The 60,948-nt window shown below is 34.0% G+C and overlaps 1 protein-coding gene across 2 annotated transcripts; it reads right to left on the bottom strand.

The window, feature by feature from the left end:
- Positions 1-7,758: 7,758 nt before the first annotated feature.
- Positions 7,759-29,403, bottom strand: LOC132938189 (proton-coupled amino acid transporter-like protein CG1139). 2 transcript variants are annotated; one of them, XM_061004887.1, is made up of 11 exons: positions 29,056-29,403; positions 19,238-19,342; positions 16,217-16,305; positions 13,464-13,592; positions 13,208-13,358; positions 12,968-13,089; positions 12,730-12,814; positions 12,375-12,650; positions 11,196-11,374; positions 9,910-10,082; positions 7,759-9,732 (listed from the first exon to the last, which is right to left on the bottom strand). In XM_061004887.1, exons 2-11 carry the CDS (start codon positions 19,310-19,312, stop codon positions 9,479-9,481), a joined length of 1,533 nt encoding a protein of 510 aa, XP_060860870.1. In that variant the 5' UTR covers positions 19,313-19,342; positions 29,056-29,403; the 3' UTR covers positions 7,759-9,478. The 2 variants fall into 2 exon arrangements, with proteins under 2 accessions (XP_060860870.1, XP_060860871.1); XM_061004888.1 differs by lacking the exon at positions 29,056-29,403 and adding an exon at positions 19,462-19,693.
- Positions 29,404-60,948: the final 31,545 nt, after the last annotated feature.

Here is a 60,948-nt window from a genome sequence, read left to right as displayed (position 1 = left end):
GTTGGTACTTTGGGGGGTCAAAAGTAAAAATGATATTTGAAATACTTTTTTTAGATTCTGAGCGGAGCGATGGATGCATTTACTTTACAATGTGTGTTGTTTTTTTAAAATTTGTTTTAAATTTTTGTGTCTTTGATCATCGTTTTGGGCAGTAACACTGTTTCGATTTTCGTCTACATTATCTTGTTTGATGGAAAAGTGAATCTAGTTGGTGAATTCGGGATGTCAAAATTTGAAATTCTCAATAGTTTTCAAAAGCGTAGGGAAAAACAAAATAAAAATCGAGGAAAAACCGTAATTTTTACGCAAAATCGGTATTCGATAAAATCGGTTTTGGTTTTTGGTATAACTCTGAAATAAATGACCGTAGATTCATTACCGTAGTTTTTTTTTCTATAAATATCAATAAAATTTTATTTGTTGTGTAAATAAGCGTGAAAATTTAATATAAGGCTCCTGATATGTCGTTCTAATAGCAGTTGAAAAATATTAAAAATACATAGTCACAATTTTTTTTTTATAAGCATTTAAAGTTCAAATTTTGACAACATTTATCAAATTTATAATTTATTAATTATTTTGTAGTTCAAAATGTATAATATGTTTAACTATTATGGTTAAGGATTGAAAATTTAAAACAAGGCTCCACGTAAATAGGTTATATATAAATTACTTTATTCACAATAATATCATCAAATATACTTGGTAATATCATAGGCTGACTGACCATTTTCGCTCAGAATCGTTTTTCTTATACAATAATATTATATCATTGAATTCAAATTTAACACCATGCATTACAGTGACCCACTTGTAACCTACTGTACAGCAGAGCGACATCCACTTATCCACCTTTTTTAACGGTATATTGTATAATATTATTTGTGTTGTGTCAATCGTTAGGTTTATCGTAGGTATAATGGACAAATATGTCGGAATAGATCGGAAAAAATACTAAAATATGTAATATAATATTATTATCAGCAGTTTCGGAATTTTACCGGTCAATACTCAAGACATTTTAAAATGTATATCGTCGTGTAATATTATTCATTTTTGTATACCCACGGACGCGATATACTGTACAGTAAATTATTACAATAGTATAAAACATCAAAACGTGATAAGGGTAATATTCTGCACGTGTCGGCGTGCGAGTTAATCGGCTGTGAAACTCCAAGACCTACACGATTACACAAACGTGGCACCGGCGAGAAAAATAACTAACCAAGAAATCGCCAACGTCGTCTACCTACTCGCCATATAATATAATAATAATAATTAATGAGTAATACGTCATAGTGATATCATAATGTGGCAGTACCGACATAAGTACCAGACATAAGTACATATTTTGTACACGACCGACTGTATTTCGGCGTATATCTAAATCCGATTGATTTATCGACGAATAAATTACTGAAAAGTCGCAGAGGTCGAATTGATGGAGAATATTATACAACCGCACGCTAGTTATAAATAATAATAATTATAACATACTTAAACATACCCAATATATTATGTTATGTTCCGTTTATTATTCATAATATCATTGTATCGAAACGATAAATCGGTCGTGAATTGAACGAATAATTTGACGCATGCGGGCGCTAGTGATGAAAGAATTTAAGTCTCTCCCGGCGTTCCCACGTGCTTATAGACGTGACAGTGGCGTTCCTCTGTGTATTATTGTGTACGATTAACATTTTATAATGTAATATTGTATACTATACCGAGTACAAATGCATCTACATAACAATAATATTATAATATTAACCAGTAAAATAAACAAAAAATAAAATAACATATTATTATACGTAGATAAGCCGCAGCGATTTGCGATGTTTATTTCGAACTATAACAATAAATATCATCACAATATTCAGAGGCTCGCAGAGTCACAGACGTCATCCATTCAGCAACGTTCTTTTCTTTCGATCTCGAATTTGTAATCTTGAGTTCGGTATCGCACTATAGATAGCCTCCCCCCAACCTCGTATCGGTGTCGTGCAACGTGTATTGAAAACATTTTTTCAAATTTATTTTTGTGTATATTATAATAAATAACTGAAAGTAACTGATAGTATAATTAATATTCTTTTTAAATAAAAAAATAATGACGTATAACATATATTTTGTACGACCGTTTCTTATTGTAGAATTCTCATTTCTCTTACGAGTCGTCGGCAATTGAAGTCGTACAGACTATATGTATAATATAATAATTTTATTCTATAGAGAAGAAACGTCATCGGTTTGAATACTACATTATTATTTCTATAAAATAGTCAGTGGCGTCATTTCAGTTTTCAATAGAGGGGGGCAAAGGTTTTGACCGGCCCTAATGGGTAAAAAAAAACCGATCGCTTCGCTCGCTACCACATATTGTCTACTTGCATTTTTTTATGGTACCCTTTTTATTAACTAGGTACATCATTTTTAAATATAAAGTAGCAGATATTTTATAAAAACAATTGTATACCTACCTATATCAGTTAAAAGCTACAAACAATTATATGGCAATATTTATATTGATAAACAAAAATATTAGCAGTTTATTGGGATATCTTCTTTTTTTTTACTAAATATTTACAAATTAATATTATCTTAAATTATATTATATATTTTTTTTTATTACTTGCTTAACGGCTTAAGTTTTGTCTGTTTATTAAACATACCAGAAATTATTTTCTATTTTTTAGCAGTTTGCGGTAATTTTATATTTTTAGCCGCACCACCCATTTATTATTTTTTAAGTCATATTTTGCCCAAATTAAAAATTTAAAAGATTAATGTAAAAATGCGTCACAAAAAAAATAAATTTTAATTTAGGTAGAATAAGGTTAGGTTAGGTACAATAAGGTATAATAAGGTACTCAACTAAATTAACACAATACGCAGAATAGTTGAATCATACAACGACTGTCACAAGTTAACTGAAGTCCGTGATCAATGATAATTAATAAGAGTGCCAATCGGTTGTTGTTTTTAGAATTTGTATTAATTTTAGATTTTAGAAATTAAACTATACGAGATTATGATATTAATTATTATTATTGTTGTGCATGCAACAATAATATTAATAATATGTTCATTTTCCTTCACAAAACCCACTCACACAAACAAACATACATACAATGTGTACGTCCCCGCATGCGTCTAAATATAAATATATTCCAACTATCAATTAGTAAAAATGTATCATTGTGACAATAATTTCTTAGTACATCATAGTATATTAGTATAATATTTTCTGAAAATATTATAAAATAGGCATGTTTTAGCACTAATAAAATATAATAATGGATATGAATATACTATTTTAAGAATAAATAATTATAACAATAAAATATTTACAAATACACAATTACTTGAACTAATTTGCCATACTTTTAATTTTTAAATTTATATATTAGGAATTATAATATAATATTGACAGTGGATTTTTTAAAAATTCACGAAACCTGTACATAGCACGATTTTATTATCATACCTAACCATTATTATTATTATTTATGTCTGTTAACTACATATTGTGTTTTGGAATAAAATATGATGTGATATGTATACATTTTTGTCTACCTCAAATAGTACAAACTGTCCACGGTTTTAATTTTTTCTAGGTGACCGTACAAAGTGTCCTACAACAGTACAACCAATAATATTAGGTATGTGCATTTAGTGCATAGTGTTTAAACTATAATGCGTTATAAACGATTCAACAATTTAAGTTATTCAAAGATTAAACATTTTAAAAGTTCAATAGTTTTTGTATCATAGTATGAATGTACCTATTATATGAATAATTATGTAATCAGGGACTTGTTTAAATAAATAGAAGCCCTGTCAGGGGCGTACACAGGATCAATGGTGGGGGGGGGGGGGCTTGAAAATTAGTTACAGTTTTATTTTAATTTTGTCCAGTCTAATAATTTTAGACGTTTATTTGAGGTATTTTAAAATGTTTATAACTTCTAAACTTTTCTAGTAGAAAAAATGCTCTGATCAAAAACTTCGATACCGTCCTCACTTGGATTGTATTTGATTAATTAAAATTTTTGTTTTCTATAAATGTCAATAAATAATTATTTATCCGGTTAAAAAGCTTAAAAATGTAATACGTAAGTTTTCATTACAGCTAAAATATTAACGATACATAGGCATCATGGTTATTTTTTATAAGCATTTTAAGTTCAAATTTCGTCAAAACCACAGCTAATTTGTAGCTCAAAACTTATAAAATATTAAATGTGTATAGCTAAGTCTAGAGTAGTTCATACTTTTACCGAAAAATTACGGATAATTTGAGGAAAATTGGTATGCAAATACAATGTTTTTCAAAAATGAATTCATTCTGGTAAGACGTATATGAAATTTACGTATTGCTTACTATAGTTGACAGTTGAAACTTGATAAATATGTTTTTTAAAAGTAATAATAATACGGGCAATGGGGGGGGGGGGGCTTTATCCTGTTAGCCCCCCCCCCCCTGCGTACGCCACTGAGCCCTGTGTACTATTTACTTTGAGCTCTTTTTACCTAAAAATATTTGTAAAAATAAAAATAATAAAATAATATACGTTTTTAAGGATCAGATGACTACCAAATACAAGTTTAATCCATAAACGACAACAATGTTTCAGCTAATTACAATATTCATTTTTTTTTTTTTGTAAATTCAACTATTTGTATACTGTCTACAAACGATATTTTTAATCATTATGATTGATTGCCAGTAATGACTAGAGATTTATTTCAAGAGGCACTCAGATCTTATTAATTTAACTGTTACCTTTGCGGGCTTTGACAGATTTCTATAGAGCAAAATAAACCTGAAGGGGTTGTAACACCCAAAATCCCCCCTTCTTTTTTATATAGGTACCACTTACCTTATACAATACACAATATTAATATTTGACACACATTTGTCATTTAGGGAACACACTTTGATTTTCATTATTTTAGCTACTGAGTCATAGAGTGCGAGTTAAAGAAGTTTAAGAAGTTAAAGCGTATGCAAGTTCTTACATATATATTGAAATTCAGAAAATTACCGTTCAGTATAGTACTAGGTACTATACCTACAATTCGTGCGCATGAGCATGGCATTGATGAGTATTTTTTTTTGTTCTTGGTATGTACAAATTTGAGGACCCTGTGCTCGTGCACAGCATGCATATGCATATATCAGGACCAGTAAGTTATCTGGAATAAAATGTCAATTTTTAATGATGAATATGTTAACGAATTTAATTAGAATAAATCTCAATAAATAACGCCGTCATAAAATGATTAAATGCATTCACTATTATTCAAATATAAGATTGCTATAATAATTTTAACTTGAGATTATTAAATTATCATTACTGTAAATTATAACACATCACTGTAAAACCAATATACATTCATCCGCTCAGAGTCTAAAATTTATTTAAGTACGTATTACATAAAAATGTAAACATTTTATTCATAAATACGATACATTTATATTTTGTTCAGCAAAAACAACTAGTACACGTATTTCACTATTATTCGAAACAATAAATCGACGGCCACTTGATCAATATACTATTATAATAATAATAATATACAGGTATAAGAAAATAATAAAACAATTGTTTCTAAGTTGTAGATACGTAAAAGATAAAACATTTTAAAACACTGTAAACGCCGAAGAACTCAATAGATAATTACCTGAACTTTTTACACGCCTATCACTGTTTGCAAATCGCAATACCTAGATATACAATACACATTATTCTAAAATAATAACAATAATCATTATTATAATATAGGATTGGTGTAATAATGGTATGATATAATTATGCACAATATGACTATTGGCTACACTCCGGTCCAACAGGTATTAAATATTCAAAACTTGTCTTCCCTTTCAGACCGCGGAAAGAACCATTCGCATTTGAACTATTTAACAAAGATTCTTGCCGACGATACTGCTTCACGGCTAATACATATAATAGTTTCCCAAAATTAATTTAAGAGTCCCTCTTCTCCAGAAAATTGTCCGTACTATATTAATTTAATTACCTACTTTTTTTTTCGAGTAATTAGCTGAATAATTCATAATATTTTCCATTTAATTGTGCACCTATTCTTGGTTCGTCGGGCTTTAGCTCGGATAAACAAATAAAATATAATATTATACGTTTTTAAGGAGTTCTGTGTAGGCAATGTTTTATGAGAATGCAAGCGTGTCGTGTGAATCGTAAAATATGAGTAAATTGAATTTAATTGATCATTAATGTGTGCGATTCATTGACTATAATGGAAGTGCACAAACATGACAACAACATGCCGTCGTGTACAACAAGAACAACATATTATTATTTATTGTATCGAGTATAGATTAACCTAGTTATACAATAATATTTCTAAAACCGAATTTAAATCCACCTTGAAGTTACGACGAATACAAAACGTGTATTTTTATATCTGATTACCTACTACGACAGGTCGATACAATTGGCATAAGATAGATATATTTCAGCAGAAAATCTGGATCGAATCCATTACTTACTATAGTGTACTGAACGATTTAGATTTTAGACGGCATGGTACCTACTTAATTACTATCATTGGTTATAATTTATAAATACTATCGAACATAATTTTATTAAATCGAAGTACTTATACTTATGTAAAAAAAAATAACTATACAGTAAGAACTAAAAAGCACTAATTATTGTTGTCATATTACATAATCATAATATATTATATTAATAAAAACTTTTTATTAAAATTTAACACTGAAAACAGAAGCTTTTTTTAAAATTAATATTTACTACAAGCGATTTGTTAGAAATATTTATATAGTATTTTTTTTTTTTTTTTTATTGATCTTGAGCCCGGCAGCTGAGGCCATTAGCTATTATATAGTATTATGTTTTAACTATTTTTAATAGTCCAATTAATACCTACATTTTGAAAATGTCTGTATGCTTACCACAAATTATTTTTACATCATTAATTATTATGGAAGAATGACTGAACAACTATAGTTTGCTATAAAATAAAATGCCCACTTGAGATAAATGAGAAGTTTGTCATAAAATTTTAAGTAAAAAAAATTAAACAACTGCTATTGCATAGAGATCAATGATGACATTTTTACTATGCATTTATCTTAAGTAAGTTTTGTATTTTAATGTTTATTTTCTGTGTGGTTATTTCATATACAAAAATTAATTTTTTAATAAAAAATAACAGCACAGTACTTGAAAATACTACTTCACTCAGATAAGTGTTTGTAAGGGTAAACAATAAATGTAAAAAATTAATGTTCAGTCGATACCTATTGAATTAATTTAAGCTATTATTGTATAGCATCTGATAACTGATATTAAAAAACAAGCGATACAATAATTTTAATTAATACACATAATAAACATTATTATATAAAATAAAATGTTTAATAATAATTGTTAAACATTCTTATAACAATAAGGTATAATTGAAATAGTCAACTATGTCTTAGAATTCATTAAATTGATTTAAAATAGTTGAACATCCAAGTAAAAAAAAACTACCTAATAAACAACAAAATATACATCCCATTTATAATGGATCAATAGGTACTAGATCAGTTATAAAATATAAAACAAAAATCAACCATTAACCATGACATACTCCAGTCTCTAAACGTCGCCAGTAGCGTAATAATTTTTAACTTAGATCAATTATTATTCATAGCACATTAATTATTTTTATATATCAGGGTAAAAATAAAATAATTACCTATGAACTTGACCATTTGACCTTTATTAATTTATTTTATCATAGAACAAACATTTTTTCAACAAATTACATATTTTATTTTCAAATACTAGTATAGCTAGTGTACAGGTAAGTTTTTAATTTGTATTCTACTCAACAACATAAATGATATCTTTTCATCAATTTAACAATTTTGAATATACATGTGATAATCACAATAATAGAGTATTTATCTCACCAAATTGTGACCATCGTTTTACAAATATACTGTTTCCTAAGATCAATATTTTGGAATTGGGTGATTAACATTTAAAATAACACAATTAAGGTTGTAATAATAAAAAAAAAATCAGTATGATAATAATCATTATAATATTTTTACATATAATATTAGCGAAAAAACCGCTTTGTAAATTATTTCAGTCTAAAATACATTATAAAAATCTAATTTATTAAAAAATATATATTATCTTAAATGTATATAAAGTTTATAATATATATACTTAAAAAAAAATTAATTAATTATAACCTATAATAATAGCCATTAATGTTATTTTTCAAAATAAAAATATAACGAACTCGTATCACAATAATAATTTCATAAGGTTAATTCGATTTAAGTATCTCCAAAGGTAAAAAAAAAAAAAAAAACAAAAAAATAATTAAACTAGAGATCTATCTCAACAACAATTATTTTTATTTTACTAACCAATTTACGTCTATTGATACAATTTATAATAGTATAAATAGTAAAATAAATATAGTATTTATTGAGCAATACAATTCCTAATGGTTCATCTACACCGTATGTTACATATACAAAATATTATTGAAAAATTTATTCAGCGAAGGAATGTTAAAACGGCTGAGGTTTTGATTCGTAAAGGCAAGAATTCAAAAATAAACTAATATTTAACCTTAATATTTTATGTCCTGTTATTTGATCTTAATTTTAAAAAAAAATAAATAATGGCCATGAGCTTGAAATCAAATAAGCTTTGTTTGCACTCTACTTATAATATTATACAGAGTAATAGTTCAATATTTAACATCAAAAGAAGAAAAAAAAAAAAGAATATATTTCTTTATATTTGTTCCGGGGGTTGCTTCAAAGTCAATAAGAACCATTGTTTTTGCAAAACGCACTGTGAATCGTACGTGAATTAATATAAATTTGATTTACACTTAAATACATGATTTTACAATATGAAAACCTGAAAACCAGCCCGTGCCGCACTCGGACCGATTGGTAAACTAAACACCTACGTTGGTATTATTATTATTATTATTTTGATTTTAAACGTTGAATTCCATTAACAAGAGTTTACAATATTAATAAAACCAAATACGATCATTTTAAAACCACAATAAAAATACTGAGTTGGCATTATCCATCGACAAAATTCTAAACCAATAACGCAAACTATTGTAGTTCAATGATGTGATATAGAATACTGGATTTTAGTTGTCTTAGTCGTTACACGGTTTAAGAGTTCACCGAAGTAAACGCGTAATATTGATGTAATAATATAAACAATGATTGGTCACTATACTCGTGAGTGAGGTGGAAAAAAAAACGTTTTAACTACCCGACGCACGACAACCAACGGTCGCCGCAATCGTTGTTGTTTGTTTTTTTTTTTTTGTTGATGTTGTTGCAGTTGTCGTATAGTCGGTTTTCGGTGTGGGTCGACCATAAAACCCGTCACTGAAACGAACTTCACGCTGATTGAAACGGAGGAAATCACGTCATGTGATGTATGATGTCGGACACGCTCGTGGATACGCCGATCACGAACGCGAATATGGCGATGAGGATAATCAGCAGGTTGCGCAGGCAGAACAAACTGAACCGAATGTTTCCTTCGTTCTTGTAGACGTCGGAGAACGTCAGGAAGCTGACAATGGCCGGTAACGCGATGCCCACGGAAGACAAACAGAACGCGCCGATCAGCGAGATCAAGTGCTCCAAGTTCGGTATGGCGATGGCAAAGAAAACTGCATGAAAAAAGAAATAAAAAAAACACGTTTAGTTCAAGTCAAATCCAAGTAAATGGCGAGGTCACGTTTAACGGTTTAACCATTTATCGATATTATCTGTATGAACGGTTAAAGTCTCCCGCGCGGTACCGAGGGTAATAAGAGCCCATCGTCCTGCGAGGATTATATACTTACACGTAACGATCACTATGGACGTGCGAAGTGCATACTCCCAGCAGATCCTGTGCTCGTTCTTTTCCATTTTTTGTTCGATTCCCTTCCAGATGATGTCGAACGCCACGTAGTTGGACAGAGCGTAGGTAATGTATATAGAAACCGACAGAAGGAGTTTCACGACTTGAGAGAGGCTGTAAACAGAATTAATAATTACACGTCGGTATCTAATCAAGTCAATATTTCGATATCATACCATATTTTTATCATATTATGGCATATATTATTATATAAATTGTTCAGAAATTTCAATTGTAAATTGTATCATTAAATTGTTCACGTTCTATGTGTAAAAACCAAAGTTGTTCACGTTCACTTTTATTTTAAAAAACATGAATAAGATAATCTAGCCATTCATTAAAATTTAAAATAATTATTATTTTATAAATTTTTGGTAATAGTGTACCTCATTAGTTATTTAAGTAGCTTAGGTAGGTATAAATAATTTAAAAAAATTATATATTTTTTTTGTTTATGTAATAATATTAAATCTTTTATCGTAATAATATACTATACAATTGTCAATTAGATTAGATTATCTATTATAATAAAATAAAATACCTTTACTTATATATCCAATATAAGGTTGATATACTAGTATGTAAGGGTGGTGGGGTACCAAATTTATTGAAGCCAAGTTAAAACATACAATTAGTACCTATGCATAACATATATTTTAAAATATTTCTTTTAGATAGATAATTTGAAATTTAAGCGCTATAGTCAAAATCGTCCCATCTCTAAACTTATCAATTGTAAAATAAAATTAATTTCCAGTATAAATGATATACCTAACATAAGTCTTAATATGCATAAAATAAATATCAAATTGAGTAGCCCGCATTGAACGCATACACATTACACACCGTACCGTGTATTATTATCAAAATTATTGTTACTATTATAAAAAAAATCTTGAATATATATTCAAAAAGTTAATAAATTTGTCGACTCCACTATAATAATATGAAGAATAAAGATAAAATATCAATTTAGTATTATGATGATAATATTAAAAATATATTTTCGTAGGATAAAAAGTTTTTCATTTGAACGACCTAAGATGGTTTAAGCTCCTTAAAAATATGAATTTCGTTTACTTGCACGAAGTGTCGTTCGTAAAATATGAACGTGAACGCACGTTCGTTCTTCCCAAACACTATATTATTATATTATAAATAGGATAGTGCAATATTATATTGCGAACAATACCACCTAAACTTAATAATTTATGTCTATACACTTACACTTCGGTCTGGGGCATGTCGAGTGTGATGCTACCGGTGGTCTTATCGCCGTACTTCAGATAGCCGAGTAATCCGACAATTGTGTACAGGACGGAGATGGGCAACATGGATGCGTTTAGCACGCCGAAGGCACTGCCAAATTTCTTGGGGTTCTTCATTTCGTTTTCAAGTGGCAAGACCTGTACGAAATAACAAACAAACGCAACATTTAATACCATGGAGCGTATAATCTCGCGCGGACGACGTTATGTTTTTTAAATATATAAGTAATAGTGAACAGTTCAAGTTGTCAAGTTGAGTGCTGTAAGTTATAGTATTTTTTTATTGTTATTATAAATAAATAATTACAGTTTTGTACAGAATTACCTATGTACAATACAATATAAGTAGTATATTGATTACGTGTAAATTTATGACGAGAATAACAAAATGGGTGGCACACTGGCACTTAACTATTAAATTAGAAATTCTCTATGGCAGGTCTATTTTAGACGTCTCCGGGGATTTTCAGTACCTAACCGTGTGGGAGAAAATTTAATTAATTAGCGAATGTTTTTAGGATTGGTTGACTTTGAATTAAATTAAAGGTAGTAGGTAGGATTTAGTTAATTGAGTTGGAGTTGAATTTTTGAGATTGTTTTAATCTTGATTAACCAAGTATCTTTTACGAAGGAAAATTAACTGGAAGGCCTAAATTGTTCTAGGGTTCTAGGCGGAGTCCCATATGAGTATCTTATTGCCACGGGACAACAGTTGTCTGATATAATAGCTTTATAAATTGTAAGAGTTTGTTGCCAGTGGATAGCTTGGATGATCAGAGAAGTGGACGGATCAGGTCTATTGAGTCGTTAATTTAATAATGATAATCAACCATTTTGTCGAGCATTTATCCTATCTGCTTAATGCACACTATAAAATATGAATTTAAATATAGCGGTCAGGCAATTACATGTGTAAATAATCAATGAAACATAATATGTATACTAAATAATCAAATCGAGAAATATGTATTGGTTCGATTTTGATTAAAACTACGGTGTATACAGTGGTTAAAAAAAAAATCTACCGGGTACCTATATAATTGTAGTTGAGTTAATTTTTTAACGTCCGCCTTTGTAGGTCGCACAAGTATTAGCGTATAATATTCGGAGTATATATCATTGTGGTTTGTACACTCACCATGCCGATGGCTTCCATGGCGAAGAGCACTGTGCCGAAGAACAGCGGTATGCTTTTGACGGTGCCCACTGGTTCGCGGTCGACAAATGACGGAGCTTCCCGGAAAATGTAGTAGAAAATCAACGTAAAACTCACGATGGTCAGGCAAGTGGCGATCGAGGAGAACGGCGCCAGGAGTTTTAGATTCCTTATCCACGAGATCAATATCAGAGGGATCAATATGTATACCATGTACATCCGCACGTCCGTATTGCCGCCGAGGTAGGCGTCGCCGACCTGTAACATTTCCGGAAAAACGGTGTTGTGAATACGTTCGGCCCGAGAGACCGCACTCGCAGCAAGGTGCAAAACTTACCACTTTGAGATTGCTAGCAATAAACACCACGTATATACAACTGGAACCGATTTGGTACAGGACTAGGAACATGTTTGTCATCATCCTGCAACGGGACAACGAGTGTTAAGAAAGGGGGTTTGTGGTTGTTATATTATAATATATAAAGGGTAGTGGTTTAGCGGACGACTATAATTATCGCATGTTATTGTTATATGATATGATGTTAGGAAAATAATATTATTGCAACGGTCCTTACCTGGCGTAAGGAGCCAATACCCTGGTGAACTTGGGGCCCTCTTCGAAAGCCGCCGCCACTGTACCCGGGTACGTGAGGCTGGGCACTTTTCTCTTGATGCACAGTTCGTGCGACGCGGTTATCTAAACGACAGAAGAAAAAAAACTGTTAAAATATTATCAATAATAATATACGCTGTGTCGCGTACCAAACGAATCGTTTCTCTGTACAGTATTTATAATAATTATTGTTCACACTCACCAGCAGATGTATCGTGAATGTACACAGTATTCCGATTATGATCGTACCCAACGTACCCACCACGTAACCGGCGTTTTTGAACGCGCTGGGCATGGCCAGAATTCCCGTGCCCAGGCTGGCCTTTAGGAGATGTATCAGGGTGTCGAAATATCTATATTGCACAATAGCAAAAAACGTGATTAATAACAATATTAGTTACAGTCTACTGCGTATAATATGATAACAGTATAATAATATGTGCCATTGTAGTACTCACGTTGTGGGGTGTTTTACGTCACGGTGTTGGTACGGGTTGTAAAAGTTCTGTTTCTCGTTCAGCTGCGCGGCGGTGTCGCCCTTCATGCTGATGCCTACACACTTGTTGTTGAGGCTGTCCATGTTAATGCTGTAACAACAGACGAAATACTATATTATTCGTGAGTCATTTTTACACGTACAATCACTGTTTGTACAGTCTAGAAATAAAAAATGGATATACTTTATACCTAGGTATATATATGTGCAAAAACAGTATATATGATATACACTCGTCTAGGAGCTTATAATACATAAACAGAAATAGAAACATCGATTCCGTATACAGAGCAGTGCACTTGATAAATCGTCACGACTCAAACGTATACATATAAGTGAACGTCCATTGAGTACATTATTATATACAAGTGCGGCACAAATCTAAATCTTTTCGAGTTCAGTTAGGTTTAATCCCCCGAGTCCTCTTATAATATTATATACGTATATATAGAAATCTGCAAACACTCGAATCTCGTATACGAACTATAACTATATCGTTATACTATCGTTATACACAGATCCTCGTTCGTTTCGTGCGAAGCACGTGATGTTTAAGCCCGAACGAGATAAATAAACTTTATACCACAAAATATCGTAGAATACACAGCGTTTATTATTTATTATGACATAACACTATAATAGTATATCAAGATTTATGGGGTTTCGATGAATGAAAGCGATTTGCCGCTCAACTCGCAGCATTTGTGATACATGCGTCGCAAGCCGATCGTTCAATTTTTCACGAGGAGTAGTCTTCTGTCGTTCAACGAATCATATTATGTATGCAACATTGAAACATGTGTTGCACTACAACTATACCAATGGTATAATCAAGTTAATATAAGCAACGATAATGATTACGCTATTGATTGGTGGCAGAATAATATATTATAATAATATGTAAGATGAAATAAAAAATTAAAACCATCGTTTAAATTTAAAAAAAAAACCAAAACGCATTACTTACAATTTAACGATAAGAATACAAAAAAACAGAATGATAAGAAACAATAGGAAAACATTAATCGATTAATCTATTAATGTATGGCTACATAAAATGTTATTAGATAATGTAATCATTATGCATATCCGACAAAATTGAAACATCCGACTAAATATTAATTTCGTTAATATTATCAAATATTAATGGGTCAAGACCGTATATTCTCGATATTCTTCGAGAAACAACGAGCTGCTGGTGTTAAATTTAACCTCCGTAAACCAATAAGTAGTTTCCAATGATTTATATTATTTTTGCTCGTCCGTATGTATAATATATTATTATTTATTATCTACTGCACATTATACGCAATTATAAATGCAGTTTATTTTGGATTGCAATAATTATATGGTAAACTAAAAGAGGACTATTTTAATTTATTTGTATATAATAAATACTAGTGTGGAGCCTGACATTGACTAGGTGGACACTTGCGCAGTACATTCACATTGATGAGTACAATAATTTATATAACATACAGGTTTATAATATATCTATAGGTATTCATACCGCTGTAACCGTTACAGTGTAACAAATTATAATATGTACATATATTTACGGTTGTAAATGGCCAAAGTGTAAAACGATGTTTTTTGTTTGTTATAAAATACCGCTACAATATTTTAACACAACCATAATATTGACATATTGTCAACAAAAATTGTAAATATATTATAGGTACACGAATTAACAAAGTCGTACACTGTTGCACCATTTTCGATAACAGTTTTTACTAAAAATGTTGTCTGAATTGCAAAAATAAACAGCGAAAAACTAGAACTGCTATAATTGTGCGATAGGTATATCATAATGAATGAATTCAGGGCATGTCTGATATTAATTTTAAACAAACTTCACGAATATTTAGGTATCTACGCTATGTCAATTTATATATATTCACGTATAGGTATATAGACACGAACGCTGTGCGATTCTTTTAACTGCAAAATATGCTCAACTGTATAAGCAAAAACTAAGTCTGTTTGACAGTGTTCGTCATCCGGCGGAAGGTTTTTTGTGAAAAATTTTCATAATCGTGTGGACTTTGGAACCGGTATTTTGTATAGCCAACTATACAGTTCCCCTCACCACAGTGGGCATAACGTAGGTACATTATAATATAATATTATAGAGTGATATATGTTATCGCCTCGCCCAATAACGTATGATATTACGTCCGGCCATAGACCTATAAATTAGCTTAGGTGCGTCCGGCCTACGTCTCGAATTCGACTCAGCAGCAGATAAACGATTCCCTCAACCGGATATTATAATGACAATGGTAAGACACAAGAACCGTTTTGAATCGACAAGAGTTAGATTTACCGGCAATCCGAGACGGCGTGATTTCAAAACACAATACTCACAATGAAATATAGTTGTTGTAGTACACCCTATATAATACAGTGCCTAATTATATACATATAAACAGTAGAGTCTCGGATAACTCGGATTTTTGTTTTGCCCCTTGAACTTTGAAGTATACGAAAAATATACTCGAAAAATACACATGTCAATCTTATTTATATTACCGTTGAGATTCAAGTAATCGAGACATAACTTTATGCATATACTATAGGTGTACTGACGTACTGTTATCGTAAGTACATCGGGAAACACAAAAAATTGCTAAAAAGAGTGAGTGTGCTGTTGTCGTTTAGGTACCTCTATATAAATTGAAATACGAGTCAAGTACAATAATATGATATACTCACCAAGTGTTTCCGTTGACGGGTTTTCCGTTGATGTCCAACTCAGATCTCAGCATCCCTTGGTTGTCGTAACAGTCTGCCGCTGCCATTTGCTGTAACGATAAAAACAGACGGTCATCGGTTATTACACGTGATTTATATACGAAAAACCGTTAGACGGCATGTAAAAAAAAAGAAAGAAAATTATTTGTCATTGCGCTCGATTATATCCTCCCCCCCACTGATAGAATTATAACGTATAGACACGTCGGCATTATGATGATAATAATAACGATACTGTACAGCGATTGTGATAACCTCCGTGCACCGGCGTCGGTTTATCGGACTGGGACTTGACGATGGCTGCACAGCTGCGGCTGAAGTCAACGGCGAGTAAGTAGGTACGTATAATTTGATGTAAGTACATCATTTTAATATATTATAAATTATAATGTCAGCAATTTCGTCGTCTGGCCTTAAACCAACGCGATGCGCGAATTATTCGTACGAACAATAGCAGGTCATATACGATTTGTGATGTGATCTCTGAACGTCTTATTATATTTGGGCCACGTGGTACCTTTTACGACGACGACGTGCCCCAGAGCACCAGTTGTAACTCGAGCCGCTCATAAACGTCACATTATTATTATATGCGTGACAATGCGCGCACGCGCGAGCGAAGTATTTTTATTTCGTTTTACGACAAAATAGCTGCGCGGTTCGTCTTCGTGACGTATTTGATTTTCTGCGATTTTTATGGGTGCCAAAAATCATATCTACCACAGATATTATAATCCGACACTAATATAATTGAGCAACATTGCATATATATATATATATATATATATACCTTCTGCGGTCGGTCGGCCAACGAAACGTCCAGAAGTCACGGCATATAATAACGTGAATACTGTGATGGACGCAATAAGAAACCGAATTCGATACAGGTTCTATATACTAATACTCATTATATTTTGACGACGAGTAACCCGCCGCCGATCTCGCGTATGAAATATGCGACAGTTATAACGTCTTATAATAACTTATAAGGTCGTGAGCGGTGGGCGCGAGCGAAAGTCGAAGGGAAAAAAACGCGTTTAAACGCCCCGAGCGGATTATATGTATATATGATACCTGTTGTACGGTGTTTTCCGAACGGCCCTAAATCATCCTTATCCTAGGTTCGTCAGAATCAAATTTTTTTTTAACAATAATAAAATGTAGTAATAACGCCCAGAGTTATTTTTTCCGTACGCCAGACACGCCGAAAGTGCCAAAAGTTTTAGTAAGAAAAAACACGTAAATTGTCGTGGTTAATAGCACGCGAATATATTATTATTATTATTATTATTGCGGACTACCGTCTACGGCTACGGGACCGTATGTTAAAATATTATTATATAGTAACCGCTACCCGATCGTCGATTGTACTTTATCGTAAATTATAATTTATAATGCGTGTACATACAGGTGTCGGTCGCGGATCGAGCGTGGGTATAACAAACGACGCTCATAAATAATGTCTCCGAATTATGATAATATTGCGGTTATGGAAAAACGCGTACGTACGAATTTTTTTTTTCTCTCTGTTCGATGAACAATGGGTTCTTGGCCGTTTCCGTTCCGTCCGCCGTCGGTGTGTATTTTAATTTCGTCTGAGTGTCACGAGAGCCAAAACGGTAATTATATATAGGTACCTGCTGCAACGGGTAACTGTCGCAATATAATTTGAGTAATAAAAAAGTGCACGGACTTAAAAATGCTCTAAAAATGTACTAATATGCATGCATTGGTGCACTTTTTATTAGGTATTTAAATTATTTTTCTTAATACTAACATTGGAATATTCTAAGTTTTTCATATAGGTACTGGCGTACTGCAGAGGTTGTAATTTGAAAGCGTTACGCGACAGTAATGAGTTCTTTGACCATCATGAGATCGCGACAAAAACGTTCGCGTATATAACGTGCAAATATATATATAGATAGTCAAATAATTCCCCGACGGGTTTAAACGTCGCCAATAACGTTTAAAATAATAATGTGTTATCTTACAGTTCGTCGAAATTCTTTTATTAAATCGGAACTCGTAGTGCATAACTACGACGCATCCCTTAAATTCGAGATGTCAGCAGGATAGGAAAAATATATAAACATCCCTTTACTATGGGTGGTCGGACGGCGTCGGTTTTCACGCGTATGTATAGGTGTTGTCTGGTGGTTCGTAAGGATGAGGGGGTGTTTGGAAGAGTGGGTGTGGTTGAGGGGTGGGAATTGTTTGTGTTTATGTAATATTATTTTAACCCGTTGACCTCTTTTGTACGACTTCCTCCGCGAGCAGAAGTCGTTAGCATTTACTGTTTCATGATTTATCACAATTCAATATTTTCAGAAATCTTTGCACCGTATAGGCGAATTAAATACAAACAAAAGACGAGCATTCTCGCAGTACCGTTCGCGTTAAACTGTTTTATATTTTGCGATCAAGGCCGCTTGCATTTTTATTATTATCATTTTTTTTTTGGCACGTACCGCGTCGACCGCGGATTAAAGGACGCGGCTGCAGAAGTATACAATAATATTATAAACCTTCAATACACACGTGACCTCCAAATACCTGCTAATAAATAATCGCTAACAAACAGCTATAAAAACTTTTAGAAAAAACCGTAAAATCGTACAAACGTGACTAGCAATGTCGGATAGGTCCGGACTAGATCTATGTCTCAACCTAGTCTCCGTGTCTAGTGTTTTATCGCCCACCCGTAGTTATATATTTCCTAACGTTCGAACCTACGCGACTACAGCGAAACGATTAAAGGCGAGTCTAAATAATATTATAATATTAGCTGCAGTTATATATAGTGGCACCAGACTTGAGAAAAAAAATATTACTCCTCGGGCCGATCGATCGGGATTATTTTATTTTGGTCTGCTGATATCCACAATAATTACGGATAACCAAATGGACCTCGGCGTGGGTGCGGTGATAATATTATATTATTCGCATAATACGCGCATATAGTTGCAAGTGGAAACTCACTTGTTTGGAGACGTGTTGTTCTGGTTTTTCCGTGGAAGGATAATTATTGAAGTTCCGCGTCATGCTGTCTGTCATTTCTACTGTCTTGGGCTGCGCGTATGCACACTGAAACGAAAAACAAACAAATGCCGTTCATCAGTTGAATGTTATATAATTATTATTATTATTAGGTAATAATATTATTATAAACAGTTTGATTAAAAAAAAAAAACCGATTTCCGTACATTTCTGCAAGCGCCAGTGAGTCTTGGGGTGGCAGGGGGAGAGACGGGTCAAATTTACGGACGACGGCGAAGGATTTTAAATTTAAATTTTTTGGGGAACGGGTCGACAGCGTCACCGCGGGTGCAGTCTTTTTTTTTTGGCGAGCTGCAGCAGTGACCACTGTGATGAATGTCCGCGTGCGGCGGAGCGTTCTGTACGACTGCCGGGCGGAGTAGAGGCGAAAACGGCGCGCGTCCGACATTCGTAATGCGATAAAGGCCGACGAATCTTATCGCACTGAAACACGATACGGGTACATGTGCGTGTAGCCCCGGTGCCCCACCAAAGGCATATTCACATAATATACCTAGGTACCAGCTGCGAATTAAATTAATGTTGTCGAGTACACCCACCTACAAGGTATATAATATGGATAAGCCTAAGTACGTTTAACTCTCTTCGGCGTCATAGGCTTTTCGAACGGTCACTGGTCAGCGTTATATGGGGGCGCGGTACCTCTTCAATAATAATTAAGACTACCGATTGATTTCGAATCCACTATTCGCAACATCATCGGCAACACGAGAGAGTCCAATGTACCATTTTAGCGTAGACCTACACGCTATACGGTGGTATTATATATAGGTACCTTGAAAAAGAACGAACAACTCCGAAGCGAACTCGGTTTGCGTTTTGTAAAAAACAATAATATATTAGATAAAATATAATATATTATAACTAATGATTGTTGGTCCATTCGCGAAACTCTCGTACGCGATAAATACCAATAATTAAGCTATGGAATAACACCGTAAACCGCGGATATTATTCACTCATATAAATAATATAATATTATGCATGTTTTAGACTGCGTGTAAGTGAAGAAAAGTTATATTATAATAAAATAACAGTATATAATTATACTGTGTGCTTAACAAAATCCGAGAATTGACAAAAAATATAAAATAACCAGAATAACAGCACCACTAACGTAAAATTCGAATTTGCAATTTTTTTCCTCAATTCTGTCGACATTGCGTCGACGACGGTAATTAACTATGACAATGATGATAATAATAGCTTTAAATAGAAAAAAAAGCTGCGGCTATTAACATACGAGTCCATCACGCTCGGTCGCCAATATTCGCAGAATATACCTAACTTTTTATTTAAATTTTGTTACAAAAAAATAGTCTGCCTCGCAATGAGAAAAACTCGGAGGGAGGAAGCACAGCACAAAGCTCAACACGTACACAGGTGGTCGCAGTAGTCCTAAATCGTTACAACAATAACACTAATAACATAATATTATACGCTCCTCGGGGTGAAAATCACTTGCACCTCTTATTTTCACAAGCAGTAAGGTGAATCGGTTAAGTATTTATAAAACTTATTTGATAGAAATCATCACGATATACATACGGGCATTGAACTAATACCTATACTATGTAGACAGACGACGTTTAGGGAATTAAAATAATTATCAGCAGTAATTAAATAATAAATAATGTATAATAATTGCTAAATTAAATTGCGGGATATTAAGATGACGGCGGTAAACTATGTTTTTAACCATTATTATAAATCGTATATTTTCGTTCTGGGTGAGAAGTTGTACAGACATTTCAGTGAGGTAGCGAAACAATATGCCGTGCCGTGACCACGATTTCTTTTGTTGGCGGTCGCACTAAAATAATATATTTTATTATACACAGTACTACCGCACGTATAGATGACGTCACTGATGAGTTACTTGGACAATATAGTAATACACCATGGCCTAAACTATGATATTATTACTGTAAAATTGCGAACCGGTCGTCTGAAAAAACTTAAAGTCCGCATCGGCGGCGGCGGGGGGATAGGCTACGCGTTCTCTGCAGCAGATGTTTTCCGGCCTGTATGAACCTTGGCCGATTTGCGCGATCGGATCCAACCGATTATGTCGTCGTCGGCAAAAAACGTTGTTTTTTATTATTTCTTAACAATAATAGACGACGGTATGATAATTGTTTCGTAACCTAACAGAAACCGCGCGCGTGCGGTTTACCCGAAGTTATGCCATTACCAATTTTACCCCGAGACCGTCGTCGGTTTTCTCGCGTCGTAAGTCGTAACGACTGAACGATACCTACAACAGTACCATAGTCGAAAATCCATGAACATCTCCTCCGTTTTTCCGGATTTCCAACGAAAAAGGCAGTAACTGAATATTATTGTACATAGAACGTCTTTGGTTGATTTATGCTATAATCAGCCAATTGAAAGAAAAAAATCGTAAAATCTAGTTACTTTCCTTTTCACTAGGGGAGTCACGTTTACATATTTGTTTTTAAACAATGTAAATAATACCACGTATCGTAGCGGTCGTATCGAAACGTCAGGCTCAGCAGACCCGATAGCTGCTGTGGACGTAAATAATAGTAATAATATACAGTATTGTATGGATAGAGGTGTGTGGGTTTGATACGCGTTTATATATATATTTTCGGAAGACCTTGACGGTCCGCGATCGTAGATTAACCCGGACTAGGAAAAGAAAAACAGTGAGACAACACTCCGTTGTATTGTACCTGCGTCTACGTGCAACCAGAAGATTAAAACGTAATAATATTATAATAAATCGTAGAGACGCAATTCGCGTTTCCGGCAAAAAGAAAACGTGTTCGGGACGGACGAGGCTATAATTGGGGCGGCTGCACATGGTTTCTACGGAGAATCGGGAATTGCAGGGTTTTCGTAAAACACGTAGTCGATAGAAATAAAAAAAAAGTGTACAAAAGGCGTACGTAGGAGTGTAGAGGAAAACTAACGGAGAAATTTCCAGCGAAACGTTCGGTTTGTTCAGTCGACGAATTTCTCACCTTACCGCGCCGACGCCGCGAATTATCGAAACACCTGTACGCTTCGAAAACCATTCCGGCTGTCACGATTGTCATAAAGTTTGAATGTGAAAGAAGCGTATCGATCTGTTTGCGGTAGGTATGACATAATAAACGCGTTCGTTTACCGCAATTATTATATTTTAATGCCGATAGCAGGGCAGAGGAGTGGTATATATACACGATACACCCGAAACACGACGTCGCTCCAATGATTTACGACGTAAACATTTCGCGAGCAATAATTATAAACTATATTGTCGATGAAAGAATTGATCCTATTGCATACAGACAATGTGTTAAACGGATGTCTATTTTTGCAATGCGAAAAATAGATTGCCACGTCTGTTACGTAATACCTACCTACTTACCTACACAAACCTGCGGCTCTCCCGAGGTACCTGTATTGGCCGTATTGTAAACAATTCGCGATATGCGATAAGAAATGACTTTTGAATATTTTTAATCACTCAAATTTGTATTAATAAACCTCAAGGTTAGTGGTTAGAATATACAAATAATTATCATGTGTGTGTGTATATTATTTAAATTTAATTATAGCAATAACTCTCCATCACTCCGCCGTGGGGCGGTTACTAAATAATATTGGCTATTAATAATTTGCAAACATGATTATTTAATCTGGCAAATAATTATCAGACGATCATTAAATCGCAATTTGCGAACAAACTCTGGTGCTAAATATATACATTATACATTAGTAGTTGCTTTATACGGTAAATTAAAAACAAGATCTGTGCCTATATTATAGAGTCTTGTGCGTCATATTGATATATTATAAAAATAACATATTGTGGAAAAGTTAAAGTATGATGATGTATAATTTTATCAGTTATCGCACACCTCACCGGTATTAGAAAGAAGACTAAAAACGGTAACACGCAACCGGGTGATAGGAAAACGTTATTTTTTTTTTGAAAAATAAAAACGGCGGGCGATGACACCACCTCGAACTCGTGACCTCCAAGCACACGGCGGAGAACTTCTAAACGGGACCTCGGGGATTGCGCCAACTCATTATTTTGTTTTTTTTTCGTAATAATAAAATTCGTACGAGTATAGGCCGTACGTACACATGTGCCGTTTATAAGAACAAATTTATTGTAGAAATCCGTTTTTATATCGACCTTCCATCGCGCAGCAAAAGCCCGACGGGGAGCGTTTTTTTATCGAACGCTGTTGTGACAGGCAGTGCCGCGAAGACAATATTGTTATATTTTATACGCGTACAATGAAAATAATAATAAAATAATATTAAATTATTTGTATACCGTATAGTAATGTGGAGCCGGCTCCGTTTCATTTGATGGGACAACAGTTTTTTTCGCACAGAAACAAAAATATACGTCTGGACCGGATCCAACCCACGCGTGCCACAGCCGCCACCGCGATATAAAAGAGCGCACAGTTTAAAATTATTGTATTTTATTATTATTATTACATGTAATAGTTGTTATAATCGTATCGTGTCCCGCGAGATAACGCCGCACAATGCCGTCCATACATGAGCGCTGTGTGGCGTGGAAGTGATAGAAAAACGCATTGATTAAACTGAAAAGTTATGGAAAAAAAAATATACAAAAAATGATTTCACAGATCCTCGATTACGCCATGTACAGCGTCGGAAAGTGCTGCTGCACGACAACGCGTCGAAATTCGTACAGTTGAAGTTGTTTGGTAATTTGGTTGTTAATTGTAATTTTTTTTTTTTAGATTCTTTTAGCGGTCATTACGGGCAGTTAAAAGTTTCTCGCGGTTTGTCTTCGGGAACTCGAAACACGGTCTTAAATGTACGGTGGTATAACAATTATATACCAAACACAAATTACATAAATTTGATTAGAACAAATACAAGATAAAAAATTTTAATGAGTGATTTGTGGGTATTTATTTCGTCATGTATATACCGCGGGAGCCTAGGCCTGTATGGTACGCGATACAATGTGCATATTTAAATTAAATTAATGTCGTACTAAGCCGCATATGGCATAATATGTATATTGAAATGTCGACGTCTCGTTTATGCGTTTGCTTTCAATCGAGTTTTGCACGACTGTTATATTACCATATGTGAGGTTTATAAACGCACACAGGTAACCTATACAATAAACTCGCGAATACCGCGATTTATCACCCGGAATGTACACTCAAACACTCAATTTACCTGCATAAAATATATTGCAATTATTTTATGTAGCTAGTGCACATTGTCCATTGACATTGAAATGGGTTTTATACTTTTATGATCATTATTAAGAGGAAGTCGTATACTTGCTTATGTTGTCTCGGTCTTATACTACGACTTAGGTATACATTTACGTTAAATGCTAATCGGTTCAAATTTCTTGTTAGATTAAATATTAAATTCAATATAGAACTATAAAATGTGTAGGTTAAGTATAAGTTAAAGGTAGGGACATCGTTGGTTTTTTACGATATTTAAATTTTTAAGCAAGCTATGCGTACTTATGTAAAATATTAATATTTAAAAACAACGAGAGAACACGGACAATGTTCCCACCCTTTACTTTGATGATACGTGGTTATCTACTCACTCTAATTAATATTTAAGCTAACAACACAAAATCGGAACTCCTGAACGCAAATTGTCCACACGTTCTACGTTTGCAGGACGGACAAGGTTGTGACTTTATAGTAGGTGTATTGTACTAGACGATTTATAATAATACGGCACACGTGTTTTAATAGCCAAAGATATTTCAATAATTATTTTATCACTGCCGATTAACGCGATTTAGTCGGGCGAACTCGTTGCGATTATTTTAATATACGAAAAAACCGTGCGGATTATCACCGATTAAGTTTTTTACTGTTGTATAACGACTCAGAACTGACTAGTCACCATATTGTATCCGGCGATAATTTAAATCCTCACGATTTTAAACAAAAAAAAAATCCGTGTCGAGTACTCGTTTTATCGCATGCGGTTACGTAGTACTCTACAGTTGGCTGGCGATCGACTTTAGACCACGGGATCGACACAACATCGCGAACTCGTCAAAAACGTGATGTTGATTTATTCACGAGTACCTACCTACGCTCATTTACGTAATAAAAATAGCCATCAAGTAATTTTTTGTTTTGTGTATTTTGTGTTTAGTATTTAAATACAATTTTAAAAGTATTTAGTCCATCTCTGCTCGTAACGCACAAACAGAAGCCGACATTCTCACGACTTATATTATACTTTGTCGACGTTATTGTTTTTTTTTCTCCGGACGACAAAAGTAGGTCCGTCGTGCGATGCGCTTTCTGTCTCGTCGTCATAATAATATCACAACGTAAACATCACTCGCCTGTTGTTCAAGCATCGACCGCCGGACCTACGAGCTGCAGACCTACGCGGGCATAATAATATTATACCTAGGTATCGATCGTCGGCGAGTATGATATTATTGGTTAATGTTTATACTATTTTGTGCTTAGTATTCGTTCGCCGCAATCAATCGTTATATTATTGTCTTCGGTTCACTTGTCCATTTGTATTGGCGCAGTTTACGGTCAGAGATTATAGCATAAGAAATTGTAGAACAATATTGTAATTGGTACAAAATATTATTACCAATTATAGAAAAATTTATTTTATGGTGCGTTTATCACACGTTGGCATGCACGGAAATCGAACACTGGCCACGAGAGGGTGTTACTACGCAACGGCAAAATTCGAAACGACGAAATGTCCGTCGAGTGCAGGCGCGAGAGGTAGCGGCTGCATCGTTTTTAGGTTAGTCGAGAATTTATTTTACTGCCGCAGGTATAACGCCGAGGAATAAACTCGCAAGCCGTCTTGCGTGACGAAAATTTGGACAATTTTTTTTATCACCCCACTTTACTATTGTTTTGAAAACACGATCGACCTTGAACGGTACATGCAATATATAATACATTATAGACGGGCGGGAGGAATAATATTATAATAAGTAATACGTAGGTATAAATGTACGTACGCTCGATGTAATAATATTATTAAGACACGACCGGTTTGTAAACTACATAATATTATACCTACTGTACTCGACGATAATATTGTTATTTTTTCTTTGCAGTGTTATTCATATATTGATATCGTCACAAATGTGGTTTCGCGCGCGTTTTGAGTGCAGACAGTATTGTTAATAGGGGAGAAAGACTGCTGCAAGACTACACCGAAAGTCGCATTCAGACGTTTTGTCCGAAATGTGCGCTGCAGATCGGTTGCATTCTTCGTGAATTTTGAAGTTTGTGTGAAAAGTGTCCCCGCCGTGCCGGTCTTCTATAGGGGGCACCGGTGGTGGGAGGGGGTAAGCAGTGAGTACTTTCACCTGGAACGACTTCTAGTCACGGAGCGGAGGTCAAACTTGCCTGTACGTGAGCTGCGACGTTAGTTATTAAGAGGGGCCTTGGCGGGGATACGACTTGTGTGGAAAGTCGACGTATCCATCCACGGTTCGATTTTGTATTTTTTTTTTTCGAATCACTTTAACGAAAGTTTTAAGCGCCGTTGCGTAAAATCTATGTAATATGTATATATATTGTTATAAGACGGCGTTAAAATTCGGCTAGGGTGTGAATGGGGGGAGGGGAGGGTCTTGGTAACAAAAACGAGTTTTTTCTACTTCCACGCGTTGAATCGTCTCGTCGTTGTTATTGGTCCGTTACCGGCGCGAACGATAAGCACGTTAACGACGGATTTCGTGGTTCGTATCGACTTAACAGTCGTATGCGCGACAACGACGGCGTATTGTAGGACAACCTCCCGATTTTCCGACCGACGGATTACGGGCATAAGTACAGTCGTTCGTGACTACAGCCAAGTGAGTAGCTTATCGGTTGTGTATGACTTGTATAGGTGTACGGTAACGTGCGTGTGCAGGTTTAAACTCGCAGGACCCACAGTCGACAATCGAAATGTGTGTGCATGTGTACGTAAGTGGTTATATTGGGTTATTATGTGTGGACACGGTGAGGAGGCCGAAAAACCGGTTAGGAAAACTTCTAATGGATTTTGGAAAGCAAATAAAAACGTCGACTGAACGCCATTATAATAATAATATTTTATATTAATATATACATTGTAAATTATAATGGACGGGCTAGGAGAATTCCTAATATCGTTATCTTCTATATTACATTATACGTCATATTAATACTGGTAATATGAGGTAGATATTTTGGTAGGTAGGTCTGGGCGCCGAATAAATTTCGGTTTTTATGTCCGATTGGCGATTACATGTTTGTAATAAGTATGCAAGTCCAGTCGCGACTCGAATCACGCTCATCGTCACCGTAAAATGTGTAAGTATTTGAAACGACCATGACGAGTCCTCTAACCCTAATAGTTATTGCAGCGTGAAAGGGTGCACCAATGCATTAATGATATTGTGATTGTCGTCGATAAAAATAGCCGAAGAAAACTTCGAAAATGTGAAATGTCGTCAAAACGGGATAGTTTATCATCTGTTTATGGTATTAAGAGTTTTATATGCATGTAAATATTGTCGGTACAAGATTTAGCGACGTCCGAGTATGAACTATGAAATCGACAAAAAGAGACGTGAAAAACCCAAGTGCGCTGTTATAATAATATACCACGTGTGGACTTTAATCGGTGAAATTCCAGAATAACCGTGTTCCTGGTTTCGTCGAACATCTTGATCGGATGATTCATCTCGGGTTATTTTCATATGCGATCCGACCTACATGCGCTCCCGGCCAACGAATATCGTGTACGCACAGTATAGTAGCAGCGTACGTTCGATACGGCGTATTCGAAACGAAATTTGAAAATAATAATAGTACTTCTATTGTGCCTTGTTTCTTAGTAAAAAGGACGTGTTTCGACACGTCCTTTTGTTAACGTCCGTAGGGGGTGGTCCGACCTTGGAAGTTAGGGTTCGATAATAATATATACCGAACCGAGCAACCGACCTCCCCCAAATTTCAGAAAGAGAACCCATTCATCTTGTTTCTCCCCTTTGATGCATACACATTCAAATGGCGGGAATTTTACCCGTTGACAATAAAGTAATAATCCTTGTAGACGGTATTGCGTTATCACACGTTTAATATCCTACATTAATGTATTGACATTTTATTAATACGAGGTTCCTACTTCCTATACTTCTCGTTATCACCGAAGTCGAAATGAATCGTGATTCGCGGTCGAACGACGCTCATGAATTTATCCTAAGCACAATAAATAATTCTAATACCTGAGTACTCATAAAAGTATACCTATATAAACGAACCGCGGACACGGGGAATTAATCGGGCAAAGTCTATATGGGAAGATCTACGGTCTGAAATGGTCTCCCGGAGCGCTGACTTCGATATACTGATTTTTGATAGCGTTCCGTATCGTACGTTCAAGGATTACGCAACAGTTGTTTAAAAATAGACTTTGCGAGACAGCGGCTGCGGCGCGGCGACTGCGACATGATTACACATTATATACGAGTGCAAAGCATCAAATAAAAAAAAGGTTATGGTCCGTATGAAAAAACGTGTCGAAAATATATTATTATAATCGTCCTCGCCGTAAAGAGCACGCTAAAAATACGCTTCGCGAATCCGAAGACACCCCCCGACGGCCAATCATCGATCTATACGTTCTATTTTGCTATAATGCCGTGTATTGAGGGTTTTGACAACAAGCAACGATAATAATAATACGTAATAAAAATCAATCGTACAAAATATTATTATACTCACATCTTCTGTGCATATGTTTCCGGGGTACGGAATCGGAATGTGTTACTCGTCGCGGTGACCGAACTCTCTGTGTTCAGTTATCGGTGGTGGCGGTGACGGCTGACGATGATGATATGTCGACGAGATCTGTATAATATTATTGCACTCGGAAGGGTATCGTTGTCTCGGATACGCGACTCGAAATTGGAAAAATAAGAAATTTAACGTGACGAATTTTTTTTTTTTTTTACCGACAGACCAATAATTATTATACTGTTCTGTTGGTTGCTTCAGCGGTGGTTGTACGCGGGACGACGGGACAGATAATTGAACCGGCGGCGGGCGTACGATAACTGAACGCGGCTCGCCGGCCGGCCGTATATATATAAGCCGCGGCGGCGCACGATCCGTTTCCCTTTCCACCGCGGTACATGGAACGCCAGCGCGCCGCTACCGACCTGCCGTTGCCAGGGTTGTTCGTGCCGCGGCGGCGTCGAGGGGAGACTTGCCTTTGTGGGGAGGGGGTTCGTGGGGAGTCGTATGGTGGCGGGGTGGTGGTGGTGGTGGTGGTGGTGGTGGTGGTGGTCGAGTGGTTTAGTGCGGACTAGAGTCTAATATTGTGCACGTGGTCTAATTAATGAGATTTTTGTTGTTCTGCGTATGTATAATATTTTACAATGGTTTAATAGTATTATATCTATCATAGTTCATAATTCGCGATATTTTACGATACGTCGCACCGTCGTTACGATTGGCTTGCAATTGGATTAACGCGGATTTTGCCGTTATCGGAAGACGGGCGGCACGAGGGGTGGTTCACGTGATCTAGGGCTATGCCACTATATGATAATAATATATCATCCGAAAATCCCATGTCATATTTTATACATTTTATTATTATATTATGCATTGCGTGTCGTCTTTGTTGTTCATTATAACACCTTATGATATGATACAGTAATGACGCGATCGCGGCTTTGTGGCAAGTGTGTGTCGCGCCATCGTCCATCGCGGATTATCAGCTAGACGGAACGAAAAAAAAGTACATAGGCACAAAAAAGACCCCCGAATGGCTATCGTTTACCGCGTGGTGGGAGAAGTGCAGTATTTGTTTAACGAGCAGTGTACGTCATAATAACAATATATAAATCCATACGTATTTTAGGACGGCAAGATATCATATTATAATATTATATTTATAATATCGTGAGTCGTAACGATAGGCTCACGACATAACCACCCGCAGTTCCTCTCCATACCGCTTTCACACTGGTCTTTATCGGACACGATGTCAAAATATAATAATATAGGTACGACACCCGATCGACGTCTCTGCGGCACATTATAAATAGTTGATAAAAGATAACAAATATTAAAATCTAATATTATAATACAACATTATCCTGCTCGAATGATGCTCCTGCAGTAGAATCAAGCGTGGTGATAAGGTACTCAGACACATTTTATAAATACCTGCTGTTACATTTAAATTTTAATGAATAAATAATTAAAGGTAATATATTATAGTATTATGCACAATATTATAATGAATATAATATATTTGTCGTACCTGTCGAGTCGACAGTAATAATTGTTTGGTAAGTTCCTCCATTTACATATACCTCCTAACTATATAAGTAATGGGTGAGCAAGTAAGACAGAAGTAGACCAGAGTAATACAATGTTATTATTCATAATATGATACGTAGGTATCTATATTCGTTTTGAAGTTGGCGACCTTGCAATGGATATAATATTAGGCATACTCCATGATAATAGTTTAATAATTTTAATATAACTTGATACGATGCATATTATATTACATTTATAATATATTATTATTGTGTCAAGTCAGAAGTCTGTATTATCTGCTGCATTGCTGCAGTAGGTATATGTATTATGCAAATGATAATGCACAAACCCAACAATCTCTTAAGTATCACACTTTAATATTATAATAATTCAATAATATATTTAATATTTAGTCTATATATGTATATACTATTATTATAAACTTGCCCGTAAAATAACAAATTCCATGTTTCATAAGTACAATTGTGTGTACAGTTGTCCAGTGATCCGATTTCCTGGAAAACAATGCACATTGAATAAATCGAAAAAAAAACCAAACCTTAAAGTGGGCAAGTCTGTTATTGTTATAGTAATATACCATTATATAATATTACGTTAAATAATTCAGATGTAGGTACATTCTATAAAATTCTTTTCGGTTTAACTGAGGGACTCTTTCGATTCCGTCCATCGAGTATCATGATATATATGTACACAGTTGTTGTTACCTACCTGTTTTTTTACCATTTTTTTTCGTCGTGGTATCGCCACACGGGGTGAACCGATTGCACAATACTTACCCTAACCTGTTAATTGTTATACCTAAACTTGTTTATAAAACCCAACCGTATCTGTAATATTATAATTACAGAGACATATAAGTTAGGTACGCGACAACGCATTTGAACGACAACGGATTAAAAAACGCCCAAAATGTTATTACATAAATATTTGTGTATTATATTCACAAATATTTTATTATGTGTGTTTTTGAAATTTAATTTAAACATTATTTGGTGAATTTTTCTCGTTTACATTAAGTTTATAAAAAAGAAGTTTTTAATTAACAAGAATAATTTAAATAAATTTGATTACAAAATGATCCCTTATAATACCACCCCTAGTCATTACAACACTCCATTTTGATTATTTTTGTACAATCGTTAGGAAATGCTGTAAATAGGTACTTACAAACACATAAAATGTACACGAAAGAGTACATTTTAAATATTAATGCGTGTTTCATTATCTATATGTTAATTTTGTTTTAAAACGTTTTACACATTATTCATAATAATATATAGAATTATAACCATAGTAAATACTTCGTTACCAATACTCTAATCCACGGTACATATAAATTACAACGAGTGTTAATTAACTATACCACAAAATATTATAATTTATAACTTAAAACCAATTGGAAATTTTAACCTATACCTATACATAATATTATTGCGGGTGCCTATTATCGGTATATTTTAATGGGAAGGATATGATTATTTACATATTATAAATAATTTCTTTCCTCGCGCCATTGGTCCTTCATGATGGCATAATCGAAACCTGAGCCGTGTCTGGCGTAGTCGTCATGACGTATAATAATATATTTTATTCACATACACAAATCAAAATACACATACGCCGTACTCGCGTTTTAAGTACGACGTAGCGACGTCGTGTAGCGGAATTTCACGTTTGACGTTACCCACATACGATCCGTAGGGCACAAATCAGTGACCCTGTGATCGACGTACGTCCGAACCCATCGCTCTGCAGGACAATATACACACGACGTCGCACACGGGCGCGTTGGAAAAAAATTTCGTCCCACAAACGGCGCCACCGACCGCTGACATCGAGTTTACACGCATATATAATATGATATCATATACCGTGCGGTTATGTTTTGTGAACCTATTTATTATTAAACGAGTATTTGATAACGAAGAGTACATAGTAGGTATGTATATAGTGTATATAATATAATATACATATTATATACAGTTTACACTATATAGTACGCTACACACCATATTATTATACATGTTGTCTACTAGCTGACCCCGTGCATTTCGTTACCCGTAAAAAATGACAACTATTACGCGATTCAAACTTTGTTCAATTCGTTATTTAGTAGGTACACGGTGTAATGGTGTTCAAAAATTAAAACAATCAATTTGAAATCAGCAAATAGTAATATGTGACTTATTTTTTTCTTAGGGGTAACCAATTATCAGCAGAAATATCCGCATATACCTAGGTTATGATTTTAACCCACGCGACTAAAAACTATAGCATCTATGTATTTATAAATATCAAATACATGTTAAAATTATATCCAATCATAATATGATCGCGCTTAATAACAATTTTATTTTATGTAACCAGTAGCAAACATTAATTATACCTATATATTATATAAAATTAAAATATCAATTTCTACTATCACTACTTATTATATAATCTGTGACCAATTCATAAACAAAAAAAATTTCGATTTCCACCGTGAGTCTCAAAATCCTTGTGTGACTATATGAGCACCTCTTTAAAAAGCAAATTTCGGAAAATCCTTTCTTATATTGCACCACTATACATGGTGGTACGAAGGTACTGTAAAAATGTCAAGTCATCCCTATATAAATATATCATATAGTCTAGACTCTATATTCGTTGATCAGTCGTCAGTCAAGACACGTTCGATTATATTATATATACAGAATATAGATATCTGATGTAGTATGGACACCGCCAGTTCGTAATTCACGTGCTCTGCGACCTTTCGTTAGAAACTTTGGATAGTATTATTCTCATTTGCGTTACGCGGCATCGGCGCAGTAAAAAAGGTAACCTATGTAAATGATAAATGTCGGATATGACATTATTAACTGTATAGAAGTACACCATAGACGTATATAATAAAAACATGTGACGCAAACGGTTGGTCTACTTCTCGATAGATGCGTTTCGACTCGTAGTGATGTAAATTGTATAATACAAATTGTATAATATTGTATTATACAAGCGTATTATACGTCATGTATAAAAAAAATAAAACACAAATGGTATCAAAAAAAATCTGTGAAAAATGGTAGATCAATAATAAAGAGAAAATATACGCAAAACATAATGTTTCAACTGATAACAGTAATACAACGACAGAGCAAGGCCACACAAATAACATGGTTATTGGTAGGTGGTAGTCACAACCATAGGAAAGAGATTAAAAAGATCAACACCAAAGAACTATTCTAGTAATAGATCTACTACCTAACCTAAGTTCTATGATTCTAGTCGTAAACATTTGTAAAATCGTTTGTAAATAGTAGTCTGATATCTTACTGATAACTGATAAGTCATAATCGTGGACACTAGACCTAAGACCGTAGTATAATATTCTACAAAATTCTAATAATTCTATTTAACTACCTACAGGCTACAAGTTATAATTAATTGAAGTTACCAAACGTTAGTTACTGTTTCTTTTTACTATGGGTCGACCGTCAAAGCAAAAAGCTATTGTTGATAAATATTTTACCAAGTATTATGTTGGAAATATTGAAAAACGAAAATGCTTATTTTGTAAAGAGGCTTATGCCTACAATGCATTTCGTTTGGCAAATAATTTATGTCTAAAAACGGATTCAAAAAAGTAAACACTTACTAATTAAATAATTACATATAGGTACTAATTAAAATTACTGCAAATATTAAAACCTAATACTCAAAACTTAGAACAAATACATTTTCATATATTTTCTATTATTATTACCAGACTGGCATTACATAATTTAACAATCAAAATGCTTTATTGTTCATCAATAAACTGGAATATTATTGATATTACATTCTCATTACACTCTGGTATTTCACAAATATCTAAACTTCATACGATTTTTGAAAAATAAAATACTGTATTTTTACATCACTTTTCGAGTGAAGCAGTAATACGAGTAGGTAGCGACGAGAAATGTTGTAATTTTACTGGACCGGAATGTCGAAAACGAATTTACCGGCGGTTTCTGCGAAGTAAAATAACAGTTAAACTCCTTTTAATTGAAAGAATGTTGCTGTGTTGGAATGGATTTCGACATTGGATAGTTATATATATAATAAACAAATAACGACATATATGTTATATATAAAATAATATACACTTTGCTTAGAAAATGTGTTTAGGTATAAAAAAATAACCAATTAGCATATTATATTGACTGAACGAGGCGGTGGGTTTTGCAGTGATTTTTCACTCCCTTTGGCACAGGAAAAACGGTCCTATATGCGTTATGATACTAAATTTGAAATCGATTGTTGAAGTAGAAAAATAATTTCGAACGGATTTTAATACAATGTGGTAAATTTTCTTCAAAAATGTTTAACGATTTTTGGAAGTTTTCCTTATACGAACGGATGAGATAATATTCGAGGAAGTTTCGCATGTTCCATAAAGTCTGTATTGTCTGTATATAGTCGATTTTTCACGATAAGGATGTAGTTATGCAAAACTTATTGTAAATGTTAATTAATTTATACAATATTATGTGCTTGATTCAAAACGGTTGCTTGTTGATATTTTCTGATTGAATTCTGGACGGGCATCACGGTGACCTACAATGTATAATATAATAATATTATGTAGGTATAAATGGTGGCCCATTAACAGAACGCGCGGTTATGTATATAGATAACCGCACTCGTTTAAATACCAGACGATTAAAATCTGACGTTGACAGACATTTCCATGAAAATATGAGTATCTGTTTAATAATGCGGATGCATATTAACAATATTAGTACGTTTACTGCTTCGTTAAGGTAAAGGTCTGATTCCTATATGCCCTATATCTCTTAGGCCCTTTTTGAACGATGATGGCAGTTATATATTGTGACATAATCACTCGTGATGTGACTGGCAATGGCATAATTCCGTGAGGGGGATCCACCATGACTTCTTTTTTAAAACTGACAAACTATATATTCCAGTACTTATATTTAACTATAAATATTATTATTTATAGGTATTAGTGTATTACAAGTACAATAGTATATTTTATAAAAATAATACATAAAATCCCGACTTCTCTATGCCTGTACTGAGTGTACTGTCTGTACCATAACTAACCACGACCAATACCCGTACTGCAGTCTTATCGCTGATCATGTTATACAATATACTTTTTACTATACACATTACCTACAATATTATAAGTTCGTGGGGGTTACGTCCCAGGAAAGTCACTTGGTAAAATAAAAATCGGTGGAAAACGAATGATTTCTGTACACCTAATAATATTATAATGTGATATAAACACATGATAATAATTTAATATTCCAGTGCGTTGTTCGGGGTGAAACTGCGTCGGAAATCGGTCAGCCGCTGCGAAAACTTATTCTCGGTATAATATACCATATACCTATACCGTCGCGTATATATTATACACTCAATTACTCAAAGAAATAGATGATGGGATTCTGTTTACATTCCTGGAATTTAAAACGCTTTTCCGGTAGAAAATAATGTTCAATATCATAATTAGACTGCATACACAACCTACGTACAGACTCGTCATTGCCTCCGAGATATTATGATTACTTACGATGGGCAACCGTATGGCGCTGCAGCTCGTGTTTAATAATATATCAATATAATATTTTATTATTGGCGATGGGTTTTCCGGATCTCAAATTTGCATGTCGACGACGAATCACATTATGTATAATATTGACGTTTCACCAGAACGCGCAAGCGAATATCGTACAGTTGTGAAAGTATATAATATTATTTTCTTTGGTTACACTCTTGTGTACGCACTACACAACAAGATTCTTTATTGTTATATTTTGTTATGTTATTGTTTGGTGCCGCAAACGAATTCTTTTGAAACGGCACTTTTATTTCGCCTTTACAAACCGTCGGCACGGCGGAGAGGGAGTCAAAAATGATTATATTATCAAAACTAAAATGAATGTTCAACGACTGCGACGAGGTTAATAACAGTAATAATATATACTATATTATACAGGTAGGTATATCGTAAAGGAACGGCGTTTTAAGTAAGTACTACAAACAAATCGAAATAAAATAATATGTATCTCTCGGCAATCACAACAATAACATAAATCACTGTATATAGTGACTATAGCGGCGGGTATCTAAGGTCGAACTGCACTTAACATTCGTTTTCCAAAAATGTGTTAATGGTGCATATTTTTAAAGTATTGTGTCGCGCGCTTTTCACGGTAATCTATACTATGCTGACGAAGTTAAAAATTAATGGTTCTAATACGAAAGCATATTTTTAAAATGTATCCGAACAAGTAAAGACGTATCGATAATAGTAATAACTAGTAAATCAAATGCTATTAGTGAAATTAATGTTTATACTACTTTATAATAATAATAGCCTGACTATAAACGACCCTTATTCCCTATAAACTGTCTTTAGTGAACCTATATTATATACAAGCAATACGATTAAAGTACTATTAGTGCTGAAGTATTATGTAGGTACGTATTTTCCTGCTTCAGCCACTGTACCACAAAAATTATTTCGTACAAAAAATGAACAATTTAATGGGTATTTGTCGATCGCGTTAATTTCTTTAATATTATATAATAATTATTATAAAATCTATTAATTGTTTTGACGCTTTCTACTTTGGTACTAAAAAATATAGACGGTACCGCACTGGCTAACCTAACTTAAAATATCATCGACGTCCGCGTGGTAACAATAATAATAATAATATTATATTATATCATATTATTATTATTATTATTATTATTTATTATACGTGCTTTAATCCTTATGACGTCGTCGTCGTTTCCCCCCCGTCGTTCCGAGAACACAAAATAGTGTGTGCTGTACAACAATATAATAATATTATAATATTATTATACCGACCGCAGCTGACGGCAAACAATGAGACCGGTAGGTACACGAAAAATGATTGTTTACCATTGTAACGCATTTTCTCTAAACATAATAACAGATAGACACGAGGCCTAGCCGGCTAGGTACACAACACAATGCGCGTACATTGATATAATAAACATAATATTATTATTATTATTATTATTATTATTATAGCGTCTTTAAAAAACCGAAGCTTTCGTATTATAATGATATATAGCATAATAATAAATAATAAAAATCCTGTTATTATGTATGTGATGTAGGGCTGGATTGAAGGGGGTTGGTGGTGGAGGAGGCTGGAAGTGGCTGAGTAATGGGCCTGGGCCTCCCACGATTTTGTTATACCTATTATTAGTAAACGGTAAGTAGTAAGTACACAAAAAAACGAATTAAATCACACAGATATAATATTAGCTCTTTTACTCCGATATTGAAATGTGAAATGATATAAGATGCAATCGCGTGTATACAAATAATATCAAAAACGTAAGTCGTAACCCGTAGTACATTGGTATTAACTATTATTATTTATATAATCTTAAGTTTAAAGCCGTAGTAGTAACTCGTATGCCGCGATGAAACGTTGTTTGGAGTTTATGACCGTTAGGTAAGTATTTGGTATTATGATAACATAATAAGAGGATTTCGTTCTAGGCGCATACATGGAGACTTTACATAGTATATAGAATATTCTAAGATGTAATAGTTTTTATAATTTATAATAATTTATTGCAATCCAGCGGCGGTTCTAGTGTACGGGCAGGGTGGGCAGCTGCCCGTACCAAATTCTTTGATGTTCACCTGTTGAAAATATCAATATAATATAATATCAATATCGTGTGCCACAATTCTGATGAATACAGCAGAGAATTATAAGTCAAAAAATGAAAATAGCTTATACATTTTTACACCATGTTAAAAGAATACATTTTGGCTTTCAAACTTACCAGTTGTACGTATTGCCGTATTGTCACTAATTACATAACTAGGCACCTATTTTTTTTTATAATAATTAAATTATAGTTATAGTTTAATAATATATATTAAGATATTGTACAATTATATATAAAGCATATTCAGCATATTCAGTATAAAGAACATTCTATTTTGTTTAAAAGAATAAAGAAAATCTATATTTTTTGGTATTCATATATTTTGAATTTTAAGGCAAAGCAAAAATTGGGGTTAGAGATTTTAGGTTGTGCCCATATATAGTCTGCAGCTTACTTATATAAATGTATGCCCACATGAAATTTGAGTCCTAGAACAGCCCTTGCTGCAGTCGATTGTAAGTGCTAAAGATGACATTAATAAATAGACGATATAGTCTTCTCTCTTCCCCCTACCTATTGGTTTTAGGGTTTTCACGGGTCGTTACCACATATACCTAAATCTGGCCTCGATAAATTATATTATTATGACGATAATTACGCCGAAATGACACGTAGGTACATTATCGCCCTCGACACCGTCAGCAGTGGACGCAGCGTCGTTCGCAGGATACCGTGGTATAGGTCCGCCGCGGCGTATATTTTAAGTTTTAACTTATAACCTATGAGCCGAAAGAAATTAACGTCCCGTGCGCAGTAGATAGTCGTTCTGTGAAAAATGTTTTTACCACTCATCGGACGTATAATAATATAAGTGTTTCCCATTAGAAGACACGTGTTGGAAATGCGTCTGAAAAACAGAACGACCGAAATAATAATTACAGTCTGCTTGCACGACGTGTGTTGTGATGATTATTAGGCAGTACCTACGCATTACACACGACGACGCATTATAATAATATATGCATATAAAAATAATAATTATTAGAATATTCATTTATTTTTAATGTCGGCCAGCGCATGTATAGCGCATATTATTATTGCTCCGTTTCCTCGAACGCGCGTGTTTAAAGTCATTCCGGAGCGGCGCTTTTTCAGACGTTCGTAATATTATCACATATTTTTATTTGTACATAATAATAATAATAATAATAATAATATACGGTGACGTTGTTTACACGGTACATATATAAATAATACGTTTATGCGCCGTGGAAAATAGAAAATATTACATTATCGTAACGCCGACGGTTGACAGATCGATCGACGCGGATCCAGCGCCGAGTTTTTCGCGGAAAATGTCTGTTTGATCGCGGCGCGTGCAGTACCTATAACTTTAATAATAATAATCATTATCGAGTTTTTTTACATAGCACGAGAGGTGCGTTTTGGATTGTTCGGAAGGATCAAAGCGGACGGAAATACGTGAGATATACATAATTTGCGACTATATAATATATATATCGGAGCGAAAATGTTTGGTGAAAAATATTATCTTGTATTGTATTACATTATCATGTTTATTTATATATTACATCCCCAGACGCCTGCGGACGTTTGTCGCAATAGACACGATATTTATCTATATGCCCCCTCCTCCCCCGGAGACTAATAAACATATTTTTATTCCGATTGATGCCTGATATGATTATGTTACACCCTCGATATAAAGACATTTTACCAAAGATAACAAGACGTATCGATATGGATGATATAGTGTGTCAATAATTCGTTACACCCTTATTCACTACTATATCTAATGACGAGCAGCTGGTTTTCGAAAAATCGCGACTACCTATTATATTCGACGACGAAAATTAAAAATATGATAATATATAAATATCGACTATAGGTATGATGGACATTTCGTGGATATTTTATGACCACAAAATATTATGTCAATTTATTGTTATTTATGTCATTTTCGGTTTAGATGGTTCGAAAGAGTCGTCTATCGTCTGAGTAATACAGTTTTAGGTAGTAGGTACCTCTGGTACCTATGATATAATTATTATACTTGGATTTAATTATTTTATTTATTAACAATTTAACGTGGACGATATACCGGGGTTGTGTTATTGGAGATGAAATACTACTTCCTTTACTTTCACAGATATCATTCACAGGTCGCCGTCGGGTTTGTCCGAGTTATTTGGCCGTATCGGGCAGTGTTCCGGTGTGAGTTATTTTCGGTTAGTACACTTATTATATTTTATACGTTATACTACCCCTAGCTCGGTTAGCTTGTCTTATATATAATCGTATTATACCAGAGGCGGTGTTACCGAAATGGCCCGGACAAATCGGATACAATTAGTACCGGAACGGTCTCCATCTAAATACCAGTCCGTCTCGTCCGAACTTTGGGCTCTGGTCGGATAATAAAGCATCACCGTCGATTTTGACGTCACGCGATATTTCGACGCCGCGACAACCGTCACGTGACGTCGCCCGTACAATACGTCTTGACGGTTCACGTTTACACGCGCTCGCACATGATACACGAGTAGTGGGCTCTATAATATAATATTATCATCGACTTATCGTGTGTCTATAATTATATTATTATATCTACAGGTGCGTAATGTATAGTTTAATAGCTGTCTTAATTTTTTTTTTATTTCTCATATATCTATATCATATTATTATTGTCCGATCATCGAACGCTGTAATAACAATTAAATCGACATTTTTATATTGCAGGGGAACGCGCGGTGTGACGTCTCAGCCCCGGCCGAGTGTTTTTTAATCGCGGACAGCGTGTTATCTCGCGTCATAAAATAGTCCTGGTCGACACGCGCCAAGTCCGTGTCCGTCGTCCGTAGCTTATTTAACGTGCTTATAATCTTGTGTGTATAATGTGAACTTTTGCCGCGCCTTTTAAAATGTTACAACTTTTGCCGACCCAGCTAGGGCGCTTTCCTCATTTTCCATCCACTATTGTCACGGCTCTGTGTGTCTGTGCGATTGTATTAAACTCGTCGACGTGCGTGAACCTTATGACTTCGGGGGTAATTGGTCCCGGTCTCTAATGTACAGTCGTACAGATCGCAACCATCTTCTCGTGCAAGACCAGTCGTTGCCGATGTCGATGTCCGACGTCGATGTAAGAATTTTTCGTAAGAGCGGCACAGTGTTATACATGGGGAAAACTGCTGTCGGTACATTATGATATTCATATGTATACCTACCTATTTTTGATATCGTATATTGCAGTCATATTGATATTTTGTTATATTAAAACGGGGCGATACCAACAATTTTCATATTCATATTAGACATCCTCTACAATATTATGTAGATATTATATGTTACTATAATAGTCAACAATGCTTAAAACTGCAGCAATATAATTTACTACGTGCCATACGTTTTATAATTTTATAATTTTTAGCACGTAACCTTTTTTTTGAACTGTTCGCAATAATATCATTGTATTCGATGTATTCTTGCAGCCGTCGTCCCCTGCCGTGGCGTTAAATATTTTGGTAAAACTAAATTATTTATCTGGCAAGACTAGAAAAGCTGAAGAATAAAACCGAGGAGCTCGCTGTATATCTGCGTGTATACATAGGTTAGGTAAAGCCAATACCGTCGTACCGGTACAATAATATAATATAAATCAAAAAGTTTGGTGGCACGCTGCAGAAAAACTGTGTCACCACGTGCACGTGTAGATAATGCTACAATAAAACGATTGTATATCATATCTGTAAATGCATTTATAAGTATAATACACCATAATAATATAATGTTATTATAGATGACCGACATATCATACATGGCTTATAATTGTATAGTCATATGATTGCACTATTGCCTGCAACGTCGTGGCGCCTGGCTCTAACGACGGTTTATGACATATTATATTATTATGACTTACACGTATTACAAGAAAACACCCCCCACAGTCCTACCACGAAAACTAAATATTTATGATTTTTAAATATAATATACAATATATGTATAATATATTATGTCAACCGGTCGCTGCAGTTATGATATCGTGTGTACTCGTGTGTGCACGTGGTGTTCGGCGCCACTACAGCTGCAGGGTTATATTATAGGCCAAAACGTCCCGTGGCTAATGAATCACCATTGAAAAGGAAGAGACGACTTCAGCGGCGCGCACGGGGGCGGTGGGGGGGGGGGGGGTTGGGAAATTTCCGATCCGTTAGCGAACCTATTCTTTAAGCACGCGTATAGTGCACCACACATCAAATAGTTTACCACGAAAAAGTCATATTACGATAGACATAATATAAATACAATCACAATCGTATAACAATAAAGTGCTGCAGTCTCATGCCCCATATATAATATATGATTTACCAATATAATGTTATATTCATCTCTTTTGCGCCGCTCTGCTGGTGCAGGTGAACTGTTTTCGCGTTTCTTTTTCCGCGATCGATTGCCGCATCACATCCGCCGGTCAGCAAAGGTCCGCCGTCCATTTCACGGTTATTTCGTCCGGACATATTACAACTTATACCGAACGATTGCGGCGGAAAAGGGTCGACCCATATACGTTTACGACGCGGACGTGTCCGGACGCGGTTCTCACGTCGTAAACATTTGGCCCGCGCTCTCCTACTGTGTCACACCCACTACAGCTCACAAAGCGTATAATAATAATAATAATAATAGACTAATGTTCCGTCTAGACTATATAGGTACTACACTACTACCCCGTGAACGACAAACGCCCGGACAACTTATTTTTTTAACTTTTCACGATCTTTTGTTTCACATTATAAAAACACACCATCATCATCATCGATGCACCGCAGAAAACACGTCCGGGAAACGGGGGCATAACGGAGGTTGTCGTTTCCAAATTTTAATCTTAATTGTATTTTTGTTTTTTTTTTGCAATATACAACAGTCCGAATGTCCGATACAAACCAGCTGGCGCTGTTTAAGTATTCCAACTTTGTGTCACGCGGTATAGATATAGGTAGGTATCTACGATATAACTGTCAAACGAAATTATATTTCCATAGGTACGCAAACGGATTGCAAAAATACCAAAACTATGATAGCTGTCAAACGAAACGATATTTCTTTGCAAACGGATTGTAAAAATGCCAAAACTTCCACTACTGCCCTATCAACAGTCGACGAAAATATGTGAATAACCTGCACTTCACTTACTCGTATTATATTTTCCTTTCGTCTGTTTATTTCTTGAAATGTAATATTCTGAAAAATTTATCGTCGGTGACCCCTTTACAAAATGTATTTTCCAAAGATCGTGAAACTATATTAAAATACGAACTGTATAATATGCAATAGTTTTCTTATATATTATATGTGTACTTCATAAACTCTTTCAACAAAACATAACAATAAAATTTTGTTTATTAAAATGTTTTACCATCATATAAAATATGTATATAATGTATATAATGTATATAATACATAATAATAATTATTATAGGGGGACGGAGTGGCCGAGCGGACTAAGGCGTCGGCTGTGACGCAGCCGACCCGAGTTCGATACCTTGGCCGCGGGCGGCATTTTTCTTCGAACAAGTCACGGTGTCCGGAGAACAAGTGCCGCCATCCCCCCACCCGGGGCACGGCAGAAACCTACGGGTGCCCCATAAGAAATTCTGCCAAAACACACACGTGTACCAACCTACCCAATTTAAAAACCTACAGTGCCCTCCCCCACACCCAATGGCCTATGTTGCCACGGGTTACCCGATAAAAAAAAAAATTCTTATAATAATATGTAATAAATAACGTTTTTATTGGTGAACTGCGAGTACCTATATACGAATATGTGAAATGAGAATAAATGAAAAATAATAAGATTAATAACTTAACAACACATTTACCAATCAAAATATTATTATTTGTTTATTTACAAGATAAATATTATTATTGTAAAATATGTTGTTGCTTTTGAAAAAATAGAATATTAGCGTCTGCATAAAAAAAAATATAAAATTTAAAATTTACCTATCTATGTAGGTATAGTGTCGAGATAACGAAACTTGAAGTGGGATTAGAAATATTAGAATATTTATTGTTTTAAATATTACATACATATATTGTTTACCTAAGTCTGAACAAGGAAAATAAAATATCAATAAAATTTCATTAAACCGTTCAATGAACTTAAAAACAAAAATAAATTCTAAAATGTTCTCACGATTCTGAGATATTTGTTCTGTAGAAAATAAAACAAGAATTAATAATATTTTGAAATTTGTTTGAACTTTTTAATGTAATTTATTTTGTTAGTTTACATTGGGTATATAACGTCGAAAGAAATAATAATTAATATTATTCAAAGCGACGGCGGCGGCGGAGTTTATCCCAAAACACACTATGCTATTAGGTATTTTGATAATATTTACAGTGGAGATTATTAAAACATACATTGCGTTGCATAGATACTGAGAATATTATTATATTGGAATGTTCTAAGAGATTATTATTTCTCTTGTCTGGGTTTTCAAAGGATTACTTAGACAGCGCAATCCTTATCTGCAGTGTTATCGTCAAGGAAAATATTATTTGTTTTTTCGAATTTAAATTTCAACACTTTTTTGTTTTTATCGGGACGAGCGTGCATAGAACATAATATAATCCCATAAATATTGTCAATGGTATCGAACCATAAAAAGAAATGTTACGTATATAGGAACTAGGAAATAATAATATTATTGTCGGAAGTCTATACGACGCACGTCTGCCCGGGTGCGGAAGTAGCGCCGAAACGTGAATGGGAATGAAAACGGACAACGATAATAATAATATATTATTACATTATACGCTCCGTGAAATATGAATTTAATAATGAACGGACATGGAGAATAAAAATAAATTGACTACTGCGATTTGTTTTTGCAGGAGTTACGCTACACCTACATTATATTATTATTATATACGAACAAAGTGCCGGGACATAAGATATAGGTACCTACGATGACGTTGTCCGATGACGCTTGCAGTTGTTATATTGCAGTAATTTAGGAATTTTATGAGCCGACGTTTTTGATAATTATTTGAAGTACCTATATAAAGAAAAGGAAGTAATCCTGCACTTGGACGTGTCCTCTAACAGTTTTTTTTATAGGTTCTATTATTTTATTATCATCATCCCGGTAACATTATTTATTTTTTTCGTAACTATATAAAATGACGATTGTCGACAGAGAGTAATACAATATTGTAATATAATAAATTGTGTATATGCGTATATTGAATATATGACAACAACCTATCATTATTGAGAGACCACTTAGGGGAAATTAATTAAACAACAATAATACAGAATAAAACTACTTTATTACTTATTACATAACTAATAGTTGTGTATTGTCCTGTACGAGTGAACTGGTAGTATAATAATATATGATATGATAGCTGATAGGTATTTAAGTCGAATAATAAAAGAAAATTATAATATGCAAATTGTACGCCTTAAATAAATAGCTATAACTATTCACTACTAACTAATAGTTATGTATATATATACACATATGTCACTGCGTTAACTAATAGTTATATATATAACATTTAACTAATAATAATATATATTATAATATGTATTCTGTTGTGTACTAGTATAATAAAGAATTTATATTTTATTATAGTATTATACTGTATATGTTGGCTTGACGCCAAAATATAGATAGTTATCTATTTAAGCTATAGGTGACACTTGTTTACCTTATGTATCAAAGTATCGTACACATATTATATTCGTGCATACTTGAGATAAACCTGCCGATTACGTTGAAACTATCTCAAAAATCTTTCTCGACGAGGAAAAAACACTGATTGCATAAATTATATTCGTTTCGATAATCGAACAAAATTTAACTGAAACAGAAAAATAAAATTCCATTTACATTTTATAATAACCGAATGTATAAAAATGTATGTTATAACGCGATATACATAAACCGTAAAACGTCGAAAGCAATTTAATGTTTATTACTGTAAGAAATTTGAAATGACAATTCTATAAATTTCTAGTTTTTTCAGCGTATAATATTGAGGGAGTAACAACCGAGTAACCGTGGTGGCTCTTTGCCCGCAGCCCGTCGGGGTCGGCCAATTAGTTATTGCTTCGCAGCACAATATTCGAGTCAAAAATGAATTAATATTTAATATTATTATGATTATTTCATTTCTATTTGTTTTCGGTATGCAAATATTCAATTATTCTTGAAAAAGATTTTGTTATGACGTCTCGCGCTACTTTCGCTCACTATTCGTGATTATTATTTCTAAAATAACGACACTAACTTTTGAGGTCTTTGTAGAAAAGGAATAAATAATAAGTAAAATGATTACAGTTTGTAGTTTGTTGGATAAACCAAAAGTTATCACTACGACTGCAGTCCACCAGAATAATACTAAACACGGCATTCTCTGAGGCGAAATAATTATACATACAACCTGCTTACCTGCAGCAGCGCTGTTGATAAAACACTGCGCGATTGTAAATACAATCCAATTATAAAATCAAAAGACTGCGTTGCGTATAATAATAATACATAATAATATACCGTATAATAGTATTGTAATTTATTGTTCTTTATCGTATAGTGTGATAACATCGCCCGCGTACGAAACCACGCACAGATAATAACAATAATTTTTAAGTTACATTTTCTCCATAGGTACTTAAAAACCAAAAACCGCGCAATAAACGGTTGTAATAATAATTTTATTATTTGCACGATTGCGTGGAATCGCAATACAATTTCTATTCCAAACCGTATTTGCTCGTTCCCGAGCAACCCACGGATGTGATCGACAAACGTAGGTACGTGCGGTATACCAACCGGCTACCGACGACCTACCTGTATATCTAACTAATTAACGTTCATTAAAATTTCAAGGACTCGGTCCGCTTTGTGGTTTAGCCGAAATACTACTATATTATAATTTATAGCAATGTCATGGCAATGAAGTCTGTGGACGTGCAGTGGTCAATATTATTGTACATAGGTACCTAAATGATTCATGCCCGATGATTGTGCTAAACAACATCGCTTTAGCGGTATAATAATGTAGTGATAATAGCATTGTCTTAGCAACATGCCTCATTACCACGTGTACGTAAACCTAATAATATTATTGTCAATTGTGTATGGACATTAGGAATTTGCGGTGAAACGTACTCCGATACGACTGCGTTTTGTTTGTCTAGATTACGGTTTTAGGAAACGCGATCGACTATAAGTATAGATGTGTACACTGTTGTAGCCTACAAGTGCTATTACATTATATTATATAAGTATTATGTAATATATATTTTGTAGAGTAGAAAACGATAAATGAAAACAAATTTAGATTTGTCGTTAAGGTTTTGGTATCCAAATAAAAAACGAGCGGATATACAGTAAGTCAGTGGCGTATTTAGGATTTTGTTGCCCTGCGGGACCGCATGGGTACACATTTTTTTTAATGCCCTTTCCCCCTCCCACTCGGCTTTTGTAGTGGCAATTTTTCTCACCCATTAAAAAAGCTTACAACATATGTTAATCATAAAATAAATCTATTGAGTGCCCCAGAATGTTGAATAACAGAGTACCTCTCTCAGTAGCAACGAATAACGAAATAATCAAAGCAAATTGTAAAATGTATTAATTTTTTTTTATTTACCTATTTATAAAATTGTGATCATATTAAAAATTAATATTTCTTGAAAAAGACATCGATAATGGCCACATAATAAAATATGGCTTTATGGCTTATTGCATTAAAATCATGGTTAAAATCAATATAAATATTTATACTTCATAGAAAACGACCAAATCGTCCAATCATAATAATTTAAAAAAATATCATGTATCTATAGTTATTTTTTTTTTTTAGTTACACCAAACAATCAAAATCAATTTTGTCAATAACTTGTGTCTTGTTTAAAAATGTCCGTTCTCCTCGTCGCTTTTGAAAAATACTAGGATATTCTTTAAATTACCAACTAGATTCACTTTCCCACTAGAAAAGATACTGAAGTTGAAAATCGAAGCATTATTTCAACTATTTATCGTCACGTGTATCACCTCCGTCGAAGTAAGTACGTTTAAGTATAGGTAGTAGGTACCTATGATGTATATAAATATCGTGTCGCTTTCATAACATTCAAAATTTACAACTGGTATGTCGCGTATAGAAATTACAAACGAGTAGCATTATAACTGCTATTTACGAAAATATCACTGGATGGGTGTACGGTAATTCGGTAATACAATAAACACGGTATCTGCTTTGAACACGCGATTCGTTTACATTAACGGTAGATTAATCCAGCTGCATTGATGCATTGAATAATTTAATACTATTGTAAGCTTTCACTTTGATTTGACACCCGAATTAAAACGCTAAGCGGCTAAGTTGATCATTGCAAAATGTTACTATTTTTATACAATTTTATATGAAGGTACCTAAAAAGGGTTTTTTTTTATGAATGGGTTTAGAGATGATCGACGTAATATTATTATTATATCCTTGTGAACTTCCACGTTTCGTTAGTGAAATGCGTTTTGCAAGTCTTCGTAGTTCGTAATCTGCAGCTGTGCAATTAAAATATATTCTCATCGTCCATTGTCAATAATTCGTGGACGTTATCATTATACAAATATAAAGGGTACCTACGTAATTTTTAGGTTTTTACTAGAAACATTTGGCGTGAACTTGGTGCCAAGCTTTGTCTGAACGCCAGCAAGTTTTTGGTATGTGCTCATGAATTAATAATTTAAGATAAGATTGATTATGCGTTAAGAAACTCAAGGTTGTAACGAAAAAAAAAATGGATAGGTAATTCAAGTAAATAAATAATATAAAAACGTTGAAAAATGACAATTAAATAACAAAAATTGTTATTAAAATCCACAAGTGGATATATATATTATTATGTAGAAAAGGATCACCAGTTTCTCCGCAGTTGTCGGCTATCTGCACTTTCGAGGTCGTTTGATCGTTGCGGACTCCGAACGTCAGCTTTTGCGAGCACTTAGTCAGTGGCAGGAGCTTGGGAGCCCTAAAGTCAAATACAAATTGGTGCCTTCTTCTAAAAGTGCTAACGGTCATAAATAATCCACTACACCTGCACTTCCTCCCCTTCACATCAGACAAACAAAAGTCTGATAAAACATCTCTCAAGGTTATATACCTTGTTGAAAATATCCATCAATGCTTTTGCCAATTCATTGTCATTAAATTAAATTCTGTAATAAATAAGTTAGGAAAGATTACTCTGCGATCAAACTAAATTCCCGGTTTTAAAGCAATAAATTATAATTCCGAATAAAATTTTAAAAGAATTTAGTAACCTTAATGTTTTGGTTACTAACTGTATGAATCTATATTATACACCTAATTATACAATATGTAATTGTCTTAATTTTAAATATCTTAATACAAACAATCGTAACTATGTGTACCAACTGGTAACGGTCGGACAGACGACTTATGTTTTTGTATCGCTTTTTTCTGCCAATTTAAAAATGGTTTGATTCCCGTTTACGCCAATAAACCTGCTTTAGTAAAATAAATATATATACTTATTATACTTAAATTCCAAATTTTTAGAAGACATTTTGCATTTTCATGTACTTACTGCATAGGTACATGTGTAATAAATAATCAGTATTAAAATGTATACGTTTAATGTTGTACCACTTGTATCTTTAAAACAAAAATTTAACTAAACATAGTTTCTATTCGAATAATAATAATTAATAAGTCGTATCAAAAAATTAAAGTTATGTTATATTATACACGCAAATTGTGAAAGTTTTGTACAACCTGTGTTAAATTTAAATAAAAGGAAAAATAAATTTTCTTTGATTTTCAGTTGTTTTGCAGTATTTGATCATATTATAACAGATACATTGGCGGAAAAGAGAATCAAACCTTTTTTAATATTGGCGGAAACGGGTAATTGGCAATTATTGCCCTGTAGAGCTACCTAAATAAAAGGTTAACTGAGTCAGTCGGAATATAAACAAATAGAAACCAAATGATGGCTTAAATAGATAACACTATGTTACATTTTAACAGTGTCGAATTTCAATAATACGTTTAATCATTAGGTAAAAAGAATTAACGTTTTGTTCACGTTTTTGTCATTTTGAAAATAAATATTACAATAACATATACGACGGTAGCATTAAAATATTGTAGAAATAATGTTGTAGTATAAACAACGCCAGCGTGTGAGATATTTAAAAAAAAACATTTCCATCCGACGACAGTGATTATAATAATATATACGCATTATAGTAGTGTCATATTATATATATATATGATAACAATGACGAGCAATCTACAGCTGTTTGCCAGGGGAAAGCTATAGGGCACATCGACATCGAATATAGATTTAAAATTGTATGCACATTGCAGTCATTGCACATTTGTTTAGTATATATAGGCAAGTAGAAATTTATAATGGACAATTTTCAATACGTGGTATTCAGTGTTGAATTAAGTCTTTTCGATTTGTTTGTACTAAAAATTTAGCTGGTTGGTTCGGTGGAAATGATTATGGAGCCGGAGATGAGGGGGAGGAGTGGCGCTTAGAACGGGTCGCTTACATACCTACGCAGCATGAAATTTCGTTTTAATCCGGCTTTGCAGAGTGACGTCACATCCGCAGCGGTATATACATTTTTTGTACATCGTGATATAAGTGTTAAGTATACATCTGTATAGTACGAATTATTATAAAATACGCTGCAGGTATATGTAATGCACAATAACGAAACCGGCGATGTTTACAAAACATGCAAACGCGCGCCCGAGAATTGGCGTATAATAATTGCCTCCCGCGTCGTACAACATGTACAATGGCTGTACATAGGAGGTAGGCGGCGGCGGTCAGTGGGTCACGCGATGACGGAGGCGGCCATAATAGTAATAATAATAGTATAATAATTCGCGGGTAAAAAACGCAGCGCGAAAAGTAAAAAACAAAATTCGTCCTCGCCGATCACGTGCACATGCACGTGCAAACCATTACTGCACGCTCGTTCTGCCGCCCGTGTATTATACCTGTACTTATATGTCAGGTATATACGTTGCCGTGTATACAGGGCCGTCCGAATTTCGCGTTGCAAAACAACGCGGTACGGGTATGATATTATTATACAGCGGGGATTCGAATTTTAATGGTAAATATTATTATGACGCGGTCCCCGCCGAATCCGTAACGAAAAATTGCATAAATTATGTGTAGACGAAAACGGTATAATCCGCATATGGGTAACGAGTATTGGCAGGCACACGATGCGCGCACGTGTTCTGCGTGATACGTGTGTAGGTATATACTGTATAATTTACGCGGGTCTTTACGCGGATTTTTGTGGTCTCCGAGGACTCTAGCGAAGTCTCTTCGTACGGATCGCGTTGAAAATCGAACGCGTTGTTTGGCAACGATTTCGCGAACGATTACGCGCGCGCACACTCACACTAAATACACGAGGGCGTCAAGGGCAGAAACTTATCGATTGTTGGTGGGAGGGGGTAAACGATTATTTTTCCTTTTCTTTTCATGATCATCAATTTTTTCAAAAAAAAACTCGTAAAAACATATCCGCCGTCAACATTATTTTTTGCGATGATTTCGTCAAATTAGAAATCATATAGTAACAGTTTAATTGTAATAAATATGTAAATAATCGAAAATCTTTAATTAGATATTCAACATTATGTGTTCTATCGTTATTACCTAATACCTATATAATATAGCTTTTAAAGGTTTTATAATCTATTAATTTTTATACAATGATCATGTATGTGATAAAAAAATACACGTAAAAGATACATTTGACCGTTTGGGACGTATTTTGGCCTGTAACTTTGGAGTGTAATCTAAGCAGTTGTAAATTGTAATAATACATTTGAAAATCACGTTGCTCGTTGTCTATAAGTGCGTACAAAGGATACACATTACCATAAACTCTTATTGTGGCCCTCCGAAGAAAAAATATTGGACGTCACTGATCCAGGGAGTTGGCCGTTCTGCATTCAGAGTTTAACATTACATTGTTTAAGTGCCGTTTGTTGGTGTTATCACTTATAAGCTTATCGCATGAAACTAAATACCTAACAAGGAAGTATTCGTTGGAATAACATAATTGAGATTATTAAGACTAGACTAATAATTACGAGATGAGCGAAGACAGTGGAGCACGTAATATTATATTGTTATATGATTTGGTTTTCTAAGGACTCACACTTAGGAATAATATATTATTTAAGAGGAAGCACGAGTATGGAGCTACATTTTGAGTCCGAAAATGTTTTAAGTAAAATTAGCTTATAAAGAATGTATATATATAGCTTAAACTTAAAACATACAAATATAAAATGTAAATACACATAACTTTTTGTTGTACCTAATTTCATCGAGAAAATGTTATGTCGGGTGTCGTCAATATTATACAGTGAAGAAATTGAATTTATTGAATAAATATTGACAAGATAAACAGTTAAATTTAAAAGAATCCCTCTCTCTACCTCCCAATCGAGGACGGACGAATACGCGTCGCATATAGAAGTGTTGGTATTTAAGGTGCCGGTGCATATTATTATATTATGTTACCGTGCATTACTTTGTTTTGCCATAATTATTGTAATAACTGCCCGGGGCCCGTCCCGTCATGAAATCGATTGTATCTATACATGAAATTGTAAATTGCGAATATTCACCGTCATAAAGCGTCGTCAACAAGCCGAGAACGGAAATTCCCCACGCCGACGACGATATTTTACGTTCGTTTGCAGATATAAATAATAATAAAGAGTTAAGCGCGTCGTTAAAAAATTCTCTCGTTCGGGATTTTCCGTGCCCGTTCAATCTCGTCCGTATGTCGAACACTCGTTGATTACAATATAATTTTACAATATTATGACCTAAGTACACAGTATATTTTAATGTTATGGTATATGGTAAATCGTTAAAGACTATTCAACGCGGCAGTCACCATATAAGCGCTTAGCAATTAAACGTGTACACATATAATAACACACCACACACGCCTAATGACCAATATTATAGTAATATATTATGATAAACGAAGGAACATTAACTGTACACGACCGTTGCGGGTTTAACGAACCGTTTTAGTTGTACTTGCTCTAAAACGCGAATGTCGAACGTCGCTTTGATATACTTATATATATATATAATATATTAAATGTAATTCGGTTCGGTTTAATTTGTTATGATATACATAAATATTATGCGAACGCCAATTATATTATTATTATTATTATTAAAAATTGTTAACGATCGTAGAAAAATTAATAGTAATAGTACCATATTATGATGATAATATTATGCTCTGTCCGGTTCGTTGGAAATACATAGTCGGTGTTTATTGTAATATTATTGTCGGCCACTTATCTACTTATGATATATTATTATTATTTGTGGTATTTTTTCTTTTGAACTGTAGCGATTTTAACGCGTGGTTCGTACTGCATCCAATGATAGAGGAGTACGACTCGAGTTGTTCGTTATTATATTATCATAATATTTTATTATTTCGTCTAGTTCTGAGAGATTTAATGTTATTATTGCACCGTCCAAGAGAAGGTTAATTAGTAATTTGTGCCCGAACCCATTTATCGTAGCCCGTTTACGCCCCAAATCATAGCCCAAAATACGTGACCGATTCAGATTGGGTGAAAATCGTGGAACGTTGCCATTTATTGGGTAGGCATTGGTATAACTATAAAATCTAAAATAATATTTGATCGTTTCTCGTGCTAATTGGAACCAATATCTAAATCGATAAAGATAACATTTTGTCGTTGAAAATCGAAATTGTAAAATCCCAATCAATAAAGATTATGTTATATAAAATGCATTTATCAGTTGTATCTTATGTGTCAGTTGCGTAAGGAGTCAGCAGATAAGCAGTGAGGACTACTTTAATATAATCATTTTAAGTAAAAAAACTTTGTTTAGTTTTTCGTTATTTTAAATACACGTGAGTAGAAATCTTGTTTCTGGAGATATAAGTTGGTGTGTTAAAAAACGTGTATTATTTATTTTGATTTTCTATAAGAGTTTAAAAATTTGACATTCATAATTTAATATAATCTTAATAGTATTTAGATAATATACATGTGTAGTATTGTATTTTGATTTTACGTAAAAATGTAAATTATTATTTATTTGAAATTTATAATTAAAACATTATACCTATTTTACGATTGTTTTAACGGTTGTTACGGTAGGTAGCAAACACGTGTATGTGTGGAAACCACATAGGCGCAAATTGACTAAATTTTTTGGGGGGGCCCAAGCCCCCCTCCCCATAGGCCATATTGCTTAGTACCACAGAATATAAAAATTAGTCGTAATTACTAGATTTTGAACTGGGGGGACTTGACCGACATTTGGGGGGACTAAGTCCCCCCAAGCCCCCCTTTATTTGCGCCAATGCAAGGTTTTTAACTACTATGAACCCGGGTGGTCACCCATCCGGGAACTAGTTGCTGTGGCCGTTACTTACTCCCAGTCGCATTCCGCGACTGGTAGCAGCCAACGCGCCACGCCAAGCCACATTTAGATATATTATATTATGTATACTGTACAGTATTTATCATTATTTTGAAAACGATTAAATTTTATTTGATATGTCTTAAACGATCTGCAACGTTGCATGCAAAATGGGCGCATTTGGGCTATAAATCAAGGTGTTTAGTTTTTTATTTTGGGCTCAAATGTCCATAACCCTCGGGGTGCAAATGGGCTATAGCTATTGAACCGTTTGGTGATAAAAATTACAAATATAATATTCCGTTTTAACACGTTTAAACTTTAAACCGTGGAAATGTAAACAATTATTTCAATAAGAAAAGTACCAAAATAATTTATCGCAGCGTTAACATTTAAAATCGTATGTAGGGCAGAGATATTTTTGGCGCAATGATAAATTTTATTTTTATTTTTAAACCAAAAAAAAAACGTTTAGCGTTGGATGAATACGCTTTTGTGTCGACTGCATTGAATGATGTTATTACAAGGGTCAATGGCATATTATAACAATAATTTCAATATTATAAAATATTATAATTATTAAGAGGACGTGATACCCGCACGTGTTGTCTCCGTCTTACAAGTGCGTAAATTTATAAAATCTAAAGGTAAGATTATTATCTAGGCAACCTCGTGGGCTTTTTATTAAATTTTAATTTTAAAGCGAGTTATGAGTATTTTAAAATTGTAAATTGTTTGTACATCTTTAAATATTCATAACTCGCTTTAAAATTAAAATATAATAAAAAGCTCACGAGGAGGTTGCCTATTTAATAACCTTACCTTTAGATTTTATAATAAGTCAATCTCTCTAACTTTTAAATAAACGGAGCTACACGTGTTCTGCTGAGCGTAAAATTTGCTATGTTACCTAGAGGTAAATTTACTCTAATTTTTAAACTAACGTAACTACATGTGTTTTGTTACGCTCTTGTAAGACGGAGACAACACATGCGGGTATCACGTCCTCTTAATAATATAGTATAAACAATTTTAACCTGAGAGAAAAACGTTTTACAGCAGAATAAAAAAAACACTTAAATAGTCGAATTACGTTTTAATACATTATTGTAATGAATACTACGACTTCCCGGAAAACGATTTGATAAAAAATCTAAATAATTGTTTATCATTAGAAGTCTGGTGATACTATAAATTGTTCTTGATAGATCGATTTTTCTCAGTACTTAAACGATAACTTATGTTTGATTTTTTGGTCTGTGCAGTATATCATAGTACGTACTACTTGCACAACCGAATACATATATTACGCTACTCATCAATAACGTAATTATTATAAGTCGTAAAGATAATACATACTAATTAAACATCGCAAAATGTCGTTTTCAAAGCACATATGACAGTTTTTTTTTCATGTTTACGTCCATTGCAGTCGTAGAGGCGTAACTGTAGCCTAAGTATAGGTATTTACAGCTTACCGCGAGTACACCGGCTACCGTTAGACGATATTACGCATGCAATTCAATAATAATAATAATATAATAATACGGGTTTATCCGCGAGAGAAATGAGCGCACTTGTCTGTTATTATGCAGTGAACTGTATTATTATTATTATTTTAGAGTAATAAAAAAAATAATATGTTCTATTTTGCGGTGAATGGTGTACCACCTATATACGATAAATAATAATATACAACTCGCGATAATGCGGTTAAAGGTAAACTGCCTACAATAATCGCGTCGCATACGCATAATAATAATATAATATCGTAAAGACATCGAACCTATAGGTATATAAGGTATATTCTACGACGACGACGAGCGCGCCAAAAGAACCATGACAGTTTTAATGATAAACCGTGATGGAGGTCCCCTCCTCTCGGCCTTGGATGCAACGCACTCTCAGTTTTCATCCAAAGCCGGATAGCAAAATACGATATACGCTAAAAATCTGTACGAGTTTGTTTACTATTTACTCGACTATTTATTATTAAACTGAAAGTCAATTCCTCCGACTCGCGTTGAGGGTGTTAATGACCCCTGTGCTATTCCAAACACGGTTTCAATAAATTTAAAACTATAATAACAATTATTGAACTATTCGAACTGCTATAAAGAGTTAGAGTGGGTACATTGTTCTATATTATTTACGATATTGTATATTTTCAAATCCACCGCGACTGTATGCAGATTTAATACACGTTTCTAGAACATATTATGAGGACAAAGCGCATTAAGCCATAAACTCTATAAAATAACGAATGTTCTCGTAAGAACTTCCGAAACGAAAAAATAAAAAACCATAGCACGCTGCTCGACATTTTTTCTCTATAAGAAAACGCTATGAATCATAAATATGTAGTAGCCACGAGTAACCACGATACTGCAGGTAGTAAATATATAAGTGGCTGCATCCGAATTGGTTCCCATACCTGAAAATCGACATCCGTATTGGTTCCTGACAATCCAGGCAACACACATCCGAATAGGTTCCCGGTATTCTAGATAGGTGGTACACATCGGGATTGGTTCCTGATAAACACTTTCGAAAAAGTCAAAATACAATCTCATAATATTATTTAACATATTTCCCATTATTATAAGTACGGCTATATAAAATGAACTAAATTGTCATTTAGATAGAAACTGTGATAAAACTGATGTTATATTATTGATATGGACGGATATCGACTCGTTACTTGTTAGTCGGTATCAACGGCATTCAGTAATCCACCGCAATAACCGCAGAGTATACGTGTAGGTAGTGATTGTATTTTCGTTTTTATTTGTGTTAATATTACATTTTATTTTATATTTTGAATTAAAAAAAATCATCATTTTTATTATTATAATATTATTCATTTTTCTACCATGACTATTTAAAAATTAAAAGATATTTGATTAAAAATAAAAGTAGCTTTATTACAAAAAGCATAATTTTTAACCAGACCTGCATAATATTAATATGTGGACAGTCCTAAGTCTGTATAAAATTGGAAGGAAAATTAAAAATGCTCTAACTCTGGAACTCGGAACCAACTCGGATATACCCTTAGTAACAACCCGGGAACCAATTCGGATACACCTTTTGTAACAAACCGGGAACCAATTCGGACGTTTCGGAACCAATTCGGATACACCGATTTTATGTTATGCCAACCTGTTTGCTCTCTTATTATTGTGTACTTATATAGTATAATATACTGTATATATATAGTAGTATACAACAAAAAAATTTAAGTCACCGCAAAATACCTTCGCGTCCAACCGTTTGACTAAGGTCACGATATCATCAGTTTTTCTACACAAATATAAATAATATAATATACATATTATATAACTTATATGATTTTTTATATTTACTGCAGCGTACCTACTGCTGAAGGATGTATTCGGACGTAATACTTACGTCTGGTTAGGTTAGTTTATACAATAATTAAACCTATAATATGACTGTATATACCTACTTATTATTCAGTCATACGCAGAGACCGAAAGACGAGATGCGTAGATTGAAAACCCGTAAAATCTTTGAGTACGCGGATGCGGACATATTTTATAAATCAGTATGGACTATAGCAGGGGTGGCCAAACCATGGCTCGTGTCTTAAAAATGTTACTTTTTTATTGTATAATGAGATATTCCTATGTAGGCTATCTATATCAACAGATACTTACAGAATTGGTAATTTTTGAAAATTTCGACTTTATAATAATTAATATATAATAATAACAACAGTAGTTAATAATTATACTTAAGGTTGGTTATACATTATAAATGTATAGTATACAAATGTAAAGCTAAAGAATATAATTAGACGTAAAATTTACAAAAAATACTTTATAATAGTTAACTATTAAGATCGTGTGAGCGACCGCGCTTGAGACGTCTTTTAGGTGTGCCTGAACAATTTTATTATAATATAAGAATATATCGGTCCTTTTCCTGCAACTCTTCATATATTATTTTTCATTATATTGTGGCTCTCTTATCGCTGGCCACCCATGGATTATACAGTATAGTCACATTTATAATATTATACTGAGCAGAGAGGATTTGAAAATTTTTCCATATAATTTGTATGCGCATTTTCAATCCTCGTGATACACTCTGTATGCCAACATGCCGTATGCTATGAATTAATTTATGATTCCTATAACTTGTCGGTTTTATAGCTTACGCTAGGTGTCGGTATAGCTGGTATGGCGATATAGGTAATGCGTGTTGACTGCATAACAGAGGTTCTCAAAATGTGGTACGTGAGAGGCCACGTGGTTATGGACCTTCTCTTAAGACCACACAATAATAACAATACGGAAAATGAATTTGGTTTTTTATTTCTGTGGCGGATCTAATATTGTTTTATATTTTGTGTAAATTATTATTATTATCAATATAATTGTCATACCGAATCACAGACAATACGTCAATACGCCGTAATCGTCGATACACCGGAACTCGCACGTAAATACGTATAGATACTTTAAAAACTTATAACGTGAGTAATTTTGTATACTGGCTTATCATTTTGATATAAAAGTATTGATATGTATTTCGAACAGTTCTGTTGTTGGTCATAAGTGGTATAGGTATTATACCGCGTGCCTGATCCGTAACAAACGTAAGAGGTACGCGGAAAACAAAGTTTGGGAACCTCTGTGGTGTTTAAGATTCGATACGGGACGAGCACGTTGTATAATAATATAAAGACGAAATTCGACCAAAACAGGAAATCGTAATCGGGATACGTCGTTCGGCCTAGGTCATTTGTTTAATCACTACTGCCGGAGCAATCTCAGTAGGTATACCTATAAAAGTTAAACGTAAAAAAATTAAAAATCGTATGCGGTCTATAGGTGTAATACGCGTTATATAGGCAACCTATTATAATGTTATGGGCATCTATTGTCCGTAACATCATATCCGTAACGCATCGCGGCTCGCTTGTATGGCCTTCTGCCGTATTCGAACGACTAGTGTAAGACACATTTAGGTGGAAATTGAAATAAACACAAGTACCTGTCATACCTAAGGTACGGTTACTACGTTGTATAGGTCTTCTCAAATTATGTTAATGCGTATAATGATATTATGCGATAATAGTAGTAATTGTATAACGTATTCGAGTTTATTCATTATTGTACAGCAGTTCTTCCCGGTAGGTGCAGCTCAACCCGAAAACGGTGAACTCCCTCTCGGGTTATGTCACCTGTCCTTACACCCCCTCCCCCCACGAAAAGCCACCCGATTGTGGTAAACCCTAAGCTGTTTAAAATAATAAACTAAAATAATAATGCGTAAAGTGTCTCCCCCTTGCCGAGTTTAGCAGCGATACTAAATTCAAAAAATACGTGCTTATAATAATTAATACACTGATGCTTTTGCCAATTCATTGCCAATATGAATTTAATTTGTAATTTGTGATGTAAAAACAAGTTGGGAAATCTCACGAGCGAAAGTATTTCAATACAATGCAATAAACCATAATTCCAAACAAAATTTGGTAACCTTAATACTTTAGTATAAGATACCTTAATATCTAGTATAAGTATATTATGGCTAGTATGAATCTATATTGAATACATGAATCTATACTAAATACGTCTTATACAACAAGTAATTATCTTAATATCAACAATGGTAACTATATGTAAAGTAACTATGTGTCCATAGTATATAAATATCCTAATATCTACAATCGTAATTCGTAACTATATGTACCTACTAGTAAGTGATAACTAATAATGGACGGACGGACGGACTCAACCCGAAGATATAAGGTGTTCTAATCTTATGTAGTTATGTCCTAATAAACTTAAAAAGTACCTACGCAAGTCGAATATATACCACTTTAAGAGGAAATAAAAATTTAAGATGATGACATATTATTATAATGGACATGGGTATTATAGTATAGAGTCGATGATTCAGCATTTTTATGAAACGGTTTCGTCAAAAAAAAAGTCCGCCAAATGTATTATATTGTTTGGCAGTCGATGTAAATTATAATATGTATACTTACGTCAATTTTGTTAGAAAAGACCGGTGTTTGGAAAATAGTTATAAACCATTATTATCGCGACGCATATTATCTGTTATGGTGT

Source organism: Metopolophium dirhodum, chromosome 2, assembly GCF_019925205.1.
Source record: "Metopolophium dirhodum isolate CAU chromosome 2, ASM1992520v1, whole genome shotgun sequence".
NCBI lineage: Eukaryota > Metazoa > Arthropoda > Insecta > Hemiptera > Aphididae > Metopolophium > Metopolophium dirhodum.
The sequence above is the reverse complement of the archived record's forward strand: the minus strand, read 5'-3'. Positions and strand labels throughout refer to the sequence as shown.

Bases quoted from the DNA above. Each gene is read 5' to 3' on its own strand.
- LOC132938189 (XM_061004887.1), bottom strand. From the start codon at position 19,312: ATGACAGACAGCATGACGCGGAACTTCAATAATTATCCTTCCACGGAA. The intron at 12,815-12,967 runs GTAAGGACCGTT...GTCCCGTTGCAG, and splicing joins GTATTGGCTCCTTACGCCAG to GATGATGACAAACATGTTCC. The intron at 12,651-12,729 runs GTAAGTTTTGCA...GAAATGTTACAG, and splicing joins TTGCTAGCAATCTCAAAGTG to GTCGGCGACGCCTACCTCGG.